General features: G+C 40.7%; 4 protein-coding genes across 7 annotated transcripts; 1 reads left to right on the forward strand and 3 right to left on the reverse strand.

Annotated features, from left to right (window-relative positions):
- Positions 1–1,664: 1,664 nt before the first annotated feature.
- apbb1 (amyloid beta (A4) precursor protein-binding, family B, member 1 (Fe65)) lies at positions 1,665–11,414 on the reverse strand. Of its 4 annotated transcripts, none has more exons than XM_026373868.1 (15): positions 11,275–11,414; positions 9,989–10,642; positions 9,090–9,295; positions 8,942–9,001; positions 8,329–8,408; positions 8,168–8,234; positions 7,452–7,598; positions 6,944–7,071; positions 6,458–6,463; positions 6,180–6,294; positions 5,973–6,057; positions 5,805–5,885; positions 5,581–5,696; positions 4,329–4,505; positions 1,665–4,185 (listed from the first exon to the last, which is right to left on the reverse strand). In XM_026373868.1, the coding sequence occupies exons 2-15, from the start codon at positions 10,623–10,625 to the stop codon at positions 4,030–4,032; spliced, it is 2,061 nt and encodes a 686-aa protein (XP_026229653.1). In that variant the 5' UTR covers positions 10,626–10,642; positions 11,275–11,414; the 3' UTR covers positions 1,665–4,029. The 4 variants fall into 4 exon arrangements, with proteins under 4 accessions (XP_026229653.1, XP_026229669.1, XP_026229644.1 ...); XM_026373884.1 differs by having other exon boundaries at positions 6,000–6,057; positions 9,989–10,647; XM_026373859.1 differs by having other exon boundaries at positions 9,989–10,647.
- Positions 11,415–11,995: 581 nt separating this feature from the next.
- Positions 11,996–23,633, reverse strand: LOC113147892 (integrin-linked protein kinase). Its single transcript, XM_026339180.1, has 13 exons — positions 23,540–23,633; positions 22,117–22,381; positions 17,296–17,461; positions 16,643–16,738; positions 16,443–16,539; positions 16,240–16,323; positions 16,026–16,111; positions 15,804–15,913; positions 15,440–15,567; positions 15,123–15,244; positions 14,888–14,987; positions 13,589–13,719; positions 11,996–13,502 (listed from the first exon to the last, which is right to left on the reverse strand). The coding sequence occupies exons 2-13, from the start codon at positions 22,203–22,205 to the stop codon at positions 13,353–13,355; spliced, it is 1,359 nt and encodes a 452-aa protein (XP_026194965.1). The 5' UTR covers positions 22,206–22,381; positions 23,540–23,633; the 3' UTR covers positions 11,996–13,352.
- A 1,327-nt stretch (positions 23,634–24,960) lies between these two features.
- On the forward strand, positions 24,961–28,622 carry rrp8 (ribosomal RNA processing 8). The gene is made up of 8 exons (XM_026363641.1): positions 24,961–24,967; positions 25,058–25,175; positions 25,531–25,792; positions 25,904–26,777; positions 27,306–27,435; positions 27,520–27,626; positions 27,701–27,797; positions 28,202–28,622. The coding sequence occupies exons 2-8, from the start codon at positions 25,071–25,073 to the stop codon at positions 28,313–28,315; spliced, it is 1,689 nt and encodes a 562-aa protein (XP_026219426.1). The 5' UTR covers positions 24,961–24,967; positions 25,058–25,070; the 3' UTR covers positions 28,316–28,622.
- A 449-nt stretch (positions 28,623–29,071) lies between these two features.
- On the reverse strand, positions 29,072–38,714 carry si:ch211-149e23.4. The gene is made up of 14 exons (XM_026339559.1): positions 38,567–38,714; positions 36,465–36,806; positions 35,980–36,288; positions 33,940–34,221; positions 33,700–33,856; positions 32,948–33,117; positions 32,561–32,842; positions 32,144–32,443; positions 31,763–32,047; positions 31,498–31,660; positions 31,152–31,312; positions 30,983–31,058; positions 29,752–29,779; positions 29,072–29,592 (listed from the first exon to the last, which is right to left on the reverse strand). The coding sequence occupies exons 1-14, from the start codon at positions 38,631–38,633 to the stop codon at positions 29,443–29,445; spliced, it is 2,772 nt and encodes a 923-aa protein (XP_026195344.1). The 5' UTR covers positions 38,634–38,714; the 3' UTR covers positions 29,072–29,442.
- Positions 38,715–54,110: the final 15,396 nt, after the last annotated feature.

Raw genomic sequence — 54,110 nt, forward strand, 5'->3', positions numbered from 1 at the left:
AATATTTTTGATTTTATAGGACTGTGGAAGAAGGAATTGTTTTCCCTGTAAAACACCCCATATTGGTACCAAATAGCATTATCCTGTCCTTCAGTGTGCCGTTGATCCAACTGTGCCTCCACACGTCTCCCGCGGCTGTTTGATTTGCCGTGGCCCTGACCCAGTGCTTGGCACTCATGGTGTCATCCCAGATTACTAAGAAGCACAAATCTCTGCAGCGTCCAAAAGCAGGCGAAAAAAAACAAAAAACAAAAGACAACAGAATCATAATGGGCAAGCACTGCTGAAATAAAGGCAGCAGAGGATATGAGAATCCTTGTGCAGAGGTGTATTCTTGCAATATAAATCACAAAAGGCTGTGCCTTACAGGGATTTCCATCATCTGTCTCAGTCCTTGATACCAGGTTGAAGACTTGCACCGGCTCATTTTATCTAGCCTGAGATTGGTGATTAGATTGAAGAGCCCAGCAGAGGAGACACAAGTCCTCTCCTCCACACGGAGAGGAAAAGCAATGTTCCACAAGACTACACATTCATTACTCAGAATAAATCTCCATTAAACAAATGCCACATGCATAATTAGGCTATAGGAATCATTATAATTGTGATTACTTTCTCCATGGGCCGACCTATGTAAATTGTGACTGACACCCAGCAAAGGAGTGAATAAATCTGACTTCAGAGATACTTGGACACACTGCAGCACAATAACCAGCAGCAGAATCCAGACAAGGCTCAGGGCATAGGTGGCTGTAAACATAACCACACACTCATAATCAAATATTGACAAAACTGAACAGAAACACTGTATGTTTGTAAATAAGGAATAAACAGCCAGAAATTACACTACACAGAGTTTAAAGGACACAGCACGTTATCAAATTCACCTGTTAATACAATTTAATACAACAATGCTGCAAAAAAAATCCTACGTTCACATTATTTTAAAGTTAGATACATGTGTGAAATTGTTTTGCAAATTCCCCTTTATCTAAATGTTGTTGTAGAGCTTTTTCACAAATGTTCCTAATAAACTGACAGGTGAGTGCACACACACACAGACAGGGTCCCAGTGTCCCTCTTCTAAGGAAAATAATTATAGCAGCAGCCTTGATCTGCCCGACTGCTGCAGGACCCTGCTGGCAGGGCAGTCATGTTGTTTGTGTGGAGATGGTGGAGGCCATTATTACTAGTCCGCTGCTGCTGTGGATTCCACTTGATGTGCACCTTTCATCTCCAAAACCATCTCTTATGGAAACAATAACCAACCCAACCCAGGCTTTTGAACGCACCAGGTGGGGGCAGCAGTGCTGATATGAACTTGAACAGGTGACCCCGGGGGAGGGTGGCGTTTTGCATTTTTTGTTCATGCATTGTCTGGCTCGTCTGTCAATACACATGGTAAAACCAGCGTCAGCAGGTTTAATGCATATGCAAAAAAGCCAGACAGGTTGAATGTGGCTTCTTTTACATTTTAATGAAAAAGGTGGCAATGACAGATAAAGTCACTGACAGGAAATAGGTGGATAGGAAAATAATTCATGTTCCACAAACCAGAAATCAAAGACATATTGAGGCTACAGGATCCAGACTTACCCTTTGGGAACAAGCTCTTCAGCCTCACAAAATCAAAAACTGATAAAATGAAGAGACCACAAGATAAATAATTATGATATGTTCACATTTATTGTGCAGTGACTTTTATATACATACATTTTATACACCTAATTTACATAAACAGAAATAAATTAATCTGCTAATGTTCTTTAACTCATCTGGCTTTAGTGTTGCCACTGACTGGACACAGCAAACTCTGAAGGAGGAAAAAGTAAAACCACAATAATTCCAAGAGACACGAGTGACAAGGCAGTAACATGAGTCAGTGTAGTCTAGGTTTCATTAGTGTTGTATTGTACACATATAAAGAGGCAGTTGGTAAGAGTTTTAGTTTTTGATAACTTCTAAAACATTAAAAACATAAACAGGAATCTATGCGTGGAAGTTTGAGAACAGCCCGTCGTCACAAAGCACTGCTTCGCATTCGAAACTGCGTGACAAGGTCTCACAATAGAAGAGATTCTGTGACAAGATCTAGATTTGGAAATCTCCATCTCAAAGAACAGTGGCACACCTGTAAATTCAAATGTGACTCATTTCCAATCTATATGTATCAAATATTGCACAAGTATCAAACTCATTTTAGCTCTGAGGACACTTCTGATATCAGCCTTTTGTAATAAAGAAAAAAAAATCAATCATGATAAGAAAACGTCTATTTTCTTAAATAATCTATTTTTCTACTCTTTCAGTTAGTGCTGATTAATGAGACTTAATTAAAACAATAAAATGTGTTATACATGTATATTTCTTCTCATTCAAATCAAGATGACATGGCTTAGTCTTTTTTTCCTCTGTGTAGTGGAGTCAGTCTGAGGATGTTTAGTATCAGCTACTAAAGTCCCAGACACTGCAGAAACAAACGCCCTGCAGAGGTCAGTATTACCAAAAAAAGCTTACAAACTGCATCTTTAATATTAGAGATGACTTTTACTATTGTGCTACATACAGTATTGGTCACTGACAGACACTTATAGATAATATACAACTTGGTTAATTAGTGAGTTCTTTATAAAAAAGTAAATCAAACAGGTTAATGTGAATTCATCTTAACTGTGTACATTGTAGTGTGTGGAAGCAATAATAAAAAAAAATGCATTGACTAGAGCGGCCAGGGACCACATATGGCAAAATGTGGTCAAGGAAAAAATAAAAGCGTAAACCACTAAAGAAATCATCTCTAGGTTTCCAATATACACAAACTGTAAATACAAACACCTGCTCTCATCTGTTCGTCTGAAGGAACTGACACAAGTCTAATTCTCTACTGCTAGCTTATGATAAACACTGACACTAATTATAGTGACATGCCTATGTAACACGAAACAATACATCAACCCCAGTCTCCTCTTACCAGACAGAAACACAAAGAATTTACAGGATACATTGATGGGTCTTAAGCACTAAACTGCTGCAAGCAGCAAGAACTCTAAGCTATCAAAACATGCAGCTTGTGGTGAGTTTCTACAGTACTGTTAAGTAGTTTGTTGGTGGCAAATGGCTGTGTGAAAACCCAGAGTTTGTTTTTCTTATTACTATTATTTCTATCACATGATAATGAATGTCAACATGGCTCTGTTGTTCCTTTAGCCTTGCACCTAATATATTCAGACTCTCAGTAAAGTGAACAAATAATTACATGGCAGCCATCTTGTCACCACACCATACAGGAACATCTGATTATTGCACACTAGCACTGAACTTGCAAATGTTCATGCAAAATGTATGAGAAACACACTACACTCAAATCAGTGGTTGCTCACTATGTGACAGATGACCATACAGTTCTTTGGAAGACTGAAATACATTGTTTGGGGGATGTCAGGGGCGTAAAACTACGTGGCACACTACTGAGATGCCTACAGCGCTTATTACAACCTATGGCAGCAGAGAGAGGTGCAATGATGTTGTAAAAAAATCCATATTAGGAGACTTGACACTATCTGATGACTGCATTACAGCACCTTCTTTAGATAGTGGAGAACGAGGAGTGTTAGAGATGATAATTGCACCGCGCATGAAAAGGGAATGAGACAATTTTTGTGAGAGCATCTAGTAACTTCGTTTTTCAAGCAAATTCTAGTGTCTGCATGTAAAATATCTTACATCCATAACCAACATTCATAGCATTGTTTCTGTTAAAACACAAAAATAGTTAAGACTCACAGAAAGAATCCCAGCAAAGAAAAAACATTTGATGCCAGGGGTTCAAATTGTTGTATAAAGCGATCTTTTCAGACACACATTTTCCCCACAAACTACTCCACACACTAGACTAGTGACTAGACAAGTGAAACGGTCGTAAGGCGAAACTGTGGCAGTAAGATGAGATGACAAAGAGACGTGAAAGTGAAAAGGAGCTGTTTTGATGGACCTTGTGTTTAATGGACTGCAGATCATCTTTGCTCCAACTCAAGGGGATTGAGAGCCTGACCTGTAGCTCTTAAAGCTGCCCAGCAGACTCTGCACCCCTTTCTTGACCCGTCGAGCCACAGAGTCAGCAGGAGGAGTGGGCAGGCAAGAGGCTAGGCTAGGCGGACGAGCATCCAAACATTTCTGGTAGCGAAGCTATAAAGAAGAAAACACATAAGTGGTGTATGATACAGAGAGTAGATTAAACACTGGCCTTTGTGTGTAAAGAACGTGGCTTCCTAAGAAATAATTTGTAAGTCATTTACATAGTTCATTTCACATATTTGTTTGTGACTCACCATGCAGGCAGCCTGTACTGCCTCACTTAGACTGGCAGCGTTGGGTTCACACCAAAACATGTGACAGGTGAAATCGCGGGGACCTTCTGCCATGATGAAAGCGAAGGTGTGGACATCCTTTCCTACACCCATGAAAGACAGGAAACGCACCCTGCACTCTGACAGCACCTCCTCATTCTGTCAAGTTAGAAATATAAATGACAGCGTAAGGATAAATGTGTAACTGAAATAATTTTTATAGTTCTTTCAAACATAAACACTAGCAGAAATGCCAAAAAATGTGCTAATCCAATAATGAATCCACATTAGCCATCAAATAATGACAATGTGTTAAAACATACATTTACATTTAGGTTTTTATTCAAAGCAACCTACAAGTGAGGTACAAAGCAAGAAAATATCTAAGGCAAGGAAACAAACTTAAAAGTAAAGTGCTCTAGAAAGAGCGATATTTTGTGTAGAGATAGATTTGAGTGCAGAGAAAGACTCGAAAGAGTTCTGTTTTCAGCAGGTTTTGGAAGTTGAGAGTGAGGCAGCTGAGTGTGTAGAGGTGGGTAGGTCGTTCCACTATCGTGAACCACAGAACTAAAAAGTTTTGCCTGAAATCTTTTGATGTGAACAGAGGGGACCACAAGACAAGGTTTGGCCAGGAATGGAGGAAGAGAGACTGGTCTCTAATTCAACAGAAGGAAGGAGTCGAGAGTTGTTCTTTGAGGAGTGGGGTGAACTGGGCCTGTTTAAATAAGGTGGGAAAGGAGCCTGTTGTGAGACATGTGTTGATGATTTATGTAATAGCTGGGATTACTGTGGATGTATTGGTTTGAAGAAGAGTGGAGGGAATATCCAAACAATGGGTGGGTGGGTGGCCTTCTAAAAGAGCAACACTTCCTGCGTTTGCGAAGAAGAACCAGGATTTGGGTGTCTCTGCTCGGTTGACTTGCACAGGCAGACTTTACCCAAGTCAGTCTTCACGCAACAGCTAATGCTGCAGCCCAACAGGTGTCTTAAATATGAGAGTAATTGGCTACAGCTTAAACATGCAAACTAAATGAAATGGCATACATCCATGGTCAGAACCTGTGGTGTCTCATAGGTACGCTCAAGTGTAACACACAGGGTTTGACCTTCTCTGATTAGTTAGCAGGGGGACTCCACTCAGAAACCTTCCACAAGGAAAGTCTCTGCACTACTGCTAGAGCTGTTTTGTGAGTCTGTTATGCAGCATAACTCTACTTAAAAATGATTCTATTACCTGTTCTGACAATATTGTGAGGGTGGCTGGTGCAACATTCACAGAGACAGGAGTCCAGTCGTTTTTATCTTTGCCAATCATTGCTGATGCTAGCACGTCGTTGATTACTTCCATGCCTGAGAAACACACACAACAAATTATGATACAGTGCAAAAAATTTACAGTTACTAAGGTAAACTGTAGTGTTTTTATAAACCATTAGATATATGAAGGTGTCTTCTTACCAACTGGTTTAGCCACAGGCTCACAACCAAGGTAATAAACATGGAACCGCTGGAAGAGTTCATTTTTAGGAGCAGGAAACTCTGTTAAGAAAAGACAAAGAATTAAGTGATCAGTTTTCAAATTCTTAATTTCAGTACACTCAAAGCTCTAAAGAAGGTTTGCTTTACCTTCAACAGGTATGCCCACAGGTTTACCTGGGTCAGAGTTAAGCCTGCTCACTCCTGGCTTGGTTGCCTTTCTCTCAATCATGATCTAAAGTCAGATTAAGTAAAGAAAAAAATAAGAATTTCAAGTAGGTCAGTGACTGTCACTTCTGAATGTAAACAATGCACTTAATTTATAATGAAGCAAACTTAAATCCTAGTGGAACTGACCTTTGAACACATCTCATGCAAGCTGGTGGCAATATTCTTAGCAGGTGAGTCACAGCGAAAAACATGGCACTTCAGGACTTGGGTCAGGTTGTCTCGAGCCACATAAGCAAAATCTCTGCACACAAAATCCAATAGAAATAGTTACTTTACCATATCAAATCACTGTCGACATGTTGAAAAATGCATGCTTATACAATGTGCACAAACACACACACTTGACATATCAACAGCACACAATAATTATTTGAAAACCTTTAGGAGAGTAATCATTAATGTACCTTTCCCTTTTAGTGATGGAAAAATTGCAGCATGAAAAGAAAAAACAGTAACGTTAGAATACAGTCAAACAGGAAGACTGCAGCAGCAGGTCACATGATAATCTTTGTGTGTAATGTTGTAAACTGTCCAGCAGATGGCAGTGGAGTGCACTAACATGAGCACAACCACACACGTCGTAGTGGATTCCTTCAGGAATGTGTAGTGTACATCATTTTAAATGTTAATTAAGAGCTACACGTAAACTCAACAGGATAATGACAAAATGCTCAAATCAGACATGGTGTTGTCTGTCATAATAAGTCAGAAAGAATATTTAACAATCAAACAGCTAAAAGCAGTGTAAGAAGCATAAAGTAGAGTGTGGATGATGAAGAAAATGTGGCTTAGGGTAGTAGATTACAAACCAATTGTAAGATGTTAGATAAATAGATCATGTTTAGATCATCTCACAACTTCATTTGACTTTTTGTAATGTGGATACTGACCTGCCATTGTCTCTGCCAACACCCCAAACACGGATGCTGCCAATTGGCTGAGCATGAAGCAGAGTTTGGCCCAAAGGGTCAATCAATTTCATGGTGTCATTCTCCAGGACCATCAGCATGTCCTTACCCTGTTACAACACACACGATCGTAAAGCAGTCAGGTTTGAAAACACTTCCGCTGTGTGACTTATGTGTGGATTCACTATAAGATCAAAATATATGTATGCCCATATGTATCTACATACTATTATGGTCATTGACAAAAAACATATGAAACAATGGAAACATTTTATAACAGCTTAAAACAGGAAATAAATTAATTAAGTTCCACAATTAAAATCAATCATATCCTTAAAAGTTAGGCTTATGTAATTTCTTCTGATGTTTAAGTGAAGACAGAATACTGGTCAAGAGGGTCCATTAAAACCCTCAACAAGTTAACAGCCTTCTCCAACATTAAACTGGAGCTTACAGGAACTGTCAGCATGCGCCAATAAAATGCCCTCACCTCTCCCCAGATACCAGCAGTGTCATCAAGGTTGTGTTTGTGATATGAGAGCTGTCTGATGCAGTTGTTGACAGCAACACTGCTCTTGCCAGGTGCCATGTCTTCCTCAGACATCTCCACCCATCCCAGGGAACGCACGGCAAAACACTGAAAATGCAAATACACACTGTACATTAGAACAAAACAGGCCTATACAGAGAAGGTGAAAAACAATGGAGTCCGGAAAGCTTTCAGGTGAGTTGAGGTGGTGTTGATCCAAATTAATGCACTGTTTACAACAGGGACTCATTAAACTTGCACAATATTAGTTAGATGAGAGTAACAAAAACAACCACTAATAAAGACGTGTTATCTCACGCACCATGTCTATGATGATTGTGAATAACTAAACAAAACAAATCTGTTATGAGTTGCAGCCTAATTGAGGTTCACAACCTGCAGCTACAATTTCAAAATGAAATCAGCCTGAAGAGTATTTAAGGCCTAAAATTCGAACCTATAGACTTAGGTCATTTTAATGGTCCACAGAAACTCTACAACATAGAAATATGACTGGGGAAAAACATTTGGCCTAACTGATCCTCTCAAAAGCTCACTTATCCATACGTAAAAACTGATTTATTCAGTATTCAGCAGGCCAGTCTTGTGGTTATGATCAATAGAATCATATTCCTAACATCCATCTGCATACTTAACAACATCAGACAGTAATTTACCTTTGTTTCTAAATCTGTGGAGAGTGGTGCAAGCTTCTCTTCTTCCTCAGACTGGGAGCAGTTGTAGCTATAAAGATAAAGAGAAAAGCAATATTGGTAAACAAAGAGAATAAGAACCAGTAACAACATGCTAACTAATTAGAAGCTTTAACATAACGCACTTCAGGTTGATGGATGCATAGCGTAGAGTTGCCCCTTCAAATTCCTTTAGACTCTGATCAGATGCAACCTCTGCCTCCTCCTAAAGGCACAGATAACAATAACAACAGTTAAAAATAGAAATCTCAACCTTGCCTGCTTTATTTCAGTTAGAAGATGCTATGGTACAGGCTTAACACTTAGTTAGCAATCTGGAAGTTGAGTCATGGCAACAGGACTTTCTTTTGTCTGTTGCCATGACTCAACTTCCAGATAACTTCACCTGGACAACTGAGAATCTTCACCGACACTTAGTTAACAAATAGCTATTTTTAACAGTCGTGGCTATAAGAAAGCTGGGTCTCAACTATTGGACCTCTAAAAATTATACCACAAGAAATAAAGGGCACATATTGTGAGCTGATCTTGGTTCGCCACAGTCATCAGTATCAAATGTACTGTAATACAGAAATCACAGTACATGAATTATGTGTGTTATATGAGCTGCAATTAATGAAGTCTTGACTTGGATGTAAGTATTTATGTTCAAATAAATATTACAAATCTGCTTTGTTTAGCCCACTTTATGAAAATACTAAATGCACCGCAAACAGAATTAGTCTCTCCATGACTTACTTTCCATAGTTCCCCTTCACCAGCAACTTCATCTGTGCTGGAAAGATTAGCCCAAGATTCCTGGAACATGTAACAAAAGCCATTATTACCTAGAGTTTTACAGATTTCACAGTGTCTTGATTTAAGCAACATGTGCTTTGGACCTCACCTCTGGTTCCTCACACGGAGTAGTCTCCAGGGACATGGTGGAGGACATCGTGGAGTCACCAACCTTACCCAGGGGTGAAGGAGGCTCCCACTGAGTGGTTCCTGTGGGGATGTGCCAGTAGTATGTGCCTGATGTGTCTCGCACCCTCATCCATCCTGAAGGCAAATCTGTGTCTGTCTCAAAAGCATTGGAGTTCCAAAAGGAGTCTAAAAGACAGCAAGTAAAGGAGGGACACAGGGCATTGTTTAATGTCTAGCACAAAACAAAACAAACATGACCATGTAGGACAAGACAAGAACAAACACAGAACAAGAAGTCTGTAAAATATGTATCCTGTCTTTGTCTGACATTAATGAAACTGTTGTTTCTTAAAAGTTATTTGCTATGGCATCTGACAACCAATAAACTGGAACATAAATACCAGTGTAACAAACTTACTAGCTAACTAACCCCAATGATCTTTTTCTACCTTTAATTTTCTATCTTTTGACTGTTCCTTTAATGTGCATACCATTAAGAGAGAGAAATGGTTTTAATTACTTATCCCCACACCTCTCCTCAGTTACTAGTGTTGTCATGAAGGTTGTGTTTGTAATAAGGCAGCTGTCTGATGCAACAGGTGACAAAGCATCAACTGATTCATTTGTAAAGACGTAACACCTCCACTGCAACTCCTACTGTGAAGCAACCATGACTGGGGGCGGGTATATAACTGATGACAAATCACAACACAGATTACTTAGCGCCCATTACCGTCGTATATATTACATGCTGTTATTTTGAAAACATATACCAAAGTTTTCTCCAACTTCTTTGCTTGTAATTATTAGTTGATGATATATAATGATGTAGTATACCACGTATGTTTGATGTAAACATCAAACTCGTGCTACGTTTACCTCTGTTGCCGTTTGGAGAGCTGTCAGCTGTGTTATCCTGAGACAGTGCAGGCCAGCTGGACTCTTCATCACTTGGTGTCATGTTCATGTTGGAGAAAAGGAGGCAGGCATTTCGCCCAACAACACTGCTCTCTCTCTGAGACTCTGCATTACTCTGAGACAATTTCTCTCCTCTGGCATCACCTGATGTCTCTTCATTGTCTTCTGATTTCTTTTCCTTCTCTTTACCATCCTCTTCTCTCTCCTTATCTTTCTCTTCTGTGGACTCCAGAGTGTCAATAAGTAGCGGCTCATTAAGGATGTTCTTGGACTCCTCCTGACTGAGACCAGGGGTCATTGCTATTTTGGGAGACTTGGTCTGCTCCTCGTTTCGCTGTAGTTCTTCCTGAGTGGTGTTCTGATGAGAGAAGTCTTCCTTGTTCCCATTCTGGCTGATATTGCAGTTGTGGTTCTGGTCCTGTTGGATCTCAGCTACTTTCCGTAGCTGGTTCTGGCCTTCTTTGAGCCACTTGGCATTGTTACCAGTGGACTCCTGGTCGCACCAATGGCTGCTGTCATTCAGCTTGTTCTTAAGCTCGTCATCTTGCTTTTGTTTATTCACAACATATGGTATATCTTCATCATCATGGCCACCCATTGTAGCTTTCCATGTAACTGCTCTGCAAGGAGAAACAGGTTGAGATTTATAACCATTACAGTTAGTAAGCTAGTAAGCTAGCTAGCAGGCTAGCTGGCTAACGTTGATTATGTACAGACATTTCTATCACACTTTGATAAAACGTGCCATGTTAGTTAGATTTGGCTGTATTTAGTAGCTGCTAAATGCTAAGTTAACTCAGTGTAGCGTTAATGCTAATAGTTAGCAACATTTCATTTGGACACTGAAGTGCGTTTCTTGTTCGTCTATGTCGAGCTCACTATGCTTCGGTTGTTTTCGACGGATTTCTATGAACGAATGTGAAACGAACTTCAGCATATTCACCTTCCATTTGCCAACACGACCTTTTTCTCTGTTGATATTCGGCTCAATATAGAGCCAGTAAAGCGCTCAAGACATTGTTTTAAAGTCAATCAGCCGTGCCTGTGGCTGAAATACACTTCTAAAAAGCAGTCTGCATACTAAAACACAATGATATTTCCCAGATACCACCGCCGCAGCTGGATCTAACGGGCACCATCCGCCATCATCACCATCTTGGCTAGGCTAACGTTAGCTTCAAACAGGAAGACCACAACGAGTGCGGCGGCCGTGATTTACCAAGCTTACGTTAATAACTTTGACTCACCAGCTCCACCGAACCCCCTTGTTGTCGAAATACGCTGAATAGTGTAAGCTAGCTACATATTTCCACGACTCGTCAGGCGCCCTCTTCGTGTCTAGGTGGTGTTTCTGTCAGTGGGCTCGACTAGTGATGGAGGGCGAACCTGCGTCACGGGCTGACGTCACGGCCGAGCTCTCTGCTGCCGCTGCCACGAAGATCACGACAGGAACGAAATGGAATAAAAATCCTCTTTAATTCTGTTTTTGGACATAATGATCCGGCTCTGCAAGGCTGACAGTAGTCACTACTGTGTCTGGATAAACAAGGCCCTGAAAAAGTCTCAAGAACTGATTTAAGTTTCATTTTTTAATGGCGTTGAGATGCATTAAAAGTAGGAAATGCACTTCTGTAATATATTATCTTTCCACTCTGCTGTATGCAGTAATATTAGTTATCACATATTTGTGTATGCAATTGTTTAACCATGCTGAGAAGTACTTAAACTTATAATATAAATGTTAATATCAATGAAACATTTATTAAAGTGCATTGCAGTAGGCATTAAAACCTATAAATCCTTACATTTAACCTGGTGTATCCAGCAAAAAACACTGGTGCAGTGTTTGAGTACAACTTTGAGCTACTCTTTGCAAACTTTAACACTGCCGGCAAATATAATTAGTCCAATATTGTTCTTCGTTTTTCCAAATCACCCATTAATGTAAAATAATAAACAAATTCACACTTTTACAAGTCATATTTTTCGCTTTTAATATAGTTATATATAAATACATACATTTGTAAAAGTTATTCTTGATTTTGGCTTTGCTGAATCAGCAATTCAGCACAAACAAGCAAAGCTGGTGGAGGCAGAGAAGTGACGCAGGTATAATATTCAACCCATCAAGTATAAAGTTAGACGTAATCTAGGACAAAAGTAAGAGAGGAAATAACATAACAGTTTGCAGGATGTTTATAACAACCCTTTATATCTCAGTCACCTTCTGTTGGCAGCAGCTTTTGATTTAACCATAACATTGGGAGGAGAAGCAGTCCTCACGCTCGAAAACAAAAACAACAAATTATACTTGTACCTATGATATCCATGAATAAATTACAGTCTGGGTTGCAGTATCCATTCCTGATACTACAAGGAAAACAAGACGTTAAATGTTGAATTACACAGATTGTCAGCATTCAACATGAAAATAACACACTTTGAACGCAGGTTGTCTAAACTCTGTGTTCAACAGTGCAGTTAACACAACTCAAAAATTACATTTTTAAGGGGATCAAATGAAAATAAACTAGATTACAGTTGTTTGAGTAATCTAGTTAACTGCATTACATTATTATTAATAACAGCAAATCAGCAATCTAGAAATGTGTCTTAAACATAACCAGAAATGCAAATATTGACTATTTTTTTTGCTGCATTGGCAGAAAAGCTGGTTTTAAAATCACTGTCAGCAGGCTGCACTGTACATGATACTATCAGGGAGCGACGCTAAAGACAAGCCAAGTTTTACACATCATTACACAGCCAAGCTGGAGGACACCTCTCATTCATATAAAGTTTCTCACTTTATTATACACTGAATTTAAATGCTTGGTTTCAGAGATTTGTCATGCTTACCCAGCTGCACACAGTTTGTTTTAAACAAGAAATTGACCTTTTTTCCCCACAAGCTTTGGATTAACATGTTTTATTTACTAAGCGCCTCCAGTATAAGAGAACAGGTTCCTACAGTGTAGCGCAGTCCAGATACAAAATAAGGCCTCAACTCCAGTGATGCAATGCAACCGACTGTCATGCTGGCGTCCACAGGTTATTCAGTCACTTGACGATTGTACTCAGTCAACATGATTACAGTTTAGAAGCCAATATTACGCTCCTGCTAAGACGGTATCACATGAATGAAAACTTGATATCACACTGAAAAAAGAAACAATATAAAATAAGTGAATGCTGCTGAATTCATCTTAGAGGCTGAAGCTACAGTGGAATTTAATGCAGCGGTAGAGTGTAAGGCAATACTGGTAAGCACCACACCACCATATCAGAGAAGTATCTGGGGAGAAATATGTGGCAAAGATTGTTTTTACTTGTCCTGCATTTTTTCAAGAATTGGCACAATCATGTCAAATTTGGGCCTCTTAGCTGGGTCTTCATTCATGCATATCTTCATGAGCTTGCAAATGTGTGGTGAAATGCCTGGGGGAATAGTTGGCCTCAAACCCTCCAAGGAAACCTGAAGGTCAAAACAGAAATCAGATACTGTAAAACTTATAGACAGATATTTCTGAATAAATTAGACTTGCAGTTTTGATGACCTACCTTCATGCCTATTTCCATGTTGGACAGGTCAGCAAAGGGAACTTCTCTGGTCACCAGCTCCCACAGCAGGATAGCAAAGCTCCACATGTCTGCCGATCGACGATTTATCTCCTCTGGCTTCTTCTGCAGGGCTGGGCATCACAAAGAGCAACAAGTGAAGGTTACATAGAGCAGCAAACACACTGTAACACACAGTAGGCACTAGCTGCTTCTACTGTATGTTCTGCAAATATAAATATAAATATATATATATTCAAGCATAGTTGAGGATTCACACCTACACTGAGAGTGCAAAGATACTGATCAATTAAATTCAAAGTGCAGAATTACTACAAAAATGTTTTTTATTTAAACATGTTAAACTAGAGTTTTTTGTACATACATACATTGCTAACAATGTGAGAGCACAGAGTGGATTCAATTACTCATACCTAAGTTATTATAATTAGTACCAAGGTTTAGTACCTTGTATTAAATAACAAGGTCAACTAATATAATAGGTCAGGTATGACACTTTACACTATAAGGCACATACAAAAATTAGTCATGTGCTTCTACCACTTAGACCAAGCACTACATATTCACCAGCTCTCTATAGAAGGTCCTCATAAAGCACTGTCTTAAAGAAATGGCTTTAAATTTTGCATTTACATTTCGTGACAAGTTATTCATTAAGTGATCAAAGCTACAATAGTCCTGTAGGTCAGGTCAGCTGTGGTCTGCCAGCTACTGTCCCTATGGAAACCAGGGACTAGGTGAGAGACTAATATAATAAATGATCATTTCACAGTAGGAGATAACTGATAAACGTGAACTGAACAGAAAATGAATTCTGTTTTCAATAAAAAAAAAGTGCAGATGTGATGTTATTAAACTAAAAAAAACAATTCTGATATTCATCAGCATAAGTTAGACATACAAGTGCTCTATGCTCTCAATTACATGGCTCACCACTTACTACTGTATACTGTGTGGAGGCTGTTTCTATGGTAACTGTCAATTCGCTGGCAACACATTTCCTGACCCCATGCAGTGCATGCTCCGTATGCTCCTCTGTAAATTCACAACCTTTTCTGTAGATTGTAGTCACTGTTTGCATCACTGTTGCAAAGGTTATTTTTACATTTAATAATCTGTTTCCAGTTTGCTTGGCTTACACTGTATCTCAATAGGAAATCAGCTATAGGAGATTTTATTTGGTTAGATAAGAGTCGAGAGTTCTCTGCATCCATCATTCACGCTCGAGCTTATGTGGCATCTGCTGTCACTTTGGGTCTGTGCTGTATGAGTGATGCCTACCCTCAGGGGCTACCCATGCAGGCGAGTACATCCTGCCAGGACACTGGAAAGAGAACTTGACGTCTGCCATGCTGATCCTGGCTGTCATGTCTTCGTCTATCTGTGGAAACAAGGAACACTGAGTGAGATGTCCCTCTGAAGTATAACAGTCATCACTTTCTACTTTTCTATTGTGTACAATAGTCACAAAGTCTGAGATCCAGAAAGCAATGAAGAACCTACAACTTCTCCTTACCATAACACTCTTGCTGTTGAGATAGTGGCGCGGGATCATGGGTTCAAGTGTGTGTAAGAAAGCCATTCCACAAGCAATGTCCAGTGCAAACTTTACCGCCTGTGTCTGGTCCACAACAAAGCCTGACAGCAGGATGAGGAACAAATAACAGGTTTAGGCACCTTTACTTTTACAACCTAACAGACTGACAATAAAATTACTGCTGTACAAAAAGTGATGGCAACATAATGACAAATGCTTAAGTGCTATAAATCACAAACCCCCGCAAAACACCAAAACTGGTGACAAGTGCAGATTTTGTGACCAGAAGTACTCACTGGTGCCTTCATGCAGCACGTTGTAGAGGGAGCCATAAGGCATCCAGTGTGTGATGATGATAGGGTGAGGGGCAGGAGGAGACTGACATGCTCCCAACATGGGCAGAACATTCGGGTGGGAAAATATCCTGGGATGGAGCCCAAGAGGGAGTGACAGGGGAGAGAGACCGACAGAAAGACAAACATACAAAAAGAGGCAAACCGACAGAGATTTGACATAAACACCAGGTTCATGTGAAATGCAGACGCACCAACAAATTAAATAATACATAAAGTTCAGTTTAACACAATAAAAACAGACAGATGAGGAACCACAACAGCACAGAACACGGAGACTGTAATGAAGCCAGGGTTAAGTAATAACCTGAGTTTGGGATACTCCTCATTGAAGTCTCTGCTTTTCCGCATGGTCCAGTCACGAACCTTTAGCACCTTTACAACTATTTCATTTCCTTGCCAGCGTCCTTGCCACAGCTGCACATGAGAAAAATAATACACAAAAAGTGATCAGAACACAGCTTTAACTGATAACTACTACCGTGAATATTCAACACAATAGAATAGTGGAAACAAGGATTAGAAGTACCTCTCCAGATTGGTTCTCATTTATTTTAGCCAGGAGAGAGAGTTGTTTGTAGTCAACGCCGGCTTGCTTGTTCAAAGTGCCATTGCCTAAAAACACATGATAAAGATGCTAGTTAAAGCATATACTGCAATTTAAGCACTGTAATAAAGGAGATTAAACCAAGTGATTGAAAATGGCCAGCTGATAAACAGATTTTTGTGTCTATAGGACTCACGGGGTCGAGTTCTGGTGGTGCCTTTCCAGAATGTGTCCTTGAAGGGAATTTTTGTTAAGTTCTGTCCCATTTTCTCAGCCATTTCTGGGGGTGGAGGGAAAAAAAAAATGAACGCAGAGCAACAAAACAGAGAGATGAATGACTGATACAGAAATACATTAAACACAGGCAGAATAATTAGCTGTAATAGACAGTAGGAATACCTCCGAGGTGATCACGCAGGTGAGGTTTAGCTTTGTCCAGAGGGGTTTCCCCGTATTTGTTACAAATGCTCACCTGAGCCCCATTAGTCACAAGATCCTGAAAAAGAAAAGAGAGTGGCTTCAGTGGCAACATTTATCTTGATGGGAATTAACACATGTTCAGATAAGCCTCCTGTTACACCACCAGGGGGTGCGCTCACCTCACACACTAGGTCTTGGCCCCAGAAGCAGGCATAGTGCAGTGGTGTGTTCCCATGTTCATTGGTTGCATTAGTGTCTGCTTTGCACTGGATCAGCTAAAAAGGAGAAACAAAGGATTACATGCAAACTGACACTGGTAAGTTCTTGTTTAGACTGTATACAGAGATGAGTGTTAATGCTGCCAAGAAATATCGTCAGTTTGTCTTGCCCGTAGACGCATACCAGACGCATTGAGACATGCCTAATATTAAACTCAATGGAAGCTAGGCAGCGTATTCTAAATCAGACACTCTGCAGCACTGCCAGCATCAGATTTTGGTGACTAGAGTGTACAACACTAGACACAGATTATCTTTGTTTTTCTTTCTCTGTTTTTTGCTGTTCAGATTACATTATTTTAGGTTTCATAATATCCTGTATTTATGATGCAAACATAAAGAGATACAAAAACATTTTGTAAAGCGAAATCTAAAGCTTGGTGTCAGTCTGGCATTAGGACATGTTTTGCACAATATACCGGGAAAAGTCCTTCTGCCAGATCCCAGTTGATATCACATTGCATTCAGAAAACAAGGCATCAGGCATCTTTTATTTTGACAGTTCAGGGAAACTAGAGGGAGTAGCATCCCTGGGCCACAATGTTGAATCTCACCTTTCCAACAATGTCTCGATGCCCATGGCTGGCAGCCAGGTGCAGAGGCGTGTCGTCCCCACGATTCATGACGTTAATACGAGCTCCTCTCATGATAAGCATGTCCACCACATTGGAGCGTCCCTCTCTGCAAGCCCAGTGGAGAGGGCTGAAGCCGTGGTCATCTCTACAGCGAGAGAGAAACATTCACATTCAGCACATGTTTTACGAAAAAAAAAAACCTTGAGCACAACAAGGACTTTGAATAACTGCAGGACAGGCATGAAAAGTTACACAAGTATGACTAGAAAGCCCCTCAGTTATCAACATCCACATGTTTTTTCCCCAGCAAAAATCCTGTGGTATAACTGGAACAAAGCCAAGTGGTACAGACTGGGGCTGTTTATGAACAGATGTTTAATTTTCCCCCAACAACCATCACCTCATCAAAAAAACAAAAGAGACAAAGTGGATTCCAGAGAAATATTGTGTGGTCAGTCAGAAGAACCTCCCTCTAAAACAGGAAGTTAATGCAACTTAGACTGACACAGCAGCTAAGAGGGCCCTGGCACTTATCGTTCGTCTCTGAGTCAGTGACACTTGCAGCGACACATGTAGGACAGTGGCCTCGATTAAATGAGAGTGACGGATGGCTGCTCAGAGAAAAATGCATGAAGACTGAGAGATAAAGACGCAGTAGCTTGCTGAGTGACAGAGAGTCAATCAGGAAGAGGCAGGAAAAAAAAACAGCTGCAGCTGAACCTACACTGCAGTCCTTATAAGGACCAGTGACACCCCACCAGCGCTGCGTGTGATTGTGTCATTCTTCATTCCTCTCTTATTGCTCATTACTCTCTCTGTCTTGTCACCTCGTCCTCTCACACAGAGCATCCCCTGTCATCGTGAGTATATCCCACGTCCTCCCACTTCCACAACTGGATTTTACTCAGGATATATTTCGCCTTTGATACATTTTCCTTTTCCCCGTGGGCATCACTGTTTACACCAAGGCACTGCACAATCTTCCTGTTAGTAATATTATGCCCTTATTCTGAAATTACGAGTAGGCAGACAGCATATTAATGAGATCTGAGAACTGAGGGAGTATTATGATTCTGCAGGAATTTGAACCCTCTACACCCCCACAATAAATTCACTGACTTTTATTCACACAGCTCAGCTCAAAACAGCATCAAGAGCCCCACAGAGACCCTCAGTCCCACAACAAGCATATATCTGTATATCAGGGTGACCTGCTGCAGTCATACCAGAACTGCTCCCAGTGCAATTTCCTCTCCGACCAAAAGGCCAAATCCTTAAAACTAATTAGTTCAAGTTTATGACAGAAAAACTCCCCACAGACTCACTTCTGTCTGGTATTACTTTTCTGTTTTAAGCTTAAGGAGGTAGCCGTCATGACTTTTTGTCATTATTATCTGATTATCTTTGAGTGTTGGCTGGAAAAAACAATTTAACACAGGAAGTCTTGACTCTCTAGAACTGCGGTGTGTTATGTAAGTAAAGAAACAAAAGTCAAAGCTCCTCTAATGACATTAAGGCCATTTGAAAATAATAAAATTGAACCTAATTTAATTACATTTTGCTCACTGACATTGTAGGCACAGCCTGCTTACATAACAGACAAGATAATACAGTAAGAGCACTATGATTTATGTAGTATTCAAGAATAATAACAGACAACAACTAACAGGCACTCTCTAAATAAAGTAGAAATGCTTGTGCAATTGTTGGAATTAAAAAGATAATACAGACTAAAAACTTTTTTTGCATGTCCAGGAATTATGCAGATGTATTTTATACTATCCTAATGTGGACCGTGTGCAAGCCATAGTCTGAACAGTGACTGACTATTTGTCCTAAACAAAAAAGGGTCCTGAAAATGTTCTTGTGTGCTAATAGCCCTCTGGTTTCTGTGTATTTTTTACTCAGAGGCACTTTTTATAGGATAGATTTTCCCTTTAAGCCAGCTTCATCCACACAACCCAAAGGCACTTGAGTGCCAGGGTTTTCTCCCCCTCCACTCTGCCTGTGGTCATTTATTTCAGGCAGTTCCACCTGCCAACAGAACTCAGCTTGGCAGACGGAAAAGCCAGAGGAAGCGCCCCTGTCTGCACACTGTATGTCTCTGCACAGACATCCCTACCCGGCCACATAACAGGCCTCCACTGAGAGAAAAAGAATTCAGACACCTCTAAAAAATAAAAAGAACATCAACAGAGGAGGAAAAAACAAGGCTCCCAAGATTGTAGGCAAGATCCATGTCACTTCTGCTTCTTCTGAACTTCTGCATTAAAGTGGTCGGTGTAACATTATTTTTATAGAATATCTTTTATGTAGCTTAACATTTATGGCACAGGGGATAGAAAATAGAAAACTAAGAAAAATTGATTACTGTTGTTCTCATCATGGATAATGGTGAAAATTAAGCCTGATAATGTAAAGTCTTTTGCAACCTCAGACTAGAATAATACAGCTCTAATATAGAGTAGCTGCAGACTCTGAATAGGTGCCAACTTAGGACCCACAGGTGAAAACGCCCTATCTATTATTCATGCATGCATAGGGCTTCTTTAAAATGTACATTTCCAAGAGCTAAATGGAATAAATGGACTTCAAAACCATAATTACACACCGGAAGGCCAAAGAAAACACACAAGCAGAGATCTAACAACACAAATGGGGCACAGTGAGGAATGAAGGTTTCCTACTTTTCTTTCTGATTTCTAAACGTAAACTGAGTATCTTTTGGTTTTGGCTTAATTTTAAGATAAACCATAGAATATAGAGACATAACCTGACATATTTTCACAGATTAGAGCCAGAATGAATTTATTCATATTGATTATTTGGAAAATAATGAGCAGATTATTGTCTAATTGAAAATAATAATCACTTGCAATCCTAGACTAACCATTTTATCCAATACGTCTATCAGCTCTACATATTTCAAATAGAATATCAAATGATCCTAAAATTGCTCAAAGCATCAGATTTTTACCAAAGGTTGTGAAAAATGCTATTTCCAATTCATCAAAGCTCACCGTCACACCAAACCACAAAGACAATTAAATTGCTATTTACTGTACATATGCATATTGCAAGACTGTCAGCTAATCTGTAACTGTCTATCAGTCAATGTAGATGATTAAGTGCTACAACTCTTAACATATGCAGAAAAGAGTAAAACACTTGGGAGAATGTGTTTTAAACTTTGCCATGAACTCAGTAAAACTGTGAAAAAATACTGAGGGAAAATTAGTGGAGTTATCTAATACCTCTGGGAGATGAATGCTAGAAACAGTGGAGGAGGGGAAGATGATGTGCAGGCTTTTCTGAAAAAATCATGACCCCCCTCCAGTCATACCCACTACAATAACCTCCTCCTTGTGTGTGCGTCTCTCTCACTCAGCTTTAGTAGGTGGTGGATGGTTCCCTCGAGGCGTATGTGTTACTCCTTGTAAGGAGATTCAGCATACCACTACTGCTCTTTGTCTGGGAGTTACATCAGTGTAAACACACTGTCATCAAGGAGCACAGCAAATATGGTGAGGATCTGACACAGGCTGAGATAGCAAAGCTTTACTGCAAACAGGAAGAGAGGTTTTTAAAGTTCTTTAAGGAAATGAAAAGTCAAGAATTAAATGGGTTTCGCCCACTGTGAGACGTCTATCTATCTATAGAAATGAGACAGGAACTTGACATGTAATCAGCTAATGGACAAGTGGATCTATGCGTCAACACTGTACTGCGTCAATACTATTACACAACATGAAAACATGAAGAAAATTAATACAAATAAAAGCCAAGTTAAAATGTAGCTTGGGACATCTGTGCTACAGAAAGCAACAAAATCATATTTTACACGATGTCCCATTTGTTACCAGACTCCTAGTGGTTCAGCATTCACAGTTATCAAAAAAGGTCACCAGTCTTTTTAAAACTTACAAACTAAACTCTCATGTCTAGCTATTTTTTAATGTGCACATCTTCATACGATTAATGTACTAAGCCAAAAGAGAAAACAAAAGCAGTTTCAAAGTATGTAGTTCTCATTATAAAATATATTAATCAATTCTCTCTTCGCTTGCTTGCTTTGAAAACAAATAATAGGCATCTAAATCTAGGATGGAAGAGTCCAAAAGACAAGCTTCCCCGGTGGTCATCTCAACTTAACTGGCAAGCTCTGTCGAGTTTTTTCTGTAGAGTCAGTTAAGGATACAGAAGCAGCTCAGCACTGACTGATGATCTGTAACTACTGGACAGATATTTTGTGTAGTAAACATGTCAGTTTGTACAGTAGCCTGCAGCATCAGCTGCACATTGGATTAATTCATGTTCACAGAGCATGTACAGTTTTTTTTTCCTTCTTCCCATGGTGCTTCATTTACACTGCAGTTACAGCTATAAGCGTGACTAACTCTGCCATCACAGCATGTTTCCTATCTAACATTATGGTTTGTTCCGCTGGCATTCTGGACATAAACATGCACCCAACAGGAAATGGGTTCAATCTCAGGCCACAATCTCGCCGGGGACTAAAAAGCGGGCTCTCAGCGTACACAATGCAACGCTTGAAGAAAAGCAACGACTAAGATTCACATACATATCGTTACACATCACAATTTCCTGTTAGGACAAGTCTTGTGCACAAGAGTTAACATCGTGCATGAGTAATCACTGATGCTAACATGAACTCATTTTGAACACATTCTTTATATCAGGACGGACACCTTCTTATTCTGACAAGGATTGACGAGAGAATGTCCAACCTGTGCATTTGATACCAATAACTGGAAAAAACACAAGAAAACTTAGACTCACCCTTGATTGAGGTCATTCTCTGTATTGTCCAACCATAAGCGAACTGCTACTGCATTGCCTTCTCGGCACTGCGTGAAGATGTCATCCATTTCAGTTTTAGTATGATTCTTCTCTTAAGGTGTTCCAGTAGGAGTGAATGCAGGTCTAAACTGGCACAGATGGGAGAGGAGGTCCGAAGGGTTTGGGAGACTCCTGGCCAGCATCAGTCCCTCTTCTGGGACAGTGAGGAATACTATTGGAAAGGCTTTGCTGCACCCCAGCAGGCCTGAAAAAGGACAAAAAAAGAAAGTTGCTCCATTTAAACACATCTCTATCGGGTAGAAATCAATTCCAACAAGGTAAGGTAAGACTTTACTTATCCCCCAACAGGAAATAGAGGTGCGGCATGAATTAAATTGAAAACATCATAACATAATCTAGAGTGCAGTACAAAATAGAACAATAATTGTAGTAATAAAGATAATAAAAACAAAATGACAGAGCTGAGAAACAATCAATAACATGCATTACTCTGTGAGAGGCAAGAGCAAGAGACATCAAGCTATATTGTATCTCCTCTTATCCTGATGTATGAACCTGAATCAGAAGAAATCCAAGCAGCAAAACATCCTAATGTTGAGTAATCTCATCAACCTTAGTAACACAGGGTGGGTAAGAAGCTAACAGCATTGTGACTCACAGTTGGGCTGTGACTAGCACCGTGCACAGTATGGTAGACATGTTCCCATATGTGTGCAAAATTCTCTACTTCCTGTGACATGTATGTACAGCTGTTTTGATTTGTTTTAAAGTCGTTTATCAAACTGGTTCCAGCTTCATGGTTTGAAGGATTTACTGCTCGTCTCTGTCTGAAGTGTAACTAAACTAAAAACCTTACAGTTTTAGTTATAAACTGGTCACATTAAACGATCAATCTCAAGATTGTGGAGTTTCTGACAACCAAATGGTGAACCAAGCCGAATAAAAGGTCAAGAGAGGAACAGATTTGATACCTGCAATTCAATTTAACGTGCATTTTTTTTAAATACGTAATTTGATATAGATTTAAGGGACTTTGTTCCTTTAACATTAAAACTACAACCATCTCGTTGTAACAGTAATCAGTCCACAGCCTTCACAGCAGTCTAGGTACAGCTATATCAAGTTAACTAACACAAGGACATAAATCAATCAGGGTTCAAGTGTTTTCACTACACGACATAAACAGAAATAACTCGATTAGCTCCTCAGATTAAGTTAACAAGCATCATCTAACGTTAGCTAGTTTTGCTAACAAGCTAACGTTAACGTTCCTGACTCCTCGGACGGTCTCCGTTTCTCTCATTTGACGTAGACTGACTGACAAGATTCACTCAAAACGATCATTTCGTGCTTTATGCGGGTTAAATTAAACCTAAAACGGTCTCCATGTTGATAAACTTACCAAATAAGTATGTAATATATGTCGCGTTGGGACAGAGCAGAAGTTAGCAGCCTCGGTTTATCTCCAGCAGACTGGACGCTGCGGGACGTCCACACCCTCTGCCGACGTACGTGCGTGGTGACGTGGTTGGAGGAACAGCGCGCCCGCCCGCCCCCTTCTGGCAACATAGATAATTGCATTAAGTAATAATTTCACAGCCTCGGGACATGTTTTTTTAAATAGTTTATTTTTTTTAATTAGAGGCGAAAGTACTACAAGTGTAACTAGTTGTCTAAATACATCACTCAATAACAATTAGAAATGCCATTTGAAATTGTTTAATCAAGTTAAAGTACTAGGTTCAAGCTCTAAAGTTTATTCCAACTCTAATGGGATAAGTACTCCACTGAGAGATTTCTCTGGGCATCAATGTGACTGACTAACTGATAACAAAATAATACATTTTTACCACCTACCTTTATGCTTTTTAAAACAAGAATGTTCAAGTTTGCCAGATGTCTTCCACGTGTGCCTCATAAATAGTGCAGAAATACAAAGTGTCCAGGCCCTCTTAAGTAATTGCAGCAAACATTACAGACTTGAACTACAGCAGAATGTAGGAATACAGCTTTCCTTTTGGAAACATACTAACAATTATATGGTTCATTGTAGATACCTAGATGCAAGCACGAAAATGGAAATCTGCATCGTTTGTTTAAATTTGTAGTTGTACATTTTTTTAAATTTTAAATTTAAAATTACTTAGCACAGTATTAGTTGTGACACAGAGGCACGCTAAAGAAAAAAATAAAAATTGATTATTGTCTTTTCTCATATTAGATAATGGTGACAATTTTGCAACCTCAGACTAAAATAGAGAATGGCTGCAGACACTGAATAGGGACTGACTTAGGACTTACAAGTAAAAACGCTCCATTTGTTATTCATGCATGTATAGGGCTTCTTTAAAATGAACATTTTCAAGAGCCAAATGGAATAAATTCACAAAACCATATTGCCATATAGTATTTATTTATTTATTTTAGCCATAACCCAGGAAGAACTACAGTCCAACTGCAATACAATTTAATACAACCTTCATTAATTTATGAGAATTAATTAAAACAATTTATTAGTAGTAGTAGTAGCAGTACTAGTAGTATTATATAAATGCTGAATTACAACAAAAAACAACAGTTTCACCAAAAACATCATATCCCACAAGTCTCTTGTATGCTTACGTCATCCACCTGCGCCCGTAGTTCTGTTTTGCTTCCCTCACGCACATGAGACGAACCAACGTGGCTTTTTCATTTAACAAGAAATTTCAACCGGTATTATTAGAACTAAAGCGCTAATTCATCAAAAATATTTAACTCAAACACCGTAATCAGCGAAACAAGCTGTTATTTTTCTGTCTGCTCGGTTTGTTGTCAGAGAATTAAACAGGTGAGTAAATGAGTTATCAGAGTAACATTAGAGCTCTGAGAGAAAACAGTGGCAGTGATTAGTATATGTGTGTGTGTGTGTTCCTGACAGTACCAGTGGAAACATGTTTAATGAAGATCAAGACTGGAATGACGAACAAGACCCTGAAGTCCTGAGTAAAACACTCCTCAAAAATACCCCGAAGACGAACAGCAGCACTAATGTCAAGGTACATGTAGATATAGTGAATGTTATAACTAGTTAATACATCAGTGTCATCTATCTATAACATAATCCTTAATGTGAGATGCTGGAATTTAGCATTAGTTCATAAGTGTTGCTGAAATATTAATAAATGCTTAATCGATTATCAAAATAGTGGTTGATTATTTTTCTATCAATAAAATAACATTTTAGATATGAGCTGAAGTTGTTGCTGAAGTAAATTCACAACATAAAACAGTGAACAAGTTAGATTATTCCCAGAAATGTCAAAATGTCTTTTTTCTGACAGTTTTTTATCAGATGGGACATTTTTAGCTAAAAGACAAGACTAACCCAATAAATCATATTCCCATTATTAGCCCAAGGTTGTGGGAAAAAAGAGTCTGCTGCGGACCCTGCAAACACTGGGATCAGTGCCAGAGTGGAAGAGTGACAACCATCAGCAGGACAGCGACAGTGAGGCGGAAGCACCTTCATCACACAGTAAGAAAAAGAAGAAGAGAAGGAAGAAGAGAAAACATGCAGAGACATCATCAGAGCAGCAAGAGAACGGCGACTTAGATCAGAGTGTGAAGGAGGAGAAACCTGTAAATAAGAAGAGGAAGAAAGACAACAGATTTGGTAAGTAAATAAGAGGTTAAAGGCCCCCAGCTTCATACACAGCTTTTTTATTGGTCCAGAAAAGGTCAGTACTGCTTGATAACATAATTTATTATTTTTATGTTTCTAAAGGGGCCCAAAAGGCAAAAACTACTTCTGCTGGTGAGACAAAGGATAAAGATTCTACAGCATCTGCAAAGATTGATGTAAATAAGACGGAGAACACAAACAAACTGAACAGACAACAGTGGAAAAACAAAATGAAGAACAAGAGGAAATGTAAAAATAAATACCGCCAGAATAAACCTGAGGAAGAAGTAAATGAAACTGAATCCGCAGATAAACAAGAACCAAAGGAAGAAATCAAAACAGGTTTATATACCAACAATAACAGCCAGGCAGCCCAGAAAAAGACAAAGGACCGTGAATGTAAGCCACAAAAAACAAAAATAACTAAAGAGGACGCAGACGCTCAGACACAGACACAGACGCTGAGAGAAGAGAAGCAGCGGATTGACAAAGAGAAAAAGACAAAGAACGGCCAAGTTGAAAAAGGAGTAACCAAATCTGCTGCTGATGGAGCAAAACAGAAAGCAAGTGAACCCGAAGTGGAGATCACAGACAATCAGCAGCAGGTGAAAAGACTGAAACCTGAGCTGAGCAAAGAACAGAGTCAGAAAAGAGACAAGCTGCGCAGAATGCTCCACGGCCAGAAACCAGAACAGCAACAGAGTCCAGTAACGCAGAAAGACGAACCAGCAGCACCGGAGGAAGAGGTGGAACTGGACCGCTCTGCCTCCCTCAGGTCCCGCATGGAGCAGCGGCTGGAGTCGGCCCGCTTCCGCTACATTAATGAAGTTTTGTACAGCACGACGAGCAGCGAGGCGAAGCGAATGTTCAAACAGGACCCAGAGGCCTTCGGGATCTACCACAGGGGATACACGGCACAGGTTCACCGGTGGCCCGCCAATCCAGTGGACGCAATCATCTCCTACATCAGCCAAAAGTGAGACATAGTCGTTGTTGGTGTAACATAGTACTACTAGTACTGTATTTTTGAATTTAGTGTTTCATTCATTCATAAAGAAACTCAGTGCTTTTAAACAGTGGCACATGTGAGTTAGACTCACTTGTTTAGTGTCGGCGTTTTTTCCTTTAACACAGTCTTGTCTTGGCAGCTCCAAAAGGAACGAGACAGCGTTCACATTTCATCCTCTGTAGGTCCAAAGCTCTAATAATCCACATCATTTATCTGCTCTTAACAGTCCATAACTTCCATTACTCTGCTGAAGACAGCGAGGAATCATTCAGGAGATAATGCTGCACTGTGGGTGTTTCATTAATGCTCCAGTTAACTGCTGTGACAACATGACCTTGTTAGCATTAGCAGTTTCGGAGAAGATAAACAATTCTGGCAACGCTTTGGCTGTTTGTCAAATGGGCTTTAAATCTGCTTCGGTTCTGTGTAGATGTTGGAAATGTTTCTTTCAGCTCAGGAGCCACTGATTGTAAACACATCTGTCGTTTATTCCAGGCCTTCATCCCTGGTGGTCGCAGACTTCGGCTGTGGTGACTGTAAAATAGCTCGAAGTGTGAAGAACAAAGTGCACTGCTTCGACCTGGCAGCAACCTGTGAGCTTGTTACTGTCTGTGACATGGCCAATGTGAGTCACGCTTTGTAGTTTTTGTCAATGAATGCACATTTCCTCTGAGCTCTTTATAAAATAAAACATGTTTTCCTCGTGCAGGTCCCGCTTCGTGACAGCTCTGTGGACATCGCTGTGTTCTGCCTTTCTCTCATGGGGACCAACCTGGCAGATTTTTTATCTGAGGCCAATCGAGTCTTAAAAATGGGGTAAAGGATTGAAGATTGATTTAGAATATGCACATTTAGTTTTGTATGTACACTAATGTTTAACCTTTTTGCAGAGGCTTCCTTAAAATAGCAGAAGTTGCGAGTCGATTCGACAACGTGAGGAGCTTCCTCACTGCCCTGGCAAATCTTGGATTCAAGATGGTGTCCAAGGTGAGAATATACAACAGTTATTGTGACTGACTGGTAATCTCACAGTCACAAAGGAAGTCAGCAGCTGGCAGCTGCATTTTGTATAATTTATAGCTTGTGGCTTTGGTGCTGTGGCAGAAAACCTCAGGTACATTCATGTCTTCCCAGTCATGTTCAAATTTCTGCTGTGGTGTCCTCTAACTAAGCCAAAATAAATCATACAAATATGGTAATGACATTTTAACTGGTGACATCAGGTGACAACACAACGGAAACCATGGCTCTCTACAATGGCACCACAATTATTGCAATGCTACCATTAATATAATATTATTATTATCCTCGGAGGTTTACACCCCAGTCTAATAATCGTATGAACTGTAACAGATGTCCAATGTTTAGTTTCCGTTTGCTCTTTTCTTCAGGAAACAGAGAACACTCATTTCTACTCCTTTGAATTTGTGAAGACAGCAAACTCTCCAGAAAGTGTCAAAAAGTTTGGACTGCAGCTGAAGCCCTGTGTGTACAAGAAAAGATGAAGATGAGATTTTATTCCATGTTTTCTGTTTGTTGGTCAATGAGCGATGTTTTTTAAAGCAGCACAAAGTCATACACTTAATTCTGTCAATCTATTCTTTTGATACAGGAGCCTTTGTAAATTTGTTCTGTTCAGATGTTGACATAGTTCAATTATGTGGATGATTACATACGTGCTTTTTCTTTCTTTGGAGCTAATCGGTGAGATAAATCTCCTCATGTGGCGACGTTAAAGGTGAAACTGCACAGATAATTTAACCAACGTTGTACGAGTCATGTCAAATCCTGGAGAGTATTGAAAAATATAAACTTTTACATTAATCTCTCTTACGCGTGTGTGTGTGTTTATTAATAAATGTTAGGAGCATAAATTTATTTTATGTTTACGGTGCTGTATCCTTAATTTGATTAAGTTGCATGAGTAGCAATTTGCCACAAGAGGGTGTCACAGCACTGCAAGCTCTTTGCCTGCATCATACACAGGATGAGAATTTATTTATAGGTTTTACAGCCCAGCCCTGTCAGTGAAAAGGGAAGTAACATAAAACCAGATAGAAGTGTTTGTGTGAGCTTAGTTTAATAGTTTAATAATGTAAACCTGGCATGTGTGGTTTAATGAAGTGTAGTGACTCGATACAGAAGGTCACAAAGTATGGAAATAGCCATTTGATTAAACATTGTATGTATAATGAGCAATACCAGATGCAGCAGATGATCTTTCCTAATATAGACGACCATAGATATCACAAGGACAGATGGAGTTTAAAGTCACAGCCAAGTGTGTCAGTCATCGTTTAATTGTTGTGTTGCAGTAACATATTAAAACAGCAGATTTTATTGACAAGTATCTCAAAACACGTGCATAAAAACAGTACACAATTCAAGTAAGGTGAAAAAGTGCAACAAAAATTAATGCATTTAAAATCATTAATGCCAGTCAGTCAAAACAACAAGGAATTTAAAAATAACAATAATATAATGACCACATCTAAAAACAGAGCATTAAATTCTACAGTCAGTATACTGAAATCTTAAACAATGCTGCCGTGCCTGTAAGCCTTCATTTCTAGTTTGTGCACAATGTAAAGCTGTATGTCTAATACAAAGCCCTCGAAAGCACCTTTTTCCTTCACACTGTGCTCTTCACATCGATGACTATGGAGTAACTGATCAGTTGAGTGTATTCTTTATTGTCTCTCTCCGTCATGTTTGGCTTCTTCACCTCAGGAGAGCCGGGCTCCTGCATCAGGGTTGTCAAGGCCGAGAGAGACTCCGGCTTCTGAATTATTAAGAGTGTGCAAGAGAGAAAGAAGGTTGAGAGACGAAGCATTTTGGGCTAAGATTGGCATAAAAGCAAAGAAGCTGAGGTGAACGTAGGAGTGAAAACCACAATTTCTGAATGGGAGGATTTCTGCAAGTTAACAGGAATGAAACGTACCTTATATTTTGTCGTGCTGTTTATTTTGCTGTAAAATAAAAACAAAAAAGTTTTTATTTACCAGGAAAAAATACATATTTTGATTTTTGAGCAACTTGTGGGGTTACATGTAACCACTAGATGGCACTATGACTTAATGTGACATTTGAAGAGTCACTTCAAACAGGCAGGTTGCAGGTGAGAATGCAAAATGCGACGGGAAAATCAGTGGAGCCGAGTGGTGACCTGAGTCCTCCTCATTGACCTCTGATGTCAGACGCAGCAGCTCACTCTGTACATTGTGACCCTGGTGACAACAACCCAATGAAGACCTGCTGCTGTCGCAAAGAGTCCTCAGCACTGAACAGGACGGTGAGGAGGGTGGACGTTAGTCCCAGAATAGCTTTCCTCTCCGGGGAGTCATATTTTCTTGTGGAGCTTGTTGTGCTCTGTGTGACTGACCTTCCCAAATTAGCCTGACAGGACCTTCCCACAGGAGCAAAGGATAATGGCACAGAGCCTCTATCAACCAATGACACCTTGACCAAATGTTCTGACCTGACAGACAGGTCTATTGAAGTTGCCTCTGAACCACTGTGGTGCTGCACAGTGCAGCTTTAGTCACAGCAAGGCCTGACTTGGTCCTGATAAACATTTCTGACAAAAGTTAAGAGTTGGCATTGATTGTGGAAATGTGGAAACGTCTGCAGGCAGAAACCATAAACAGTTCTAGGATCGTGACAGACATCCCACATCAGTCGTAAGAGAAGAGTGACTCACTGATTTTTTCCAGCAGCAATAAGATTAAAGGATGGATTTGTGGATTTTTCATTGATGAATGGCAGCTCGAATTTCATTATACTAATAACTTCCGAAGATGTGGACATTCTGGACCTTTTACCTTTGCTTCTGCGATGTGGCATTGGTGATAATGGGCCAACTAACAGCAGTCTACTGCTGCAGCTGCCAGAAGTAACACTGCTAAAAGCCAGAGCAGGAAACTGGAAAATAAATCTGTTGTTCACACTAACAGGAGGAACATTTTCTACCAGGGCTGCGGTGGCACAGACACCTGTCTGCTTTAGCCACACTGCTTCCTGTTTGTGAAACTAGGGTTTTAGTGTCTTGTGTTAACGATCTACACATCCTGTTTGTCTCACTTTGTACAGCGCTGGCAGCGTTGCCCTCATTTGCTCATCAGCACATCACCTGCCGAGCTGCAGCCTGTCACCTGTGAAGGCATTTAACTCACCAGCACAACCAGAGAGTGACGATGAGGATGAGTAAGATGGCCGAGGCTGAGGAGATGCCGATCATGGACACCAGTGCTGCAACATACACATATACACATTACAGTAAAGCCACAATCACAAAGGTCTCAGCAAATGTCCATTATGTTAAAGAATTTCAGTTTCATTCACCAAGGTGTTTGTCGTCACTCATGACCTCCACGTGAAATTTGACTTGGGCCGTGTGGTGATAGAAGGACGCCTGGCAGGTGTACAGGCCCTGATCCCGCTCTGTGATCTCTGACTGGAATATGATTGCAAGCCCCTCCATGAGAACGAATGATCCGTCATTCCTGAAATACAAATAGAAATACAGAACCGAAGACATTTCATTAAAAATAGAACAACAGATGTATTTCACGATGGCATTCAGTGTATCAGCTCCTTTAAATGGTGAACATTGAAAGTAGTCCAGCACACTGTGTGTACAGGTGCTTCCTCACAATGATGTCATGATAGATAATATATGATACACCACCTTTTACAACTGAGCTCATACTGTGGCACGTTGCCTTCGACTTGGAGCAGTATTTTCTGGTTGCGTTGACTTTCCTCGAGAGTGAGTCTGTTCATGTGGGCTTCACCACTGTGGCGGGTTTGCAAAGTAGTCGTGTGGTTCAAGACTTTCACGGCAGAGATATCTGTAGAAAAGTAAGTTGAAACTTGATGATGAACCTTGATCTTCAGCTTTGTGTATGTGAAATTCTCCATTTAGAGCAACAGTGCTATTTCTACACACTCACAATATTTGGGGACATGAACACTCCTCTTCTCTGTGGTCCCATGTTCAAACTTGTACACACAGGTCAGGTTCTGCCCCTCATGAAGAGCCAGAGGAAACTGATAAGTCAGCCTGGCTTTCATAGCACGTCCTTCATATTTTGACTGCAGGGTTGTTTGACCTTTGGCACCTTCAGGAAGAATCCAGGCGAGGTTCGTCCTGACATCCTCCCCCGCGCAGTCACACACTGCCAGCCAGAGATGAGAAGCGTGTTGTCTCATCACAGACACACTCAGCTGAGGGGCTTCTGAAAGGAAACAAGGGGTGATAGGAAGGAGATGAGCAGCTGTGTGAGGTTGTATGTGCCATAGAATGAAATATATAAACAGAAGAAATAACGTACTGTGCACAGGAACGTGTATAGTTCTTTTCTCTGGTTCCTCCAGGCTCGGATGCTTCACCATGCAGGTCAGATTCTGTCCAGCATACAAAGAAGACGAGACCTGCACAGAACTATGGACCAACACTAAACCATCAGCCTGGACTTTAGTTTCCATCACATGGCTAATAACGTCGTCACTGTTTCCGAGGAGCCAGCTTACAGCTGCTGCAGGAGCAACACTCTGTGCCAAGCAGTCCACGTTTGTGAACTTATCCCCGTCTTTCCACTCAGTGCTGGAGTTTATGGTGATGTTGGGGCGAGCTGTGTGGGAAACAGACTGTTCTTTACATGAAAACAATAAAATCTATGGTGTGCTTAAATGGCCAAATATGTCCACTACACTGGAAAATTATCCTTTGCTAGATTTGTAGAACATACCGCAAAGAGGGAGTGTTATGCTTCTGTTTTCTGGCTCCTCAAATGCTGGGTGATTTATCACACACTCTGCAGTGAGCTCCCAAGGCAAGCAGGCAGGGAGGAGTAAAACTCCCCTGACAGAGTGGCTCCCATTATGAGAAGTGAAATTGAACCAAGAGTCTCCAGACACACCCTCCGGTAGAAGCCAGGACATGTTGGCTTCAGGAACAGCATCAGTTGCTGAGCATTCAATCACCCTGTTCCCATCTTCAGTCCGCAAATCAACCTGGATTGTGGGTGGAACTGAGAGGAAGGGCGTGGGCAGAAGGTTCCACATCAATATTATATATAAAGTGGACAATTCATAGTGTAGTCATTAAAGAAATACTTGCAAACAGTTTCACCTACCAGGCTGAGTAACATGAGGGTTAACTGTGATGTTAAACTGTAGCATTGCTTTAAGATGGTGATAAGAGAAGATGCACTCATACAGGCCGGCGTGATGATGCTCCACAGGACCCTGAAGCGTGAGGCTGCTGCCAACCAGCTCAATATCATCAGGTAGGAGACCATCATCCCTACAAAGAAGCAAACACAAACTTCAAGCTTCAGATTTTATGGTTAAAACGTAAAAAAAACTCTATTTGTTGTTGTGATCAGGATTGTGTCTCAATCTGGTTCCTGCTGTCTATCACTTGTGGTTTGATGCCACCAAACGTGAGACCACATCCTCCACAGGAGATGTAGGTTGTTTCACTCTATGTGTACGTGTAAAAAAAAAAGTAGTATCGCTGCCACTTCTTTCTAAAAATGTAAATATGTCTGCATCAAATTGTTTGCATCAAGAAAAAAAGTTAAGTTTTACATCAGATTCCTCTTGTCATGATGCAAATAATGACACTTTAAAAATAAATCAATGTAAACAATTAAAAAAAGTCAATTACTGATCAAACCAAAGCATTACAGCACTGAAATCAATATATGAGACGAGACAATCTGTCTTAAAGCTCTGCTGCAGAGATTAGATGCAGCTCTTAGTAAAGTTGTAGGATTCTTAAAAGACAGATTCAAAATAATGTTGGGACAAAATGTGCTAATATTTAGTTTAATACCACATGAGCTGAGTGAACTTTGCCCCTTTAAGAGCAAACGTTTCTTACTTTTTGCAGGTTAAATTGTAACGCGGCACATTCCCAGTGACCTGCAGGACAATAACAGCGTCTCTCTGTCCTTCCTGCAGCTTTAGTGACTCACTGCCTTGAAAGTCATTGTTGTTGATTCCTGGCTGTGAGTCCAACAACTGAACTCTAGAAAAATCTGTAGATGCAAGACAACAACAGTTGTTTCTATAATGTCCTTTTCATGAGCACAAGAAGAATTTATACAGGTTAAATACTCACAAAACGATGGCAGTGTAAAGACTCGTGACTCTCTGTGGGTAAATTTAGGGTGTTTAAACATGCAGGTGACATTATGGCCTTCGTACTTTGTTGCAGGAAGGTACACTGAGAGTTTTTGTACGTCTGAGTCTGTGTCATTCTCTCTCTGCAGCTCCTCATCTGTGCTCAAAGCCAAGGAGATGTCAGTGTCAGGTCTCCCTCCAGATGAAATGCAAGAGACCACCCAGAACTCATTTCCTCCTTGTTGTACCATCTCTGCTTTAATGGTTACGTTTGGCCTCGCTGCAGAGCAGGAAGAAAGGCGAGAAGAGTTATTCTTTCACAAGGTCTAATGTTTTTTCCAGCAAATTAAAAAGTCAGATTGCAAGTGGAGGCTTGGGGTGTTTTTGTTAAATAGGAAGCCGGGGCCGGATGAGCTGAATGTTAGCTAAACACAGGCCATAAGGTGCTTCTGCTTGGGTTTTGGAGAGTGCTGACTTAGGCTTATCACCTGTCCCATCTGTTGGCTGGGCTGCAACTGAGAGCAGATGTCTGGCCCAGCTGCTGTCCAACCAAAGCTGATACAACCACAGGATTTAATGCAGGAATCAGCAGAGATCAGAGTCTATTATCAAATACATAGAAGCTGTGGTGTCATGCAACAGCCATCCATCCCTAATGAGTAAGAGAAGGAAGCCAATACCTTATAATAGCTTGGGTTTTGGGAAGGGTATGTACAACCAAAGTGAGTTAAAATGATTTGGCTTTAAAAATTCACTCTGTTAACACCTGGGTTATGTGTGGATTTCACCACTGCAGTCATAAAATTACCTAAGCTGCAGAGCTTCAGTGCAGTGTGAACGTGTCATGACAAATGAGCTGGCTGGCCCAGCTCATGCTAATGGGGTCATTACAGTAAAGTCTGTTGTAGGAACAAAACACAAGTGGAAAATAAAAACGGTCAAACAAATAAACTAATAAAGTCATTAGTTGACAATAAAAGTAAAAAAACGCTTCACTTTTGTTTAAATTCAGGTTTCCTGGTGGCAGTGCATGTGCAGTGGGAACCACATCCTACTCTACATAAGGGGTTTGAACCTGAATGTTACTGGGTCAGTTTTTGACACATTTAGGTGACAACAAAACCAAGAGTGTGTAGGGTTTCGTTCTAACCGCTTACATTAACAAGCAGAATTTAGTATTATTAAGTGTCATCAGAGGATGAACTGTGCAACAAATACACACTTTACAGGGGTAAACTGTACAGTGAGCTGTAATTCACCATCAAAACTGTACAATGAGTCAGTTTTACTGAAGTCACTCACTGACACAGGCACCTGTGAACTGAACAGCAGACCAGATCATTGCTTTAGTTGTGTAACCACCCAGTAGTGTGTAATATAATTAAAATTAGATCTGTCTACCAGCTTTAAGTTCAAAGTGATGGACACATCATGTGTACTGTATTACATCCAGTGATACAGTACACTTTACTCAATCTGCATGATGAGCAATTTAGCTTGTGCTCATAATGAAAAACAGGTACACTGTGTTTTCTTGTATATTTTACACTGTAGTAAAATGTATGAGTGAAGATGTTCTAATCTGTCACAATATGCCATATCGCACTGATCTTTGTATCGCACCAGTGGATATTTATGGGAAAGAAGCACCATTATGCCACATTATAATATAATGTTATTAGAATATTATAACATGTTATTAATTAGTTACCACGCTGTTACTGCATTATGTTGTTTCACACAGTTATCCACACACACACACACACACACAGACCAGTGAAAGAGCACACTCCCACATGAGTGCGTTGCACTGTGCAATGTGATTTATGGTCTGTCACTGTGTATGTGGAGCAGAGTGAGAAGCAGTGGCCGGTGTGAAAAAAATCAGCAGGGGAAAGTTATTGTTCCCTTTGAGTTTGTGCTGAGTCTTGATACATGGTTACGAAACTGTAACTGGAAGAGGAGCAATACGGCAACTTCTTGCAACACAGATATAAAAACACAGCACTGACACACGCAGCTTTAATTGTGAGCGTACCATAGGTTTCCACCCTCACTGTGGTGCGTTTAGAGTTTGGGAGGGTCGGGTGTTGCACCTCACATGTCACGCTGTCCTCATCCTGCAGGTGGGTGGGGAAACGGAGGATGCTGCTCAGGGTGGAGGTGCCGTTAGAGTGAACAGTGCTGCTCACATTGATGTTGAAGGGGTAATCTGAGGCTGGGCGGCCATTGAGTAACCACTTGATGTGAGGGGTGGGCTTGCCACCAATGGCGGAGCATGACACGGACTGGTAGTGAGTGCCGTTTATGGTCTCAACATTCACCCGAACCTGTATTTCGGGCCGAACTGTGAATGAATCAACACACAAATAAGTCAGTTTTTATGTGCTCTCTATGAGTTTAATTAAAATCAGACTAGTAGAGCAGAAGTTATGACCTTTCAGATTGGGTATTTTTATCTTCAGGCTGATTGCTTCACATAGTGATGAATAATGAAACAACAACACTGTTGGCTTAGCTTACCGATGATGGTGACATATGTAACCTCGGAGACAAAATCCTCTTCCTCTGTTTCAAACTCACAGCTGTATTCTCCCTCTAATTCCATACTGGACACGTTCATCTTGACTGTGAGGTTGGTGAGAGCATCTGGCTCCGAGAAGCCTGAGTTTCCAAAGGACTTCGTTGAAGTCATTCCTGCCAGTGCCCTGGATTTAGTGGTATGTGTTTTGGAGGTAAACTGGCGTCTCCACACGGCCTTCTGGATCTTACTGTCACCCAGATATCTACAGCTCAGGTACGCATCTTCTCCCAGGACCGCTGTGATGTTTTGTGTGTTCTCAATAATCGTGTCCTTGCTCTGACCTGAGATACAGGACAACACAGTAATAATGAGAGGTCAAAAGTTCACCTAAACAGTCCTAAAACTGAAACTGCAAGCAAAGCAGAAATGTCTCAAGGGGACAAATGTGATTGTTCCTGTTCCTGTGAGAACAGACAGGAGGCCGATAGAAAGATGTCCATTCCCGTGCCTCACATCCAATCCAGTCATTCACTGGGTAAGTGAAACTGTGATGATGAGGCAAACTAACTGGGTCACTGGATATGAAGCTACTACTCATTGCTTCATGATTAGAACATGTAAATGACTAATCAATATAAACAGGAGGCTACAGTCATGCTATCGGTGCTTTGAGCCAAATGCTAATGTCAGCATGTTAACCTGCCTTAGCCTTAGTTTGGACCAAAGTGAGGGACCATCCATTGTCATCCCATGCAGGCAGTAAAGTGAAATAACATGGAATAGTAATATACGCTAAAGCAACATATTGTATGTTGAAGATAGGGTTTAGCAACAGTTTTTGGCGTTTGTGGTACACAATGACACCTTTATTATGTATGGTTAATAGAGAACTCCATTATGTTAATGAAATGAAAACAGTCCAAAAGTTATGCCCTGATGTATATCCAGACACTGACGACTACGTCCTTCCACACTGTTGAGAAATCAGCCACGATTAGCCGGGGTTCACAGGAAAGGACATTTAATAGAAGCTGACACTTGCAGAAAGGACAGTGTGCAGACTCCAGTGCATACCAAGTCCCTTCCCTCTGCTTCCTCTGCTGACTCCATCAAAGTGCACTTGAGGACACATTTTGCTCTGAAGCCAAGAACTTCTATTCAGCTTTAGATACATGATGAGGAAAATGATGATAGGTTGCTGCCGCACTGCCTTATTGAAAACCATTGTACATACAGCCAGCTGCTGCAGTGTAAACTAAACAGCTTGCATCATACAGTGTTTAAAATGGAAACACTGTGGAACCTCCAAGAGGAAAGGACAGAGAGAGAGAGAAATAAATATGCTGTATCAGTTCAATTATGCCTAGTGGGTTCATAATTCATTTACCCTTGCAGCTTATTGCCAAAATAAATGTCAGCCAAGCATGGGAAAGGCACACCTTAAGGATGCAAAGGGGGTGATAACTGAGAAAAAAATTCATGCATTCATGCACTGCATTGTATTTCCTGAAGCCTGGGGGCTTCTTTTTCTCACCAAACAGGAACCATTCACCCGTTGCACACAATGCAGCAAGTCTTCCTTTGCAGACTGGGGATGCGGTAAACAAATAAGAGTTTCGACTTCAAAAAACAAAGCTTTTTCACACATTTAAACTTTCATCTCCAACTTGAAGACTCAGTGACTCGGCAGAAACAAAGACTGAACCCAAAACCAAACAGGGGAATCTCTAAACAAACAGAAGCCTTAATCTTTTCACAGGGAAAAAAAAGGTTAATGACACTTCATATAGTATATTAAGATCAATACTATAATGAAACTAATGTGGTTTTCGGTCATACCAACACTGCTTATGGCCACAGAGGCAGAGCTAACATACCAACAGTAATTCATTTGAGAAATAGTCATTATTTAGTACTTCTGAGATGCATCCAGCATGTGGTTTTACGGCCTTATGCATTTATAATTGGACTAATCACTTAGGAAAACCATAGCAGCACTGTTTAGTGTACATGCTGCAGGTTAAATAAGACCTCAAGGGCCAGTAAAAGACGCTCATAAACAGCTGACAGTCACAGATGGGTTGTAACCCTGCAGACTTACCCAGAATTTCCAAGCAGTGAGCAACATTTAGGACAAGACCCAAAATCAACAGCCCTGAGCATCCCATGATGGTGTCACTGAGAGAAATAGAGTTGGACAAACTGACTGTATGTAAGTCTTAAGGGTATTTAAGTGTGTGTGTATATGTGTGTGTCTGCTGTGGTTTATGGTTAGAGGCACACGCCCTCTACAGCTGACACTGACGTTCGGGCATGTGTTTTTTGTGTGTGCATGTTTGCTACTCTTTTACCCACATACTGTATTGGTACACGCTCACACACACACGCACACGCATGATACCTGTGTGTAAAACCACATCTTCTGCTATGTGCAAAAAATAACTGTGTGTGTTTGTGTGCATATTTGAATGTCTCTTGTAGTCGTTACTTCTCAGTTGTCCAGAGTCTGTTTTCTTCTAGTTGGAGTAGTCATGCAGGACGTGTCTGTTCAGTTACTCAGCCACCTCATATAGCAGGGTGCCTTGGGAAGTGGTGAAGCCATGCATCATTCATACATCCCGTCCCTGCTGAGGACCTCAGACATTGAACGTCTGTGAGACATCTTACCACTGCACATGCTTTGCTTTCTGCTAATCTAATGCACTTTGAGGCTTCGTGTTTAGTTTTTTCAGTCAAACTCGTCCTGCATTAAAGACTGGAAATTAAAAAAAATGTGGATGACTGAGCTGTTTTGCAGGAGCTCAGCATTGCACAGTATTTCAGGAGGGCCTATGTGAGGTTTCCATCTTTTATTTCCTGTTCAAGCTGATCAACTTTGGTGTTGACTCATCCACACCACAGGAGGATGACAGTGAATGAAATGACCTGACAAAAAAGGAAAAATAGCTGCCAACACATTTTGAGGGCATGTGGTGTGTAACGGCTTTTTGAATTGGCTGGTGTGAAACTGCCAGCTGTAGTGAGAGATTTCATAGCGTGTGAAAGTGGGTTTTACAACAAAGAAAATAGATGTTCCTCTCTCTACTCCACAAACACACACAGCCCAGTCAATCTTCTAGGTGGCCTACAGGGGACTAATATCTATTCAGAAGACTTCATGTCCTTTTAAATCCACACAACAACTTTAAATGGTAGAATAGAAAACCTTTGTTTGTGTCCTTTGAGGCCAAGGCCCCTAAATACACCTTAAATTTGAGTTTACACATCAGAATTATTAATAAAAACGCAAAAGAAGGAGCCCAAGCTACATCCAGCGCCCACCTTTCATCTATTCAAGATGAAATTCAGATGTTTAATCCTTAAAGTTATTTATTTCATGCAAATTGGCACTTTAATCTCCATTTGAAAGTCCTTCAAAGGGTTTTAAGTAATTTGTATCAAAGGGCATCATACCTCGGTTTCCTGTTAAGCTTCTCTTGAGTTATTTTTGAGATGGATGAAGGGAAAACAAATTAGGATATTGATTTACAAGAATACATGTAGAATCGATTTACAAATCATAGAAATCAGCTTCTGAACCACACAGACGGATGACAGAGGTTTTGGCGGCGTGATCTAAGCAACATTAAAGCTCCTCTTGTTTTCCGATCTTGCTCCCCGACCCGATTCTGACTGTGGATGATCATATCTCCGGAAGGTAAAACACAGTTCAGTCCATGACCAAACTCACATGCAGGGCAAACACTTGACATGGTGTTGAGTCTATCTCTTAAAACCTGGTGTAATCACATGAGCACGGACAATCTGGAGGTAATTTTTTCTGCTAATTAAATTACCTGAAGTGGTTATTCCCTGAAGGTAGACGGAGGTGGAGCGGAGTCTGGAATGTTTCAGGCTTTTCCTGGTGTACAACGCTGTCTGGGAGCTAATGCGTTTTACTGACAGAGAATTGTTAACATTTCACACAATAGGTATTTATAGATTTTACAGATGTATAAGGAGCCTGAACAGATTCAAGAGAAAGAAGAAGACCACAGCTGGTGGCACATGTGCCTCAGGTAAACCATAGGTCTGCACGGTAACTGACAAACCTACATGATGGAAGTACATATTTGGTTAATCAAAACCGTAATTCCACACATGTGGAAGTTCAGCTGGAAAAATGTGGTTGGTAATCAGCCAGTAATAATGCGTCTGCAGTAAAGCTCCAGTAAAGCTGCCTGTGAAGGGATGTGTGGTAACCTACTTAACTCTGTGGAACCTTATCATCACGTACATGAGAAGAGGAAAATCACTGATCATCTGCACCATCTCTTCCCGCTGTTATTCATTTGCAGCTGAATTATCACCAAACCCTCCAGGCCTCACACACACACACACACACACACACACACACACACACACACACACACACACACACACACACACACACACACACACACACACACAGTCGTTTAAACAGATTCCACAGTGACACAAAATTTGATTAATGTGACACTATCAATCTGAGACACATACCAGTTTTGGCCTGTGACTCTGCTGGCATATGTGTGGAAAGACAAGCTGAAGACTGAACTATCAGGACTGATGTCTTCAAGTACCACTCACATCTGCGTGTGTGTGTTGGAGTCTGTACGTTATAACTTTATCTTTACCCACTTATGATATAATCCACCAGTCAGCTACAACATTAAGACCACCTGTCTATCATTGTGTAGTTCCCCTTCTGCCACCAAAACAGCTCTAATCTGTCCCTGAGATAAAATCCACTGCTTAAACTCCTGTAATTTGTGGGGTGGGGCCTCCCATCATGCATGCTAGTGCCATCTCTTGCCCCGTATTTGATGCACCTGGTCGTCCACATGGTTTTTTGAGTTCAAATGCTTCAAAAGTATCTTAAGTAACATCTGCAGTATTTTTATATTATTGCATTACGTTGTGTTAGCTTCTGATTGTGATGCACTTTACAATCTGTTGGTTTTACAAATCTTTAACAATATTTTATTATCTTTCTAAGTGAAAACCTTAATTTGCCCTCAGCAGTTGATAAAAGGGTAAATGTTTCAATGTTTTAATCATTTCACTTTTATCATCTGCTGCCTCGTTTATCACATTAGCTTGTCACTTCAACATGTGAAAGGTTGCGTACAGGTTTGATCGATGTATTGACTGATAAAACCTTCTGCAGACAAACAGTGCAGTGAAGTGCACACCAGTGAGGGGGAGGTGCAGACCACAGAAAAGCAGCTCTGCACTTGTACCCATGAAACAATATAAACACCTTAAATGTAGATGAAGATTCATAAGACTATTTGATTTTATCTGACACAAAAACTTAAATTCCCTCACTCAACATCCTTCCATTAGAATGTAATACCTTAAACAACCTCATACATTCAAAGTGAATCATAATCGTGTCATGAATGTTCATGACTTGTTCTCTAACGTCCCAATTTGCATTATGAAATCCATCACTCCACAGCATGACATTACCCGAAAGAGAAAAATGGAAACCTGAAATTTCACTCCGCACACACACAGTGATTCTTGATTAATCATCGTTTTCTATAAACACTTTGTTGTGTGCTCACGGAATAAGGTGACTCATACTGAAATACTGATTCTTGTAATGTCTTACAACTGTCAAGAAAAGTATGAAAGGCCATCAAACAAATTCAGTCCCTCACAGTTCCTGTGATGCAGTGAATAAGAGAAGGTTTTGTGCAGCTACGAGCAAGTTCCCTGAGCAAAAACTGAATCCATGTCTGCATTTTCAGCTTTGCTGTAATCTTTTCTCTATGAGTCACAATTATCTGTTCAATCTCTTCTTCTTCTTTGATGCCCCAGTGTGCTTTAAGGCCAGGATGCTGAGTGCTTAATGGTTATTTAGTTGGTGGAAATTACTCAAACAGTGATGGAGCTGTGAAGGAGATGATGCTCGGGTCATGAACCATTTATGTACTTCAACAGAACAGTTGATGCCGGCTGCTGAGTGCTCAGTAGTTATTAAGTTGATGGAAATTACTCAAACACACTCAAGAAGAGTGGAGAAGCCAGTGTGCTCATTACAGTAACTAAAGTGGACTGAGTTCAGAAGAGAGTTTGTGATAAATGATACTGTTTTGAAATGTGTTTCAGAGAAGTACAGTCCTTTGTTTTCTCAGACATGAATCAGAGGAGTAACTGGTGTCCTGCCAGCTGAACCCAAAGCTTTGGTGGCTCATGTGTGGACTGGAGGATTAGTCTCGTTCCAGGGGTGAAAAAGTGAGCCGCTGGCAGAGCATCAAGTGAGAATGTAAGTGAAATGGACAGCAGATGGTTCTGGTTCGTGCACCGGTTGTTTGGGACGTGCTGAGCATGGCTGGGCCTGCGCACCCCTCCAGACCTGGCAGCCATCCTGGCTTCCCCCACCGCAGGACTCTTCAACCAGCAGACTGCGAGTTTGTGATAAAGCAACCGGTGCAACTCCCCTCGTGGGGAGGAGATGAGTTTCTGAAGTTCATCTAAGGAAACGATGCCATTTATACCAAAACAGGCCGAAAAACAAACCCTGTTGTGTGTGACGTTTGTGGTCATTTTTCAGTCACGTCAAACATCTACTTAAAAGAGTAACACTTGATTCTTCTTTACTTGTTTTGCAGTGTTATAAAAACCACCACCACAAGTGTTGTTGCTGCACAACCAAGAGGCCACACCTCAGTAACCACTTCCAGTAGTGGCCATGCTGATGCCAAAGCTGTATGTATGCAGATGTAAAACCCTGCAAAGCAGCCGGACATTAAAACCAAGATTCAGCAGCTTCCATTTCACAATGACTGGGTTTAAATGTTGCAATAGTCAAAAGCACTGTTTCCTCTTTAACACGGGACATTAGCACGTCAACAAATCATAATACATTTGTTATTTTAACACTAAAAATAGACACATCAACACCACTCTTCAGCATTTTTATTGGCAATTCTGTGTTTTTGCTTCACTCACACTCATTTTACTATTGTTTTCAACATGTTATCAGATGTATTTAAAAAAACATCCCACACTGTGAACAGGTCCTGTAAACTAGTTTTATTTGATGATAACCCCAAGTGACAGAAGCTGTTCAGCAGAGATAAAGACATTTCCCTTAAGTGACCCTGTTGCTTAAGGTAGGTTTCAAACAGTCATAATTAAAGTAGTGATGCAGTAACAGTGCATATCATGCTTAAATTAACAGAAGAGGTTGTTTTCTACTGTCATATGCTAAATGAAACTTTTATTTTCCGTGAGATTTCTGTGTTGCAGATGTGTTTGTGACAAAGTTACACACACTCTACTGTGCAAGATAAAATATTGCCTATTGCCGTTTGGAGATGCCTACTGCAGGAGGTAATAAATGAGTTAAAGATGTTGCTTTCGTTGACAGAAAGCTCTTAATTAAAGCAGTGTGGGATAATGAGAATTCGCCTCCTCTCAAGCATGTACTGCACCAAACTCAGCTGACACAACAGAAAATTCACATGCAACCTTAGACCTGGGGGACAAATTACTCTGGCACCGGCCAGGCAGGGACTGTGCAGGAAGGCGAGCAAAGAATCAATAGAGTTTTATAGACCTGATTCGTGCCTAAATATTCCTCCTTGGCTCTGATACTTTCATTCATCTTTCTGTCTTCTGGCTGTTCAGGAGAGGAGAGAGAGAGAGGGAGACAGCACAGGCTTTCAGACAGCTGTGAAGGACATGATGATGTTTCCCTCTCCATTAGATAATGTGAAGTCTTTATTCACTGGTTTTAGAGTTGGTATGAATCCATTAAAAGTTGCTCTGTAGGGTTTCAAGTTGTAAATGTAAATAGACAAGAAGTACTTTATGCAATGGACTGTGTTATGAATTCCACTTCAACAAAACTCATGGTTGCCATCTATAGGCAGAAATGAAAACTGAGAAGAGTTTTAGTTGTGGTTCAAAACACTAAATCACTTAGCAAATGTTAATGAAAGACAGACACAAAATATTATATACAAGGTTTGGTATCTGTCATTGTCATTATCTGTCGTTTTAAATAAGCAACAAACTGCAGTGTCCCCTCCAGTATTCCCCATCACATCCAAGACGTGCAGTAAATAGCTTGTGCCTCTTACTTAAAAAATTGTTTCATTTTTAAAGGAGAAAGTGTTTAAAATTTGAGTATTTATACATTGTTTTTTCGTTTTTCCACCGCTGTCCAGCAATTATGGACAAGGAATCATATGCATCACATCTTTATTCTGAAGGACAGGGTCACTTTCATGATCCATCTCTTCAAAATTGTTGGTGTCACTGATCAGATTATATCAAATTAACTCTAAATGAATTGAGCATGCAGTTTGAGTATATATAATCACTTGTTTATGATAACAAAGTGAGCTCATGAGGTGAGTTGCAGCCTACTAACCTGCATGAATATGCAGCCATTAAACCCCAAACTGGGAGGAGGGGGGGCATCAGAAATCCCTGTGGCGCCTCTTGTGTATGCAATCATCTCTCATCCACTGTTGCATTCCTGCAGCACGCAGCATTGTACGGCCTCCCGTGTTAACACAAGTTTCACCACAATGACAAAAGAAACTAAGGAGGAATCCCCACTGTTTTTGCCTCTAACAGGAGAAACTACATCTGCCAGGAATCACTGTTAGACACCTTTTTAGATTAGACAGCCAGGAGCTGTTTTCATTGTCCCTGAGTGACCGCTATGTCTGCATCTGTCAGTAACACATGGCCTGACCTTCATCTGTCCCACACTGACTCAGCATTTACTACTTAATGTTAAGTGATTATGTTGCTGGTGACGCCCGGTGGGTGTGAGAAGCATTTGCTACCACATTTTAAGAGCCTGAAAAATCTAAGACCACAAATCCCAACTTACTGGACTTACTGGCCAGAAGCTAATGGATTCCTGCAATAGATAAAACTCAACGATGAGCATTTTGTTTTGTCATATACAGCATGTTGTTTTAGTAGACATCAACTACAGCTCCTCTTACATGGAATCAACTGCCTCACATGGTCTGTGTTTATAATTAAATGTGCTTCATGTCCGATTGAGAGGCTCATTTCAAAGTGAGGTAGATTTGGTTTCAGTGACACAGGCTATGAGAAATATGAAATAGATCCACATTAAACCAAAGTCATCAATAGGTTTTACATTTCCTGTATTATATTATATCAATATATGAAGAGTTATACTATAATTATATAGAGCTTCTTAAGAACATTTTCATTTTTCAGCCACTTTGGTTCACACTGAATTATGTATACAACTATTAGGATTTTCATCTAACACCATCTGACCTGATGCTAAATAACGTTAACGTTAAAATAAACATTAACATGTTTACAGCAATGTCAATGCGAACATGTCAGCATGCTGGTGTTAGCATTTATGTTAAAGCACTACTTTGAATTGGCAACTTGGAAACTAGCATGACTGCGGCCTTGTTTTTATTTAGCCACAGTAGGAAACTTTACTTTTGGTGAAAAAACTCTGAAAATAACACTTAACACTACCTTCAAAAAAGAGTGTGATTACAACATAACTTAAATTTAAATATCCAGTGAGAAAATGAATAGTTTACCTTTCAAAAATATCTAAATTAGTCAAACAATAATTTCCTGCGACTAAAACAATTGTCGTATTATTCTCTCAGACCTATATTCATCTTTAGAAAACAGCGTGAGAGACAGTAGAGGATAGTGCACAGGCCACTTGTTTGTTTTGAAAAGTCGACCAAAACCAACTGTGAGATAATGTCTAAACCCAGAGACACACTTTCTGACCAGAGTTGCAACTCCTTCGCCAACGTAAACACAGCCTGACCAGACAGCAGTGACCTCTGTCCCCGCTGGTGTCTTGGTTTGGTTGAGATGCACTCCCTCATTATAATACATATGACTCTCTCCATGTATATAATTACTGACTCCTCTCCTCTGCAGTGCAATAGTTTTTTAATGACATCTCAGATTTTGGTAGAGAAAAGGCTCTAAACATGCTTGTTTTAAGATTTAAATTGCACTTAATAATATTGAGGGGGGGTTGGGACATTTTTGTGAGTACAGTTGGTCTTCCTGGAGCCAGACACGGAGGCCAGACAGTTTTATTGCATTGTGGGATTACTAGTTGGCTGAAATCAAAGTATATTGTCAAGGCTACCAGACCCTTGATCCTCACGGCTGTTGAGGGGCCAATGCATGACCTCTAAAGGTAACACAGCCCGGGGAAAGTTTCATACAAGAGCAAACATGTAGGTTGGCAAATAGAAGAATGCCTCGTGACATCTGCTCTGATATCTCCACAGGAGGCGTCCGGATATTGAGCTAATTAGGAACAAAAAGAGCACTAACTGTGCAGAGCAATGTGGAGTTCAAGTCAGGTAAGATGTTGTTTACTTACAAAGACGCTATTATAACACACTACGCTCATAAAAAATAATAAAAATAGATATGCAAACCCCCAAAATACCAGATAACACAGGGATTTTTTTTATTTAACCAGAACATCTCTTGAGATACATTAACTGTTTTACAAGAGAGACATCATCAAAATGGCAACAAAGAGAAGTAAAGGTTTGACAAGCAACGGTGAAGGAAGTACTTTGATTAACTTTTAGGAACAAATACTACGTTGTAAAAGTAAAACTTTAGCATCTATTAGTGAGTCTTCAGCAAAAACGTTGATATATAAGCAGCATTTTACAGTTATACTTGATGGAGGTGGAGTGAATTTTCCTTTTTACTTTATCTAAGGGATAGTTGAATCTATTGTAAAGTCGCACATTTTATAAACATTAGAGACATGCAGAACATTTCTCAGCTTATGTTTAAAAAGTATGGAGCCAATTTGAACTACTATATTTTCTTTGGCCTGTGTTAATGTTCACTTGTTGTCGGAAACTGTGGTGAACATATTCAAAGACTGTGTTGTGCTGAAAAACCACCTTTGGGCTGGAGCTTGAGATATCAAAATATTTGTTGATAGCTTAGTTGTGATGTAGGAAACCATGTAAATAAGTGTGACATCTACATAGAAATAAGCACAATCTTAAACATACCATAATGAGATATAGAAATAGAAACTGAATTAGTGCCATTTGTGATCTTTAAAACTTCTTAAATGACTTTTACTGTATTTTGCTCATTAACTCTTACTCTCTACTTTATATTTTCATGTAATGGGAAGCAAAGGTCAGCATGTATATTCTTATCCTCATTCACATTGTCTCCTTCATCTGTACAGCAGGGCTCAACATGTGATTAGTCAGTGGGGAGCAACCTGGGATCATTACTGCCAATAAACCCGAGCGTGCATGAAGGTTCAATCTGACAGGAGGGATAAAACGTGAAAAAGTTTAATTTGTTGGAAATCCATCTGAGAACAGGATGAGGCTGCAGCTGCTTTTATCAAATGATCCAGAAATGAAATGAAATTTAATCAACCTTTATTTTGCCTCCTGCTGGTCAAGACGGTGGAAACGTTCTGTTTTGTCTTTAGTTTTTGGTCTTCTCTCCTTCCTCTGCAGCAGCCTCCAACTCCTGACCGTCGCAGCGTGAGTGCAGTGCTGGCCAGTGTTAAGTCTCAGTAATTAAGACTTCACGCTGTTCAACTTTAAAAGCTCCTAAAAGGGCCTCCTGCAGCCTCCCTGCCCCCAAAAGCTCCCTGCTAAAAGTCATTTATTCAATTTGACATGAGTTGTGCTTCACCTCGTCCTTTCCTATCCTGCAACACACGCCTGTGTTGTGGTGGAACAATGGAGTTCCTCTCCTCCTTTTGTCTCTATTTGCTTTTGTCATCCCTGCCTCTGTATATGATCGAGGTTGCATTTAATTAATTCAAAAGTGCCTCAAAAGTGCCTTTAAAGCAGTTCTCACATGACTAGGAGGTAAAGTAGTCAATCAGGAAAACGCTCTAAAAACAAAACAAATCCTCGACAAAGAGAGGAAAGAAAACATTTCCTTCCTGCTGCGCTGATTTTTGTTTAAAGATAATGGCTAATTGTTGTTTTCCAGACCGTTATGCACTCTTTGATCCAACTACAGTTTAGTTTGTTGTTGTTTTAGATATTTTGACCACTTGTTTTCACTGATTGACTAGAGTGCACTGACCCGAACACACAATTATTTCAATAAATTGTCAAAATGTTTAAAATGCCAATTGGATAAACTAATATACAGCACATACTAATGAGGCCACATTGAGCAGAAAATCATTTAATTATAAATCAATAGCACAGTACTCTGTACAGTTTACTGATTTACTACGTACAATTGACTACAGTGAATGAGAAAAGAAATGAACAAATCTTATTTCTGGGGTAAAAATACACAATGCACAAAGATGTCTATGAGGAAAATGTGTCCCTGTTAAAAACAAGATGAAGCAGGAGCAGACATAATTCAAATATCAAACATGAAAAGGGCTAAAATAACTTTAAATTAGTGAAGTTGTACTGGTGTAGTGATGCAGACCTCTATGTGCTTTAGATATGCGGATGCGCTGTCTGCCTCTGTAGTAAGCCAGGGGTATAAATCAGATATTTTAAAGCTGTGCTGATGTTGTAACAAAAAAGCACATGTTCTGACTGTAAGCCCGAGCCCTGGTGATACATCATCCAGCTGAACAGCTGAGTGTGACAGGCTCATCTGTCCAAGTCAGGAGAGGTCTCCGTGTTAGATAAAAGACTTCAGAAAGGCTGAAAAGTACAGGCTGCGAATAACCAGAGCTAAATGTGATAAAACATTATAAAACACAAACCAGCTGATTCATAATAAGCTGAGCTTGTAGGGAATGGATATGAGATGCAAGTTTATGACCTCTTATCTGCTCCAGAGACTTGGAACTAACAACAACAGCCTCTGGTGGTGGTCTGCTGGACGCTGAGCTCTGACACTGAGGCAGGCAGCAGTCATATGACAGGCGCCGTCACGTGCACAAACACACACAGTCGGTGGTAGCAGAGCGGGGAGCGGCCGGCTGGTCCGGCTGTCAGACTGAATCCAACTGTTCACAGGAAACATGCAGGGGGAGCGGTGTGCATCTGGTCTGTTGGATTAGACGCCGCTTCTTTGGCCTTGTCAAAGTGGCAGACTGACAGACGCAGGCAGGTGAAGGAAACATAGCTTCAACCCTAAAAATAACAACAGAGGACGCGGAGACGAGCAGACGTGTAGACAGACAGAAGTCCCTGAAAGTGATAGATGGTCGAATTCTTATGTCATCTTTAAGTCACGGCACCGGGGACGGTCACTGGCTGAAATATCTAAAATATCCAAACAACTACGCATCTGATGGATTGACATGAAAAGCTCACTCATGGCCCCCTGAGGATAAACCCTTATGACTTTGGTGATTCACTTACTTTTCCTGTGGCACCATTATGAGATTGGTATCTATGATTCAGAGTGAAATACGAAACATGATTCGCTGTGAAACTTTCATGAAGAATGAGGTTTTAATAGTAAAATGTTTCCACACCCACAAAACGTATTGGCACACACGTGAACGGCTCCCAGATGATCGATTCTAATGAGTTTTATGGTCCTGTGACTTCCTCTACCGGCACCGGCAGGTTCCCATATCTGATTAAGAGTAAAATGTCTCAACAACTCCTGGATGGATTGACCCTGAAGTTCAGTGCGGGCGTTCGTGGTCCACAAAAGATAAAGTGCTACTAACTTTGATCTACTGCTCTGTCACACTGCGCCATCACTAAGACGGGGAACATGGGGAACATTATACCAACCTAATATCAGTCTGTCAGCATTGACACTGTGAGCATGTTACCATGCAGCTGACAGCAATCAATTTAAAGCCCGACTGTGCCTCGTAGCAACCTCCCAGACTTGCTACCATGGCTGTTGACTCTTCAGAATGTAAACCCCCCCACACAGTTTTCCAAAGCTGCAGGTCCAGCCCATTCTTGGTTTCATTTTAGCCTTCTCCATTCATTTGTGTGTTGTTGTTTTCTTTTATACACTCTGTGGACATTTCCCAGGGAACACTGCATTGTTTTGCAGGGATTAAAATTCACTGAAGATTATATCTGCTCCAGCACTGCAGAACAATGTCGAGCGATGTGGGGTCTCGCTGTCACAGCCCAGTAAGATGACCGCCCACCCATTCTGATCAGAGCCTGTGGCATGCCATGAGCCCAATTAGAGGCTGATCCATAAGAAAAACTCAAAGCCTAAAACCATGTAACTGTCTGTCTTACACTCTGACGTGCACGGTTTTGTCCTTAAAGGTGCCTGTTAACGGAGTGGACGACGGAGGTGGTCAGTCTGCCAAAAGGAAGAATGACCCTATTTTCTTACCGTCGTCACTATCCAATCTGTATGTTTGTACTTTTTTTATTAGGCCCCGGAGAAAACCACTCTATCATCCCAGTTTAATTTCATATTGTGCAATGAGATATGCTGCTCTCAGTACTTTTCTTTAAACCAGCTCTGGAAAACTCTCTGAGTCAGCAGAGAGAAACGTGGTCTCACAGCACTTCAGAGCAGCAGGCTTTTCCATTGCGGCAGAGCAGGATGGGAACAGCACACGGGATGGGATCTGTGAATGGCCCTCAGTGCGATCTAGAGTAACAGTGGGGCTCATCGATGAAAACCGTCATTGTCTTTGCTCCGGATCTCAGAGGAGTCGCTGCACAAAGGAGGTTTTGTCATCATGCCCAACCTCTCGTCTTGGTCAGAAGTACATCCTGCAGCCACACAGTACACATCAAATTTACAGCTTAAAGGTGATAAACATAGAACGGTTTCTAAATAAGTCAGAATTTGTCAAATGTTTTAAATCTTTGCTTTTTGCAAAGTGATGGAAAACTCTCTGCAGGAAAGACTTTCAGAGCTCAACGCTGCTGCTCAAAGCGGATAACTGAGAGTGTTTACCATTATGAATGTCATGTTGATGAAATAGTGCATCATTTAAAATGTACCATTGTACATCACAGTGAAAACCTACACTTGTGGCCTGTAAATCACAAAAGCAGAGTGAAACAGTAGCAGTCTACAAACAGACAGACCAGAGGCCGCAGGCTTTTTCCAGCTTTATGCTGCAACGTTTCTTACCAAACGTTTTTGTGTGTGTGTTCTGTGATTTGGTTTTGTTTATATTGTTTGAACTTGTATTTTAAGTTAATCACTGGCTGTGTAAAGACTTCTTTCATTGACTTCTTTTCTTTACTCACTAATTTGTTTTAGCCAAGTTAGTCACTGTAGATGTTGGGGGCACTTAAAGAACCTGAATCCTTAAACCTGCTGTCAGTTTATGACCACCCGCAGCTATCCTACACATCATTAGACGTCATGTTACCTGTACAATATTGACACAATGTTTAAAGCTTATTAGACAGCACAACGCAGTAATACAGAGAGGATTTTACAACTCTGGAAAGTAAATCCAAAGACAACTGTTCCAATAACGCACAAAGTAATGCATCAGGAATGCACTGGCCAGCGTTCTGCTGGATGATGTCATGTTGCATTTCAGTAAAAGTTGTGCCACGTCTAAATTTGTCTCCACGTGAAGCCACATTAATAACAATTCACTCTTTTTGGTCTCCTCCAACTCCCCGATCCTGTTTTTACCTCACACCTGTCCCTTTCCCTTCATCTGGCCGCTGAGCTCTGACAGGCTTCTCACTTCTCTCACACACAGAAACAACATTAACGGCTTATTTTTTCCTCCCCTCGCTACTGTCTCAGCCACAGGTGGCTGCTGCCCTGAAGCCTCACACGCTTCGCACCGAGAGGACCAGCGAGAGCGCAGGCCATGTGACAACATCTTTGTTGTAACAGCTCTGCACTCTCCCAGCATTTCATTATTTCCAAACCCATGACCTCAAACAATTTGTCTGTGCAGCTAAGTCAGCTGTGGCCTTTGATGTGAGCTCCCTAGTGCTGTGGTCGTGCTCATTAGCTAACAATCAGTGTTTTGGGAGAGGAGGAGGAGGAGGGACAGAGGCACAAACTACAAGTGGCCACCTCTCTTTTCTTCAGCCTGAATTAATAAATCGAGACACTAGCAGGATGAAGAACACAGACGTTTTACAAGAATAACTTCTAAAGGTTAACACGCGATGCTGTGACTGCTTCTTTAGGTGGGATCTTTAAAGAATGTAGAAAGGACGCGCTGCTGTTTTACGAGGTTACAAAACTAAGCGCATTTGCTGACGGATTCATTAAGTGTGAAAAAAAATCCCCTCGAAGCCATCTGCCAAAAACTTCACAAAGGGAAAAAGGAGAGGTAACCTAAGCCCACCAACACGGCCTTATTTACCCACACTGCCTGCACAAACATGCAGTTGTAGCAGTGATGGATTAGGTCGGGGTTATCCCAGTCAGGCAACACTGTGATAACAGAGTGAGTGGTTTTTGCGCCGAGGCGACGTGGAAGGTGAAGTGATGAAAGTGAAGTCCAAGAGGGGAGATTTCTGTCCAGCATGCCACAGGGGATTAGGTATCTGGTTTCTCTGGTTTCGGTCTTAATCTGGACCAGAGGGGACAATTGTCACTTTGCTAAACAACACACACTGATAGTGTTTGTGGCACATCCAAAACCAGGTTAACACTAGGGATTAAACAAAGGCACTTAGAGTGGGAGGGCCTGGATTAAGGAGGCCGTCCTAAATTCCTTAGTAAATGTTTTGAGGGCATCATTTCAGTGTGGATTCAAGGATACGCGTTACTGTCTGAGCACTGACGAGTGGCGTGAAGGAGCTGTGGGTGGTCAGCAGCCTTCCCAGTGGATGCAGGTGTGATGAAAAACCGAGGAGCTACGGTCGCTCGCTTCACTCTGTGATGAAGAGAGTGACGAGTCAGACAGGACGGGTCAGTTAGCTGCCATCACAGGTGTGGACAGTGGGAAAGGCTGCAGGTGACAGAGACTGATGGCCGCTGGATTAAATGACTTCTTCACTTCATGGGGAGGAGGGAAAGCACACCATCTATCCATCCATCTGTCATCTTTACAACTGCTGAATAATAACGGCTACAGCAAATCATCATGTTACCTGATAGACACATTTTTTGACTGATCGCATGCTATGATATCCTCCTCAACTCTGTCTACCAAGCAAAACTAAATCACTCAACTCAAGCCTAGTCTTTGTAGAGCCACTACTTGTGGGGGGTATGCACTGCAAATTGCTGGGGCAGGAAAGCACCTGAAAAACAAGCGACCCCTCTGCAGTAAGGCCGTGCCCCCGGGACAACTGCTCTGCCCAGGTTCACAGCCACACTAAACATTTACATGACCAGTCACCTGTTGCTGGAAAAAGACATGACAGGGGATTAATGGGTAACAAAAGCAGCGACCCCAGCAAAATAAGTATAATTAAATGGTGCAACACTAAAGGAAAACTAAGGAAATTACACAACAACAGGAGGCAAAATGCTACTCCTCTTCACCCCACCCCCCCCACCAGCTAAACACTCTTTCCCAAAAAGAAAAGATTATTCAGTTCATCAGTGTAACCTCCTCCACCCCAGCAACAGACTACCACTTTACTAAGACTATGCAGACCCCATAACACACCAAACGTATGAACGGATGTGCTTAACTAACCAAGACAACACAGGATTTAGTTTAATAAATGAGCAGCTCACATATTGTCATGATCTGGCTCAAATTCTGC

Source organism: Anabas testudineus, chromosome 13 (genome assembly GCF_900324465.2).
Source record: "Anabas testudineus chromosome 13, fAnaTes1.2, whole genome shotgun sequence".
Classification (NCBI taxonomy): domain Eukaryota; kingdom Metazoa; phylum Chordata; class Actinopteri; order Anabantiformes; family Anabantidae; genus Anabas; species Anabas testudineus.

Bases quoted from the DNA above. Each gene is read 5' to 3' on its own strand.
- apbb1 (XM_026373868.1), bottom strand. From the start codon at position 10,625: ATGGGTGGCCATGATGATGAAGATATACCATATGTTGTGAATAAACAA. The intron at 7,072-7,451 runs GTGAGGGCATTT...GTGTTGTAACAG, and splicing joins CTGCTGGTATCTGGGGAGAG to GGTAAGGACATGCTGATGGT. The intron at 4,186-4,328 runs GTGAGTCACAAA...TCTTCTTTATAG, and splicing joins CAGTACAGGCTGCCTGCATG to CTTCGCTACCAGAAATGTTT.
- LOC113147892 (XM_026339180.1), bottom strand. From the start codon at position 22,205: ATGGATGACATCTTCACGCAGTGCCGAGAAGGCAATGCAGTAGCAGTT. The intron at 16,540-16,642 runs GTGAGCGCACCC...TTTCTTTTTCAG, and splicing joins GCCAAGACCTAGTGTGTGAG to GATCTTGTGACTAATGGGGC. The intron at 13,503-13,588 runs GTAGGTCATCAA...TTTGACCTTCAG, and splicing joins ACATGGAAATAGGCATGAAG to GTTTCCTTGGAGGGTTTGAG.
- rrp8 (XM_026363641.1), top strand. From the start codon at position 25,071: ATGTTTAATGAAGATCAAGACTGGAATGACGAACAAGACCCTGAAGTC. The intron at 25,793-25,903 runs GTAAGTAAATAA...ATGTTTCTAAAG, and splicing joins GAAGAAAGACAACAGATTTG to GGGCCCAAAAGGCAAAAACT. The intron at 26,778-27,305 runs GTGAGACATAGT...CGTTTATTCCAG, and splicing joins ATCTCCTACATCAGCCAAAA to GCCTTCATCCCTGGTGGTCG.
- si:ch211-149e23.4 (XM_026339559.1), bottom strand. From the start codon at position 38,633: ATGGGATGCTCAGGGCTGTTGATTTTGGGTCTTGTCCTAAATGTTGCT. The intron at 32,843-32,947 runs GTAGGTGAAACT...CCTTCCTCTCAG, and splicing joins CCCTCATGTTACTCAGCCTG to TTCCACCCACAATCCAGGTT. The intron at 32,444-32,560 runs GTATGTTCTACA...TTTCCCACACAG, and splicing joins CATAACACTCCCTCTTTGCG to CTCGCCCCAACATCACCATA.